We start from the raw sequence: 71,599 nt of genomic DNA, 5'->3' as shown, positions 1-71,599 counted from the left end.
CAGTACACCAAACAATATCTAACATCTATGAAAAAGGTACTACAAGATAGTACACGTCGCTACGAACACGTGAGCGCGAAAACCATCTAAATCGGAGCTAAAACGAGAAAGTTATGCTATGAACAAGATTGGGGTTAAATCTGAAAATCAAAAGGCTTAGTTTAAATAAAAACAGAGAGGTAAGGGGCCTTTTTGCAAAAATTGAGGGACCTATTTGTAATTAAGAAAAGGTTTAGGGGCTAAACTGCATAACTACAGGGGCTTTTATTTAAATACAGGAAAGTCCAGGGGCTTGTTTGCAAAATTGCCATTTTTCCCGTATTAAAACAAATAGAAAATATGATTGGATAAGCTGTGCTGACGTGGCACTGACACCTGGGCTAAATCGATGAGGTGGCCGGCTTATGCAAGCGATGACGTGGCCTGACTCGCTGACTAGGATTAAGTGGCCACGCGGTAGCATGCGATTGGACGCCGAAAGGGTACGCGAAGCTTTTAATCATGGCCATCCAAAACAGATCCAACGGTTGATGGCGAGGGGGGGGGCTTAGTTGACCGGCTCCAGAGATGAAAGCGGCGGCGGACAGCTCGGTACGGCGGCGTTGTCGCCGGAGAGATGGCGAACCTCGTCGTCGGGCACGGGGGTCAACGACGAGCGGCGGCGGAGGGAGAAGAGGACAAGGGGAATCTGTTTTAGCGCTTACCTCGAGCGGCGGGGCACCGAAAGGAAGTCGGCGGCGAGGTAGACGGTGGCAATCTCGGGTGAGCTACGGGGAGGGAGCTCCGGTGGCCAAAACTCGATGACGACGGCACCGGCGCGTGCGACTAGCGACGGTGAAGCTAATGGGCGGCTCGGCTACGTCAAGTGGCGACGATACGGCCGACGGCGGAGCTCGGGTCAGCCGACAATGGTAGCGGGCGGCGGTGGCTTGCACTGGCTGAGAATAGATGAGAAAGAGGGGAGGGCTTGGTTGTTTATATAGGTGGGACACGTGATTGGATAGAACCGAGGTGGTTAAGATTCAGACTCAGGGAGAGAGGCGCACAGCACACGGTGATCGAACTCGAGTCCGGCTCAGTAGCGCCCAGGGTGGTTACAGGAGGAATGAGACCGGGGGGGTGCTAACGTGCAGGCGGAGGAGGAAACCGGCCAGGCTCCAACAGCGGAAGGGCTGCACCGAAAAGAAAAGGAAAGAAATGAAGCCCAAGGAAGAAAAAAAACTTTTCTTTTAGGAAAAATTTTGCAACATTTTCCAAAAACTTAAATGGCATGCCTCGGGGTTTGCAAAACTTATTTTTCGCACAATAAAAACCCTAATGTAGCTATTTCGGCATGAAAGCAATCAAACTTTAATATAGCCTAGGTTAATTTTTCTAGCTTTTAGAAAATAATTTCTTTCTCCTAAGATTTTGTGGCAAAGAATAACACCATATTCTAAGGAAAAGGATATTTATTACTATTTTCAAAAAGTTGAAAAACTAGTGTGTTACACATGGGAGCATGGCTTATGCAGTAGCGTCGGCTTGTAGCAGGTGCAAACGCACCTGTCATCGGAGATGTTGCACTCGTGGATAACTCTCTCACGCTTGCCCGCTCTCCTTTCTTTGTCCCTACATAGAATTTTGTATCTCTGCTGTGTAGTTCCCATGGTCTTCACCTAGTGCATCTTTGCCTTCTCCCCTTGTCTTCCATGTACTTAGTCATCTTCGTCCCATAAATCATACTAGCATTATTCAGCGTCATATGCGCTACTGCATAGCAGTCTCTGAAATACTTGTATGTCCCTTGAAGTATGAACTATATAATCCCCACCAGCAGTAACCCCCTTACACCTTTCATCACCCAGTTGTAAACCTCTGCTAAATTTGTAGTCATAATACCATACCTAACCCCGTTTCTAATAAATCTTAAAGACATAACTAAATGAAGATGGGTGTGTATGTTTTAATTTCACTTTACTAGTAGAGGTAGAGAGACTAACTTAATTGTCTACTTTACCTACTTAGCATGTGTGGATAAGAGGACTAGGAGAACGCGCATGCCCGTCGGGCCATGACGAAAGATGTGGGCATACGGCACCTGCGTGAATGGTCTGCTAAAATCGGGTCCAGTTGCTTGCGCAGGTGCAACCTCCTTTTGCAGTTTTGATTCTTTTTGCAGCGTGGCAAACATATATATATATATATATATATATGTCAGTCGCTGCTACAAAGCATATACGCAATTAGGGTTTTGCCTATCTCTCTCTACTATGCCACCGCACGTAGTCTGTTCCATCCCACTTGTGCTGGCATGCATCGACGAACGGGAGAACGGGTCTTTGAAACCCGTCGCTCTTGTGATCCTGCACCGGAAGAGGATAAATAAGGTTTTTGGCAAGCGCTCCACGCGACTACTCACGGCCTGCTTCCTCTATATCATTACGGACTGCCTCCTCTACGTCCATTTCATCGTCGTCTGCTGCATCACCATCATAGGGACATCTGCATCTCGCGCTGCTGACGTGTACGTTCACTATGATCATGTTTAGCATACCTATTTTTCTGATGTTTTTGTCCTGAAATATATTAGAGAGATATGTCTAGAATAGACTCTTAATATAATGATGATAATCGATCTGTTTCTATTTATGTTATATTTAAAAATTAAATTTGATTTAAAAATACACATTTATCTAACACGTCTAGCATCACCCTACCTTTTGTGCAAGTAGGATGCCAATCGACAGGTCGAATAATTCGTGAGGCACCTCGTTGCTCGACTCAAAAGTTTGAATTGCAGAACCGTAGGACAAAATCTAGGGCACCTTAACCGTTCAAATAAATAAAATAAAATAAATCTAGGACACAAGCAGCTACATATGGCACCAAAACTGAAACGGCGACGACATCAGGCTACCTCACACGATCTACCGATTCTGCAGCGTTATACCGTACGCGTTCCCGTTGTAAATTCCAAGGATCGCCTTTCGCCAACGAAGGACAAGTTCTAGTACAAAAATAACTAGTACTCCATCGGTCTCAAAATACATAATATTTTAGTTTTTTTTTATAATATTAAAATACATGATGTTTTATAATTTTGAGATAACTTTAGCACAAATTTTTTAAACTTACTTCCGCAGTTAAGTAATGTACTTTCTAATATAAGTCTAATTTCTCATATAATAAATAATATTAAAAGAGTGTAAAATAATTATTTTATTTTTCACTTTAATAGTTATATTTAACTCTAAAATATTATCTATTTTGAGATGGGAGGAATACTAGTTCTAGGTAACAGCATCGTCTCACTGATACTCTGGACTTTAGAGTGCAGCTATCTTCGTAGATCATGTCATGCGCATCGGAAGTTCTGAACACTCGCATCTCTATTCCAGCAGTCCAAGAGGCAACCACAAAACTACCAGCAGGCCGCCGCCGGTGGGCGGTGGCGTGCGGGGTGTCGCATCTCTGATGGGGGACGGGCCGGTGACGCGCGGTGTGTCGCATACGGTTAGATGTCGCGGCCGCGGCCGTCGTTGAGGATGTCGAGCGCGGCGAGAGCAGCCTTCTGGACCTTCTCCCTGTCGTCGTCGAGCGCCGCCCGGCACCTCTCCGCCACACCCTCCCTGGCTCGCTCGATCTCGCTGCCAGCCCCGAGCCCCGGTTCGCGCGGTCCGACGACGGGTCAGAACAGTGTCAGGACCCAAGCCGAGACAAATTTTGCTAGGATCAATTCGGAAATCGAAGTGAGCAGGCTCGCTCACCTGGCCATCTTGAGCATATTCTGCAGAGCGCCCTGCACCTGCTGCGACACGTCTGCGCAAGCGCAAACGCAAACAATTCATAGCCTTGTTAGCACAGATGCGTTTGTGTCGGTTTGCAAACAATTCAGACGAGGACAAGTGTACGCGGACTGGATTTCCCGTGATCTACACAACAGAGGTGATTTCTAGATGAAAATTCGCTTGGCTTTCTGCAAAATTTGAGATACCAATTCAAACATCACCGAGTAAATAAGACAAACTGCCCGAAATGACGCATCAAATCGGAGTGGGATGGGGAAACAAACGAACACCGAGTAAATTGCTTGCACACAAACAATTCAGGCGAGCCCGAGTGTGCTGTGTGAATCATCATTCGTGCGGGTGTTTGGAATCTAGCAAGGGATCTTAGCAACAGAGACGATCTCTACAGCAAATTTCGCTTGGCTTTCTGCAAAATTCGAGACACCAATTCAAATACTACCGTGTGAATTTAAGAGAAATAAACCGAAATAATCCATCAAATCGGAATGGGGCGGGAAAACAGACGGACTCGGTAAGAATCAGAAGAGTACAGACCCAATTGCTAGCGATTCTACGCAGACGATAGGCTCACACAAATCAAACAACGGGACGCCAAGCAGTGCAAATCAATCCTCGTGCCCAACACCAAATGTTCCTCAAAAGGAGGCATGAATTTGAAAATCCCTCATCGTGTCGTGAAGCAACCACCAATCTAGGCCGAGTAACCGTGTCGAGCCGAACAACGAACGAACCCGACATTGCGAGCCTGGAGCAGGTGGGAGAGTGTTAGCAACCCCTAGGGAAGAAGGTGTTGTATATAATGCGACAAACTGAGCATCGACATCAATATTCCAAAACCAAAAGTACAAGAGCAGGACATATCATCTCCATTAGACATGATATCACAAGTGATCAACTGTAGTTCTCAAGTGATAAGAATAATAAATATGTGTACTAACAAACAGTGGCGAATTCAGAATTATAGATAAGGGTGGTCCAACTTAACACAATTTAACATGCCAACCGTGCTACAGTACTGGAGTTACAGTAAAATTCAAGAGCTGGTGCAAATCTTAGGGTGGTCCATGACCTACCGTGCCACCCTGCTGGATACGCCACTGCTAACAAATCTGAACAGCAAGTGAATAAAATAGATAAAAGAGTTCTTAGATTGTTTGCGACAAATGCCCCCAGGACCGTTAAAGTCCCGCCCCCTAAATATTGCAAGCTACACATCATAAATTGGGAAGAATCTAAGCCTTCAACTAGTTTCAGAACCTGTATACTAACTCTGGAAGAAAGATTAAGGTGACAGTGCTGCTGTTCTATTCCAAAGTACAGATATTCAGAAAATGAATTCAGATCATAGCTATAATCAGAATGACCACAGAGCAGCAGCTCTACAACTCATTCACTGACTAATCTGGACAATGAGTTCATATAGTACATTGGTCATAACTGACCAAACTGGACCAACAGCAGCACTCGTCCAAAGAATCAACCAAACAAAACCGATAACGTGAGGACTATACATGCTTGAACTAATGTACTCAGATCCACCCAATTTCAGTGTACTATTATCATCACAGAGCATTTCACTTCAACCAAACCGTCCAGATTAACAGAGAGATGGAAAGGAGGAGTGAAACAGAAATACTCACAATGAGATTCACTTAAAAGCAAAATCAGTCGAGGCAAGGCACGGCAAAGAAGCTGATGTCCCAAAAATCCAAATCGCTGTCGTTGCCACCAGCGAGGAAGATGGAGATACAAAGCCTCACCGCACCGCGTCGGCGCGTGCAGGCGAGCCTCGGCGTGTATAGCTCCAAGAATCAACAACAAAGGAGCTCCTCCCACTCAACCTCTTCAAGCACCAAAGCACCAAGACCGGAGCCTGAGATCCACTCAACTCCAAATCAAAGATGTCAACCGAATCAAAGAGGAAAACAGTGAAGGAGGAAGGGGAAAATCGAGTTTTTCTCTGCTTTCTTCCAGGAAGGAGCTGGCCACCCATACAGAGGCAGCAACAACGCCATCCAGCCCACAACCCCAAGGGAATCAGAGGTGGTTGTGCCGCCGCCTCCCCACTGGCCGCCACCAGCCCCCTCTCTCACCAAGTGCACGCATCCTCCCTGCTCACTTGACCTAGCAGAGTTGATGCCCATTTGTGCTTCACCGCATGGGCTTAGGCCCGCCAATGCAAATGGTTCACAAGCCCAGCCCAGGAAAACATTAAAAATCATATAAATATCAACAATCCCCAACAAATTTTAATGTTGGAGTTATTTGGTTTTATATATAGGATTTGAGTAAATTGTATCTTTCAGGTTTGAACAAATACCTAGTTGCATATAAATTGGCTCACATAGGATGAGGAGGACTAAACCTTGATCCTCAACCTTGGTGCGAGAGCCTCTTTATATACAACGCCATGTACGAAGCTGCTTTTGCCTTAGCTCCCAGGTTGGACTTTACGGTCATGTCCATGTACCTTAATTCATTAGTGCCACCTAGAGAAGTAATCGGCTTCTCTATCATTGCGACCACACAATCATACTCACATAGGTGAATTCTCCTAGATGTCCTGTAGGATGACATCTATTGCCACACGACACTGAATTTATTAAGAGCCAACAACTCACCCTCTCCTACAGAAGAGAAAAGCAACAAATGGGATTGATTTTCTCTTGTATCCACATAGCTTGTTTTCCTATAGCCTAGTTCACGGGATCTCCGATCTCCTAGGATAGGTTATTGCCAGTTTGAACCTTATCAGCAGCTAGTAATCCCATTCCTCTTGATGCTACCTGAATGACTTTTCTAGCCATTCCTTTTGTGAAAGGATCTGCAAGATTCCTTTTAGACTGAATATAATCCACAGCGATTATACTAGTTTGTCGGTGTATAGAATAGGGGGGTCCCCTGTTCTGAGGGTCCACACCAACCAATACCAGTTGGCAGAAGATTCTTTCCCGGACTAGAGTCCCACCGCGCGACCAATCTGCATCTTCGCGACCAGGATCCTTACCACATAAGGGATTCCCGCGACCAGCCTACGCTGGTAGCGGGACAGGTACTCATCAAACCAGTCTATTCTCATTAAATGTATTACACTCAAGTGTTTTCCTTCCCTAAGCACTCCTCCCCAGTGGACAGGTTGTAGCCGGCGCAGTGGTGCCATGCTCCGTCCCGTAGCATTAAACATTACAGGACGGGCTCGCAGGCGTGTCAGACTGCTTCACAGGCGCGCGTGCGTGACTGGTGATGGGACGGGGCGGACCAGCTGACTAGGGTGACGTAGGCGTGGAGGTGTCCAGTGGATGGGATGGGCTCGGCAGCTTCATCAGAACAAAAAGGGGCACGTGCACCACCCATTTTAAAGGAGCCTAGGGGTGGAAGGGTTAGCTAAGGTATGGGTCGGCGGAAAAGGGCCTACTTGTAAGTTCTCCTTTTCTCTAGTATATAAAGAGAGGAAGACCCAGTTTGTAGAGAGGGGAGAGGCAGGAATCAAGAAAACTCATATGTAACCAGTTCATAAACACTGATAACAAAATACATATGACGTAGGGCTGTTATCCTTAGGGAGGCTTGAACCTGGAAAATCAATGTGTTCTTGAGTTTATCACAAACACACGCACACCACAAACGTTGTTCACCCGCCTATCGACCAGTACACCCCAAAATTATTGTCAGGGATTAACCCTCAACAATTGGCATGCCAGGTAGGGGGCGCGTTTCTTCTTTTCGGTAAGCATTGGAGATTAGATTGAGCTAGCCACTAGATCCACGGCAACCGCTGAGTCCCATTCTGAGGACCCGGGTCACCGCGTGGTGTTCGTCATGGGATACGACCCAGATGACCCCGGTGTGCCCCAGGTATGGGACACCAAATCAAAGTCCGAAGGCTCCGAGGCTCAACAAGAAGTTTGTATGACAGTTCATCGAATAGGGGGCAGCGGAGGCTCTCATGTTCTGGGTGCTGGCGACGATCCCCATCCCACACGCCCAGAGGGGAACTAAACCGGCGATGGACACGGGGACACTCTGACACAGCCCCAACCACCACAACGTTGCTCGGAGGAATTGCCAAAGAGGACGTAGTCTTTGGTGGCGTCATCGCCAAGGTTGTTACACTACGCGAATGTCGGGGGCTCCCCCCTCGCGACATGACGCCAAACTGCGGCAGCAAGCACCACGTCCGTCGATAGGACTTGTGATGGTCATGATCGCCAAGAAGCACAGCAGGCCCCATAGTAGGAAAGATCACGTAGTCCCTCGATAATGGGGAGCACTCAAAGACCCTCGCCGCATTGGGACAGCCAACCCTCAGACCTGCACGACTCCCTACACCAACACGACCTCTACAGCGTGCTACGGAGCCATTAGCTAGGCAAAATCCCCAAACAGGTAAGAGGATACCCTAACACTAATTGGGTGTGTGGCCTTTTGGGCAGGGTCATCTCGAGGATAGGAAAAATCATCTTCCGCTCTGCAAGAGCCTTCCAGGATCTCAACAGGTGACTCTTTTTCTCGTCCTATACTGACCACTCCTCAACCAAACAAGGAGTTGTTGCTCTATTTGCAGCTACCCCCACAGGTCGTGGGAGCGGTACTGGTCGTCGATCAGTGAGGGTTTTCTACGACCAGAGACGAATAGGCACAGGACCACACATGTTGATAGGTCGTGCACGTTGATTGGACTAGGGGCTGGAGCGATCTCAACCCCACACGCTAGCAACACCTTCAGGTACACATTTCAATTAAATTTTCAGGCCACCAAACATTGTTGCAGAGTATGAGGGCCCCTTATCCCTTATATGGAATACGAGCAACATCTGCACGGGGGGTAAGATGCCCACTAGCGATGAGGGACTCTCTACTGGCCGTAAACTGGGTGCGGAGGGTTTCCTGTGCTCGGACCAGACGATGACGCCATGCCTCTCTGAAGTGAGAAAGCTAGAGCAACGCTCCTTTGGTTTTGAAGTCTAGCACATCCCTTGCAAGGACAACTTCCTAGCCGATGAGCTAGTCCATCTAGTCTCTTCTTGCGCACATGTCCCGGTCGGATTCTTTGAAAAAAGATTCACATGAACACCCACCACGGTCTCGAGCCAATGTGGAAGGGATGCCCCGCTTGGAAATAGAGCACCAGAGGCAACACCTTTGGAAGCAACGCCTCCTTCGGTGCTGTCAACCTCAGGTGACCATCATGTGGTCGTCCTGCTCGATTCAGGTATGGCCTGGATAGATCAAATCTTGGACTACCTTCAGAATCAAGCAGCCCCTGACAATAATGGGTCAGTAGAAAGGGTCACATAGTAGGACCACAAATACTTCTGGGTAGGAGGACGCCTCTACTGCCAAAGGAGCAATGGCCTTTTACTGAAATACATCACTCAAGAAGGGGGAGCACAGCATTCCCCGATATCCTCTGTGGCATATGTGGTGGCTGCGCTTCATACCGCACTCGGGTCAGGAAAGCGTTCCGGTAAGGATTTTATTGGCCCACTGTCACGGCCCAGAGTTTCTAAACACATAATTAAGTGCTAATCAGCATCATTAGCATCATTTGTTTTTGTTTTGAGCCATATAGACTTGCAGTGTGGATTAAACCGAATTTAGTTGAACTGGGTTTAACTGATGTGTTGTGAAGCATCTCCTAAAACTTCTATGGAACCTAGGGCTGGTGATAATTTTAGAAATTAGTAGATTCCGGGAGAAGAATATAAATGAATTTTCCCAAATTTTTGGGAAATATTTTAAAGGCATAAAAATTGTCACAAGCTGGAAAGGATAGCATATTTGAGAAATTTTTATTCACAATTGGCTCGAGCATTCTGGGTCAAACAAGTTCAAATGGGTTCCTTGTGAATTTTAGTTTCAAAGAAAATTCGTTTTACCAATTTTGGACTTTGGGAAGGCGTTCAAATGGATGGCTAAAGTGGTGGAGATATTTTACCTGGCAGTTACTGTTCATGCGGGACCCACTCGTCATCCTCCCTCCTCACTCAGCCACGCTGCTTCCAGAGGGCGGCACCGGCTTTGTTGACTTCCGCGGCCGGCAAACCCAGCACGCCGTCGAGTCACCGGCGGAGCCTTCGAGTGGAAGCGTCGTCGGCCATAACCCCCCCCCCCTGGACGCTCTCTCGTGGTGCCTCTCCTCTCTCTCCCTCGCTTGCTCTCCCTGTCGCCCAGCACACCACAGAGCAGAGCAGCGTTGCGCCGCGCCGCCGGCCAAATCCGACGCGCCACCGGCAAGCTCCCTCGAGCTCGAGCCGCGAGAAGCGCTAAGGAGGATCGTCGAAGCCTCTCCAACTAATTCCCGCGCGAATCCCCTCCCCTCTCGGTCGGATTTGGCGAGCTCATGCCGTCTTCCTCGGCGCCGGTGGCCTCCTTCCGCACCTCACCGTCGAGCTACCTCGTTGCTGCTTCTTCGGCCCATTGAAGCGCTCGGTGAGCTTTCCGTTCCCCTTTTGAGTCTTGTGCGCGCGCTGGATTCCATTTAGCCCGTCGCCGGCGCGCCTTCCGCCGTGCAGCCATGCGCCGCTGCCTATGGCGCACGCCGTCGGCCGAGCCACCGCCAAGCTCCTCGGCGTTGGGCCGCGCCATTTGGTCCACGCGCTCGCATAGAACGTGTAGGTGTGCTCGGCCGAGCGTATCGCACCACCGTCTAGCCGCCGGTGGTCTAAACCGTGCCGCCACCGTGCTAGTTTTGCCCCTCGCTGCCGATCGCCGTGCTCCGGCCATCGCCAGCATCGACGTGTGCCCCCGCCGTAACCACGTGCTCGTGCAAGTGCTGTTGCCACCCTCGGCCGGGACATTCAGGCCGCCGTTCGCCGCTGGCGACGTCGCTCGAGCCGCCGGAGCGCTGTGTACTGGGCGCGGGTCGATTTTGACTCGGGTCAAAATACGCCGGCCCCACTGTCAGTCACAGCGGCTGGCCGAACCCGAGTGGAAAAAGGTTTAGGATATTTAAGTATTCGGAAAAATCGGAAAATGCGAAATTGGGTATTTGTTGAACTAATAAATCGGCTGAAACATTGTAAAATGCATAAGAAATGGAATATGGCTCCAAAAATTGTAAAGCAAATTTTGTTAACTTTATGTGCTCATGCTCTACATGTTAAAATTGTAAAGCAAATTTTGTTAACTTTATGTGCTGGAAGTTCCTTAGTTAATGTAATGTGCTTAAAGCCTCATTAATTCATAACTAAATAGTGGTAACTCCAAAATTGATGAAATCAATTCTATAAATCTTGTTGATTTATTCCCTGTTTAATAAAAATATGTACCTTCATTTTTAGCACAGTTTGCGTTCTAGATTGATTTAAGCCTTAGTTATGCTTTAATTAATCCGAGGGTAATTGAATGGTGAACCCTAATCTCAATTAGGAAATCGTTAGTGCGTTAAACTCGTACCACGGCGCTTTACACTGTTGTCACAGACTATGAAGCGTCATTCTTTGCATAACATTCATTGCATTGCACGCGTTATTCTTTCAGGGAACTTCGACCCGGCGAACGAGGCGAGCGAGGTTGTCCCCGGTGGTTCCCGCAGTGGTGATCGGGACTCGGGTAGCTGTGAGCAGCAGCTAGGGCAGCAAGGCAAGCATCTATCATATTGCACCGTGTCAATTCAAAATCTAATATGTTATCTACGCTTATGTATACATTGCATGTGTCGGGTACCGAGTTGGGTAGAACCTATGCCGATGCATGCTCCCATTTCGGTCACGTGTCATGTGTTATTCCTTGGAGCCTTGTGGTGTCGACGCGGTCTAATTTTAGTTCGCTATGCTTAGTGGTACTTAGGCTTTCCGGTAGAAGTCGACGACAGCGTCCACCGTTGTCGCGAGCCTAGGGCTTGTTACTTGTTCACACTTGTGGTTGTGTTGATGATGAGTCGGTTGGTGAGTGGTGAGTTGAGACGAGGTGTGGGCGGTGTTAGGGGTGTCATCTGCTCACGATGAGTCCTCAGGCAGTTCGGGGAGGGAACCCGGACACCGTAGACCGCTTGCACCGATTAAGCACCGACCGTCGGTGTAGTCGGCCTTAGCACTTACCTTACTCACCACATGCTGATATAATGGTAGGCGAGCTGATTACCTTCGCAGACGTGGTCATGTGGGCCTCGTCATAGACGGTGTGAGTCCGGTTTGAGTCCGGGCTTTTAGCGGTATTAGTTTGCTCGGGGAGTAGTTCTAATACTGCCGCGCCGAGCTATGGTTGATCCACATGGTTGGGCCTGGTTGGGAAAGGTTGTCACGGGTACCCCCTTGTGTGCATCTTAGCGGGTGGCACAAGCCGTATGGTCCCTGTGTCGTGTGGGTCCAGGAGTATCCCCCTGCAGGGTGTATAATCAGTTCGAACGGCCGCGCTCTCGGTCATGAGCATTGCTATCGCTTATCTCCACCGAGCGACCATGTTTTGGTCGTAGAGTTTCGATGTGGGCTGTGGCATGGTTGGATTGGGGTGGTTTGGTCGGTATGTGGTTGGTGGTTTGGTGGGAATGGTTTGCTTTTATACACTTGTTGTTCATATATCTGTTCTGATCAGTTGGTTGGCAGTGTTTGAGTCGGTGGTTGGTTAAGTCAGTTGCTTACACCTAGAGTCTAGGTTGCTTGCCGCTTAATGAACTTAAACATGTCTTAATCCTTGCTACAGCTTTAAGTGCATGATCCTTGGAGTCAAGAATATATATACTCATACTGTGTAAGACTTGCTAGTACCTTCGTACTAAGGGGTGCTGCCCTTAAGTTGCTTTCAGGTTCGCAGGTTGGCGAGGAAGAGGCGGTGTTCAGCTACTTTGTGCCTGCCGATCAGGGTGGCGGGCAGGAGTAGCACCTTCTACTCCGAACTCCGGCGCTTTTGGTATGGAGCCTAAGGGCATACGGCTCCATACTCTTTTGTTGTATAGGTTTATTTTCCGCTGCGTAGTTGTTATTGTTCCTCTTTTGTTGTAAATTGTGGAAGCAGTTGCATGTTTAAGTATTGTAATACAGCTTAATTACTTGCTCTCTATTAAACTGTGTTGTGATATTTGAGTTGGAAGGCATGTGTTCCGATCCTGGGCACAAAACACATGCCGGGACTACCGGAATGGTATTCTGGTTAATCGTCGAGGTTGTGATTGTGAATAATGATCCTCCTGATGATTAATTAGAATACTATTTGGACGGTTCCTGACACCCACGGCCCTCTAGGATGCTTGCGTGCCGGTGAAACGGTGCGGGTCATGTCAAAACCATGGCCGATATGCCAAACTACCAGCTCGAGCATAGCAAATCGTACCACTCTCTTGTTCTTTTACTGTCTGGGGGCTCGCTATCATGGGATCATTCCCTAAAAGCCCCAGGCAGTTTTGAATTCCTGTTCATGGCAGTAGGTAAATTCACTAAGGGGATCGAGGCCAAGCTTGTCAGGAATTCTCCACCACATTAGCGATTAAGTTCATACGAGCAGTGGTAGTGCAATTTCGCCATCCAAATCGCATAATTATGAATAAACGGGACTCAATTCGCTAGTCGGTGAACGCACGTCGCCTCGTATGACCAACTACTCGGGCGACAACCAGGATGCGCGGTGAGAGGACAATACAAACCCGAGCAAAGAGTCCCACGAACGTGCTCAAAATTTGGGCAGCCTGATACAAACAAAGCCTCAGGCGCTATCGTGACCACAGGGTATGCACGCAGACACTAGTCATAGACGAACTAAACCTCAAACGAGTCCAGGAATATGGCAGATCATAATAAGCTATTCCCCAAGGGGGAGGGGTCCTACAAAGTGGTCTGCTTTTCTGACCTGGCCCAATCAACGTGGGCAGAGGCTGTCCATAAATTACACAAACTCGTGGAACACGGTTTCTATGTGTAAGGCTGCTCGAAGATGAGCCTATTTTTCTATTTTGCATGATCTTCCGGACGAGCGTGGAAAATGACTTGTGTGTTTTTTTTTCAAATTCAAAAACAGACTCTATTTTGTAGGATAACCCGAATATGAACGGTCTCACCAAATGGTAAGTTTTTCTGATATATAGGATTGATCGCATGGTTGGCAGTTTTCTGGTCAACCAGACGGTCAAGGCCTAGAGCTTTTAGGATCTATAGTTTGTTTTTTGTGCAGTGTACAAGTTTTGTTCTACTCGATCGATCCTATTGTTGGGGTGGGAGTAAAAATTGCTACTCGTGCAGTGTTGAGGGTATGGGCGTCCGAGGGATGATGACCATGAGGCCACGAGTACTAAATTGGGTCAAGCGCTGGTCACCCCCGAGAGACCCGTCATGCTAAGGGCCATCCTAAGCGCCAGGAACCTTGCTAGCGAGCACCCCAAACCTACTCGCCAGTTGAACACATGAAAAATTTACATGAAGACTAGTCCTTTCATTACAAAGCGACCACCCGGGCAGCTCCTGGAGGCTGGATCTAAAGAGTCTGTTCAGCACACGCGAGACCCGAAAACATATGGCAGTGGATCAAATTGGACAGACCAAAGAAGGGAGCAAACGACAGGCAGATATGAGTCTGCGAGTTCATGGAGCTCCTCAGTGGTCTTTGTGGCGCTGGAAAAGCCTTCGGAGACTGCCTGGATGAGGTCTGTATTCGAAAGGTGGTCGTGGACGTAGGCTAGGGCAAGACAGGCGTCGGTGGCTCCGACATATAGCAAGTGGTCGCCCACCGTCACGCATAGCCCATCCTCAGGGCTACTCGCCTCCACGGAGGCCACCAAAAACCAGTCGACATGACCAATCACGGTGCCTCCAGGCGTTGGGCGAATCTGAACACTCATGGACCACACCAGCAAGTTGAAGGGTGTAAAAGCTCGGCTGAGGCAATCATAGAAATATTTCTGCCGTTGGTCACTTATTTTGGCCATCTGTTCCAGGTCTCTCCACGTCGTGAGAAGCTCCTCCAGACAAGATGGTCAATGAAACATGTTGCAAATCACAAAGAGGTCAGCCGATTGGGTCTCACTCAGCTAGCCTAGGACTAACGTGTGGCTAGGTGGTGGTAGGACTGACACACCTCAAAGATCACCCTGCGGGTTCTCTCGCTCGACCACAAATCCTAGCTCACACTCGGCCACCGCTTCCCAGATACGTCGATCAATGGAATCTTCAATAAGCGTTGTCAGGGGTTCGGGGCGAGCAGGTGGGTCGGTCAGTTCTGATTGCGCCACTTCTAGCCAGCACTAGTCGTAGGCGTTGTCGGTAGGTGCGGTCGGCGGCTCGGAGCGGGAGGGAGTTTTAGTCATTTTAGGGCATCTACGATCAGGGCGGCAACAACAAAACCCATTAGGGAAATAAAAAAGTTTCGTCCAAATATAATACAGAACCTAAATTAGAGTTTGCTATTTACTCCCAGGCGGCTCCACCCGGAAGATGGATCCCACATAGTCCCCCCCTGTCACTCCTCCTGCAGTCTCTCCTCGGCAACGGGTCCGGCTACCGCAACCCCCTCCCGAATGAGGTCAAGGTTGAAGTTGGGATCGTGGCTGCGATAGCACTGGAGGACGTACCCCACTGCATCCCTCATCGCCTGCGCCACATCCTCGGCACCCCTCGCCGCCAGATACCTGGGAGATCAGAAAACTTTTCCAAGAGAACCTTGGTGGCATAGGCCCAGGCCTGGGCAGTGCGCGGGTCCTTCAGCTCTATGATCTCCAGCTCGAGGCTCCTCAGGGGCTCCTTGAACACCTTAAAAGCATCTTGGAGAATGCTCTCATCCCCCCTGAGCTGGGTATGTTCGGCAGCGAGCGCGGCTTTTTCTCGTTGGAGGTCACCACACTTCTGCTAGAGCACGAGTCGCATCACCTTTTCTTTAGCCAGCTGCCTCTCAAGTTCAGCGCACCTGCTAGAAACTTCCTTATCATCAATCAACTTACGGATAGAGGGCGGGAAGTAGATGGCCAGGGAGAGTAGGTCGGAGGCTGAAATGGGCTCCACGACCAGCTCAGCAGGTGTGGGAGCTACGATCAATGCCCCTGAGGCCACAGCTGCTACAGGCTGGGGGCCGAAACATGTTGCTGAGGTACTGGTGGAGGAGTTACTACTGGGGTCGTGGGCGGGGTCGAGGACCTACGGTGACAACAGATTTACAAAATCAGGAAAAGAAAGAAAACTCGAGGTATCTACGCCTAACCAGAAACCTTACCGTGGTGGTGGAGTGCTGAGCACAAGCCTGGACCTCGTAAAGCCACTGGGTTGACTGGTCGGGGACGACAGTCCAGCATTCGAGCCGCCAGAGCTCAGTGTCTCGTGAGCATGTTTGGATGCCTCCGCGGTAGACGGGCCCTCCGCCGGTCTCTTCCCCCCTTGCGTCAGCGCTGGGCCAACGGCGACCTAACTGCTCTCGATCTGGTCAGAGCGAGACTGGCCAGTGCACGCTTGGTCGGAGTGTGCCTGGTCAGAGCGAGTTGGTCAGAGTGAGTCTGGTCGGGGCGATGTTGGTCGACCCTTTGCAGATTGGCGTCGCTCACAGAACCGCCGCCCAACTTTGAGCAGTCCGGTCGCCTTCTCAACCAGCTGGGCCGACATCACGAACAAATGGGTGGCCGCCCGCGGCGGTGGTGCACGGTGAAGAAGGCATGCTCGCAGCGAGATCAACTTCCCAAGCGGTCTTCGTGATCTCGTCGATTATCGGACGCAAGACATCGACCTCGGGAAGACCCTAAGGCGACGCAAACCATGAAACCCTGACCCAGGAGAAGACTTGAAGATGGAAGTTCGGACAAACAGCCAAACATACCAATCTGGGCCGAGCCCTCTTCGACGGAGAGAGGTCGCACAATGGAGGAGCGTCTCGTGGCGGGCCATCCTTCCTTGGGGCTACCGCCATGAGGAATTTGACCCGCGACTCGACAGACTCGTCAGAGAGATCTGCAAAAGAGGGATACTTAAGACACCACATGAATAAACAAATAGCACCATGGAAGCGGTTGCGATGTTACCTAGAGAGCTCTCCCTGGTGACATCGTCACTCCCGGTATACATATATGTCGGATGTGCTCTTTTTCGCAAAGGGCACAACCAGCGCTTGATGAAGTCACGGGCAACATCAGATCTCGTCATCCCGGTGTTCGTGAGGTTTTTGACCCAGGCTGCGAAGCTCAACAGCTCCAGAGTGGTCTCGGGAGAATTCCCCCAGCTCTCAGAGACTTGTGCCAGTCTATTCAACACGCAGATGTTGTCCAAGGAATCCTCCGTCTTGAGGTAGAACCATTCTTCCCTCCAGCCTGGCCACAACGACTTAAGGTCCATCTCAAGGTAGAAGCTCGCGATGCCGTCGCGAAGGTGGAATCTGTAGCTCCCAATGGCCGGCCCGGTCTGCAACCTGGCCATGTAAAAATACCTGCAGAGATAAAGGCATGGCTCGACCCCAATGAAGTTCTCACACATGTGAGCAAAGACACTCAGCATGATGATGGAATTGGGATTGAGGTGGAGGTGGCAGATATCGTAGAAGGAGATGATGATGGTGACAAATTTAGAAAAGGACGGCACAAGGCCAGCCAAAAAGAAAGTGGCAAACAGCACGATCTCCCCCTTGCGGGGATCAGGCACGTCCTCCCTCGGGCGGTACCCTGAAGAAAGGAGGCGAGAGAGCACACATTTGTTGTACATCTGCTTCAGCTTTGTCGTAGTGCACTTGGACTTGGGAAAATCTGGCTCTTTACCAGTGCGTGGCGCCATTGGGAGTGGCAGGGGTGGCTGTGGGAACATGAGTGGAGATGGAGACGATGGCCTCTGAGCGCAAGGGCTTGGAGGTTATGGGGGATGACGAAAGGATTCATGGGCAAGCTTTGGCTTTCCAATTTACAGGGCCAGCTCAATATCCCAACCATTGCCGGAGCTCAGCGTCTCAAAATTCGAAAGACCGCGCTTTTGGGGCCGAAAATCCCTCAGGTCCGACAGAAATCAATGTCTCTCTCCCACGATGTTTCTCTCTTTCTCTCTCTCTCTGGATGTTTAAAACCTCCCCTCGGGATGTGGTTTTGCGGGCCTGCATGAAAGTGGACTGCATTGATGGCCACTCCCAGGGTGCACTCTTGTTGACCTGGGGCCCAGGTGGTACCACTAGGTCCATCCGTGACCACGCGGCAAACCACTCAGACCACCACATCCGCGATGGAGCTTGGGAGCTACTGTCGGTATATAGAATAGGGGGGTCCCTGTTCTGAGGGCCCACACCAAACAATACTAGTTGGCAGAAGATTCTTTCCAAGACCAGAGTCCCATCGCTTGACCAGTCTACATCTTCGCGACCAGGATCCTTACCACATAAGGGATTCCCGTGACCAACCTACACTAGTCGCAGGATAGGTACTCATCAAACCAGTCTATTCTCATTAAATGCATTCCACTCAAGTGTTTTCCTTCCCTATGCACTCCTCCCTAGCGGACAGGTCGTGGTCTATGCAGTGGTGCCATGCCCCATCCCACAGCATTAAATGTTAAAAGACGGGCTCGCAAGCATGTCAGACTGCTTCACAAGCGTGCGGGCATGACCAGTGATGGGATGGGGTGGACCGGCTGATCGGGGTGACATAGGTGTGGAGGTGTCCAACGCATGGGTTGGGCTTGACAGCTTCATCAGAACAAAAAAGGGCACGTGCGCCGCCCATTTTAAAGGAGCCTAGGGGTGGAAGGGATGGCTAAGGTATGGGTCAGCGGAAAAGGGACCACTTATAAGTTCACCTTGTCTCTAGTATATAAAGAGAGGAGGACCCGGTTTATAGAGGGGGGAGAGGCAGGAGTCAATAAAACTCATTTGTAACCAGTTCACAAACACTGATAAAAAAATACACAGGACGTAGGGCTTTTATCCTTAGGGAGGCATGAACCTGGATAATCCCTGTGTTCTTAAGTTCATCACAAACACAAGCACACCACAAGCGTTGTTCACACGCCCATCAACCGGTACACCCCGGAATCATTGTTAGGGATTAACCCTTGACACCGTCTCTACTGCATGCCTGAGCGACTTGAGTCGCCGTTTTATATGCTTCGAAGTCTTCATATTGTCCTTCCTACTCTTTACCTTAACCAGAATGGTTTGGTTATTGCAGTAGGTGAGAACAGTCAAAATTGGCTTATCCAATATTGGCAGTTCAGAAAGGAGCTCTGGGATCCATTATGCCTCTACGGCTGCTGAGTCTAGCACCACTAGCTCAGCCTCCATTGTGGAGCGAGTAAGGATGGTCTGCTTAGATGATCTCCAAGACATAGCTCCACCTGATAGAGTGAAAACATATCCACTCGTTGCCTTCATATCATTCGAGTTACTGATCCAGTTGGAATCACTGAATCCCTCTATGACTGCAGAATAGCCAAAATAATGTATCCCTAGCTTCTTTGTCCCCTTTAGATAAGTATCCTCTCCAGTGCTATCCAATGATCATCTACTGGGTTAGACATATAACGACTCAACCTGCATACTGCATACGAGATGTCTGGCCTAGTTGCACAGGCTAAGTACATAAGAGAACCTATCACCTATGAATATTTTAACTGGTCTTTCCCATGGCCTACATTTTTCTTCAGCTTAGCATTTGGATCATAGGGTGTGGCTATAGGCTTACTGTCTATCATTCCAAAATGTGTAAGCACTTTTTCCACATAATGAGATTGACTTAAAGTTATCCCATTCTCACCCTTTAATAACTTGATGTTTAAAATTACATCGGCTTCTCCCAGATCTTTCATATCGAAGTTCTGAGGTAGAAAAGACTTAGTCTGGTTTATTATATTCAAGTCAGTCCCAAACAGCAATATGTCATCCACATATAAACATGGAATGACACTTCGCCCCCCACCATATCTATAATACACGCACTTATCAGCTTCATTGACACAGAAACCGATCGAGGTCAGTGTAGTATCAAACTTTCCATGCCACTGCTTAGGGATCTGTTTGAGACCATAAAGGTATTTGATTAACCTACATACTTTACTCTTCTGTCCTGTTACCATGAATCCATCTAGCTGCTGCATATAAATCTCCTCATCCAATTCTTCATTAAGAAAAGCAATCTTGACATCCATTTGATGCACAAGGAAATTAAGCGAAGTTGCCAATGCTAAGAGCATGTGGATAGTGGGCAATCTAGCATCAGGAGAATACGTATCGAAGTAGTCCTCACCTTCCTTTTGCGTAAAACCCTTAGCCACCAATCGGGTCTTGTACTTTTCTATAGTACCATCAGGTCTGCGCTTTCTCTTGAAGATCCATTTGCAGCCGACCGGCTTGCAGCCAACTAGGAGGTCTGCTAACTCCCAGGTTTTGTTAGTGATGACTGAATCCATCTCACTACGGACTGCTTCCTTCTAGCACTCAGCTTCTGAAGAAGCATATGCCTTTAAAAGGTTTCGTGGTTCATCATCCATGACAAAGGTGACAAACTCATGTCCTGGTGATTTTCTAGTTCTTTGCCTCTTACTCCTCCTAAGTTCCAATTCAGGAATCGTGTCACTGACACTCTGAGGAGCAGGATCATCAACTAAAAGATCATGGATGTCTGCCTCTTTTGCTTGCATAGGAAAGATGTGCTAAAAGAATGTCACATTCTGAGACTCCATTATCGAGTTGACGGTAATGTATGAGACCTCAGAATGGACCACTAGGAATCTATAGGTGGTACTCTGGTAAGCGTACCCTAGAAAGACACAATCGATAGTCTTTGGTCTTAATTTCCTTTTCTTTGGCAAGGGAACATGTACTTTAGCTAAACAACCGCAAGTGCGAAGAAAGGATAGATTCGGTTTTCTCCCCTTCCATCCTTCATAAGGGGTTGCCTCGCAGTTCCGAGGAGCGACCCTGTTCAGGATATAGTTAACGGTGAGAACAGTCTCACCCCACCATGAGTTAGCCATACCAGAATTTTGTAACAAGGCGTTAACCAAGTCACAAATCATTCGGTTCTTTCTCTCGGCTACTCCGTTGGCCTGTGGTGAGTATGGTGGCGTAAACTCATGGGTTATGCCACTTTCTTCACAAAACTCGGAGAAATACCTGGGAATATATTCCCCACCTCTGTCAAACCTCTGTCTCTTTATTGTCTTCCCCAGTTGGTTTTCCACCTCGATCTTATAGATCTTAAAATATTCTAATGCTTCATCTTTTGTTCTAAGTAGATAGATATAGCAGAACCTAGTGGCATCATCTATAAGAGTAAAGAAGTATCTTTTGCCACCCTTTGTTAATATTCCATTCATCTCAAGTGGTGAGGTGCTTCTCCCCTCAACCGAGTGAAACGGTTTGCAGAGCTGCTTAGCTTGCACACACACCTCGCACTTACAGCTCTTGTCATAATTATATGAGGGAATAAGATCTATCTTACTCAAATGCACAATTGCTTCATTATTACATGACAAAGATGAGAATGCCATATATCAATGTTCTTATTAGAATATGAAGAATAGAAAATATTTACAGAACTATCAAGAATAGATGTGGAACATGCTTCCGCAATCATAGCCTTTTCCTACAAACAACCCACATCTGGTCATCACTACTTTATTTGACTCAAAGACTAACTTTATTCCTTGCCAGCACAGTATTGATCCGCTGAGTAGATTACGGGTCATGGCAGGCACAAACAGCACGTCCTTCAGGACAAGAGTCTTTTCGGAAGTCAACTTCAGGCTCACTCGTCCTACTCCACGTATTGCTACCGAGACCCCATTCCTCATCAATACGGATCCACCATCTGCGCCATGTAGGGAAGTAAAACACGTCTGATCAACACAAATATGTCTTGTAGCATCTGTAGCAATCCACCAACTTACTGGTGAATTTGCCATAAAGGCCTCAAATACATACCCACTAGTGGAGTCGCCTTTGCCGGTATCATCGGCCGTCACAACCGCCACATGCACTTGGGCTTTGGCTGCCTTCTGCTGCTCAGGCATCGGCCCCTTACCCTTACGATTGCGACATCTATTGGCCTTGTGGTGCAACCCACCGCAGACATAGCAGACAATCTCGGACTTCTTCTTCTTCATAGCATTAGCCTTTGGTCCTGAAGATCCAGGCTTGGTCTTTTCTTTCTTCACACTCCTTCCAGGATGGTTCTTGTGCTCGATAAAGTTAGCTTGAGCAGGCACCTTCACCCACCATAGCCTGCCTTGGACTTCTCCTCAACATTTATAGCAGCGATAAGCTCATTAAGAGTCAACCGCTACTTTAAGTGCTGACACGCAGTGACAAAGTCACGCCAAGAAGTGGGTAGCTTGGCTAGGATGGCATTAACCTAAAAGTTATCAGGGAGGACACAATCATATTGGCCTAAGTCTCACACGATCAGCTGCAACTCATGGATCTATTCTACTGCTGATCTGCCATCTTCCATACGAAAGTTCAAGTAACTAGCCACCATGAAGGACTCATTGCCATTATCGCTTTCAGCGTACTTGTCATTCAACTCTAACCATAGTTTTCGTGCTTCCCTGAACCCCACGTAGACGTCGAAGAGCTTGTTTGATAGAACAGCCAGAAGGCGTGCTAGGGTTGAGGCATTAGCCTTCTTCCAACTGGCCATTAACGCTTTAAAACGCATTCTTTCAACCTCGTCTTCCACGGCTTCCCCCGAAGGGGTAGGTGGCTCTCCGATGAGGACCCAGAATAATCTGAGCTCCATCAACCATAACCTCGACCGAGCCTGTTAGCGCTTAAAGCCGATCCCATCAAAGCTTTCAGGCTTAATCACGTCTGAGGATGATGGTGGTAAGGCAAAGGAGCAAGAAATAGCCATCTCAAAAGCAGTTGGATTTCTGGATTGTTGTATATAATGCGATAAAATTAGCATGGACATCAATATTCCAAAACCAAAAGTAGAAGAGCAGGACAGATCATCTCCATTACACATGATATCACAAGTGATCAACTGTAGTTCCCAAGTGATAAGAATAATAAACATGTGTACTAATAAATCTGCACAGCAAGTGAATAAAATAGATAAAAGAGCTCTCAGCTTGTTTGCAACAAATGGCCTCAAGACAGTTAAAGTCTTGCCCCCAAAATATTGCAAGCTATACATCATAAATTGGGAAGAATCTAAGCCTTCAACTAGTTTCAGAACCTGTATACCAACTCTAGAAAAATGATTAAGGTGACAGTGCAGTTGTTCTATTCCAATGTATAGATATTCATAAAATGAAATCATATCATAGCTATAATCAGAATGACCACATAGCAGCAGCTCTACAACTCATTCACTGACTAATCTGAACAATGAGTTCATATAGTACATCGGTCACAACTGACCAAACTTGACCAAACTGGACCAACAGCAGCACTTGTCCATAGAATCAACCAAACAAAACCGATAACTTGATAACTACACAGGCCTTAACTAATGTACTTAGATCAACCCAATTTTAGTGTACTATTATCATCATGTAGCATTTCACTTCAACCAAGCCATCCAGATTAACAGAGAGATGGAAAAGAGGAGTGAAACTAAAATACTCACAGTGAGATTCACTTAAAAGCAAAATCAGTCGAGGCAAAGCACGACAAAGAAGCTGTTGTCCCAAAAATCCAATTCACCGTCGTTGCCGCTGGTGAGGAAGACGGAGATACAAAACCTCACCGCACCGCGTCGGCGTGTGCAGGCAAGCCTCATCATGTACAGCTCCAAGAAGCAACAACAAAGGAGCTCCTCCCACTCAACCTCTTCAAGCACCGAAGCACCAAGACTGGAGCCTGAGATCCACTCAACTCTAAATCAAAGATGTCAACCTAATCGAAGAGGAAAACAGTGAGGGAGGAAGGGGAAAATTAAGTTTTTCTCTGCTTTCTTCTGGGGAGGAGCCGATCACCCATATAGAGGCAGTAACGATGCCATCCATCCCACGACCCTGAGTGAATCAGAGGTGGTTGCGCTGCTACCTCCCCACTGGCTGCCACCAGCCCCCTCTCTCACCAAGCACACTTATCCTCCTTGCTCACTTGACCTAGCTGAGCTGATCCCTATTTGTACTTCACCGCATGGGCTTGGGCCCACCAATGCAAATGGGTCACAAGCCCGGCCCAGAAGAAAAGCCTAAGAAAACATAAAAATTCATATAAATATCAATAGAAGGTTCTAGAAGGGCAAAGTAGCGAAGGAGAGAACGGGAGAAGAAGGAACCGTGTCTGTGTATTCTTGTTCCCTCCTATTTTAAATAGCTACACTTCCTTTTGTACCTGTCGCTTGACCGGTCCGATTGGATCCAGGCAGGCGCCAGCCCAACCATACCTAAAATTCCCCTCTCCTTAAGCCGCTATCGTCACACTGCTGGGATCCCATGAAACATCCTGGTCGGCAAGGTCAATGGCGATCAGCGACTGCACGTGTGCGATGCGAAAGAGCTCGTCTAGCACGCCCATCGTCGTCGCCTTAGGGATCCACCCCACCGCGCTGAAGATGTCCTTCTGGAACAGGTTCTGCGAATAGAAGGCGTTGTCCAGCAGGAACCACGTCACGGACGTGCCCAGGAGGTGCAGTCCGTGCCGCCGGAGGAACTCGCCGGAGAAGAGCCCGAAGGAGTTTCTAGCTTCCTTGTTGTTGTCCTGCTCCTCCTCGATGAACACCAACAGGAAGTTGTAGTACCCATCCACGTCCACATCCACCAGGCCCGTCGGTTTGCTGTGGACGCTGAGCTGGGTCCACGCGATCACCTCCAAGAGCTCATCCAGCTTCCCGTGCCCGCCGGGGAGCGCGATGAAGGTGTCAGAGTTGTGCGCCATCTCGGCCTTACGCTGGTGCATGGCCACCATGGCGTCCTCCTCCACCTTGCTAGCTTCGTCGAAACCGCACATGAGCATCCGTGGCGCCGAGTCGGGCCACCGCCTGCCTGCGAGGTCGCGCATGCGCCGCTCGAACTCATCGTTGTTGCACAGGGACTTGAGTACAACGAGCCCGCCCAGGAGATTCTCGTTGAGGAAGATCTGGGGCACGCGGGTGCCCAGGAACGCGTCCATCCCATACCCGTAGACGCACACGCCCGTGCTAAAGCAGGCATCGTCGTAGCGCGCTAGCTTCCCCACGAGGTTATCGCACGGTTCGAGGAGCACGACGATGTCGGCATCGGCACATTTTGTCGAACAGTTGGTGGGCACCTCCGTGTTCACTAGCCACCACGCGTCCGCTGCGTCCTTGCATGCATAGCTCATCTCGATGAAGCGAAACTTTCCATTGGTGACCTGCACGCAACACTGAACGGTGACCACTGAGTACCCGCGCTCTTCCTAGCTCTCGACGGACACGGGATCATCGAGGTTCGGCTGGCCATTCCCACGCACATGACAAGGTGATCACCGCGAAACCTTCGGTCACACCCTGAGGATTCACTCCAACAATCTCGTTGCTCATCGTCATGGACACCGGCTCCTAGGCGGCAGTGCCGAGGATGTCGCCGTGAAGGAACATCAGCGTACTGGTGGCGTAGATGAAGTTGTCGTCCAAGTTGTTGATGTCGATCAGGAATGGCATGTAGTGGTCGTGGTGGTCCAGAAGAAGAGCCGGTTGCCATCTAGCGCCTCCTGCACGGTGAGGCCCTCGAGGTTCTTCTCGATGTACGCCTCAGGGATGCTGCTCGTCTGATCGCCTAACTTGCTTGGGTCAAGAGTGCTTCTTGGAGGGAATTCCGCGAGACGCCTGATCATCATGGGGTTCACTCCAACGAAAAGCTCCCGCGCGAACTCCTGGTCGGTCATCCAAGCTCTCTTATCCTCTTTGATGACTTTCGGCATGGGAAGCTTGGGGAGGTAGTCTCCACCGACGGGGAGGTCCTCTAAGTTGAGGAAGGCCGTGTCGACGGTTTCGCTCAGATCGACGGGTTCGCCGCCCCCTGGCGCGGCTAAGGCGAGCTCGGTGTTCACGCATTCGAGGTCGTGATCCGCGCGCTCATGGTCGCTGCTGGTGGAGTTGCATCGCGCGGTTCTAGTGAGGGAGAGGCACTCGTCATCGGAGTCGAGCTCGGTGGAGGGGGTGTTTGGGTTGCCATAGGCACTGTTACAGCAGTACTCGGGGCGACCGAATGCCTCGCAGGCGCTACGGCACATGTGGTTGTCATCGGCGTGGATGAGCGAGGAGGCCTCTAATTCGATGTCAGAGGTGAGGGAGAAGCGCTCCTCGTCGGAGTCAGGATCGGTGGAGTGATTGACGCCGACGCACTCAGTAGAATAAGCCGAATTGGGCTCAACGGAGGTGTTGCCAACGCTCCCGATCGAAGCAGACCACTTGTTCAGCCTCTCCTCGGCCCTCTTGAACATCTTTCTCCGTCATGGTGGGCACGCCAGGAAGGGGGCGGCTCTGGTACTAATTGTTAGCAACTCTTAGGGAAGAAGATGCTAGAAGAGACAGAGGAAGGTTCTAGAAGGAAGAAGAGAAAGGATTCGGAGGTAGAAAATGCCCATCCAACTCATATATTTGTAACTTTTTAAAATAGATGTATATATTTACAATTTTTGAATTTAAAAAATATAAAAAAATCGAAGTGATAGTTGGTATTTATAAGGACAAGAGACCCATGCAACTCATATATTTGCAATTTTTTAAAACGGATACATATATTTATAATTTTTTAATTAAAAAATTATAAAAAAATCGAAGTGATAGACAGCGTTGGTATTTGTGACAAGAGGCCCACGCAACTCATGGGCTTCATCTTATGTACACTGTCCATCTATGGGCTTTCATTTAAGATGGTCATGGGCTTTGTTGCATAGATGGAATTGAGAGGCGTCCTTGAATTGGCCCAATACCACTCAGTGTTTAGCTTTCGACCACCTCATATTTTGGCCCATTAGAATGTAAAAAATCCGGCGAATTGATTTCAAAGAGGGGTTTTGCTATCAGTCAAGAAACAATTTGTCTGTCGAAATCGAGATCAGGTTAACGTCTTTGTTATTTCAGTAAATTCGCCATATGTTTGAATCATGTTCACATAGCTGCAATTCCACACATGAGATTGTGACAAGTCATTACATTCACCTTCAAAGGAAAGTTTTCTCGAAGGATTCATTTTCCGCAAATATTCTCCCTTTTTCCCACCATTTCAAGCAAGTGTATCCATCAAAATTCTCACAATCCGATTATGCGTACTCAGCATAACTATTTACAAGTTCAGCTAGCCATTTTCACCTCAAATGAAGACCAGACTAAAACTCAAATCCATATAAGATTTATTTTAAGAAAGAGTGATAAAATAAATGTAAGTTTTTTGAGGAAGAAAATGTAAGTTTGCTAGTGGTCAAGAAAAAACTAGGCTTGGGCCCCCAAGCTTTAGGATGACCCTGACCCCAACCGCTGTCGCCTGCAATGAGATTGAGATGGGTCCATACCCCTCCCATCTGATCACTGAACCAAAATGCAAACAAATCAAAATATATGCCTTGACCCATCATGAACTTTTTTTATTGAGATGGGTCCATACCCCTCCCAACATGAACTTTTTTTATTTTTATATTTTTTAAATAAATAAAATTATAATCATATACGTACATTTTGAAAAATTGTAAATATAGACTCTTGTCACCTGTTGAAATGGCGACAGCAACCTGTTGCTCTTTCAACGGACTACAGGTTTAAAAATTAAAAAAATATTATGTTTCAATGCTCTTGAAATTCAACACACTATCGAAATAATCATAATTTTTTAAAAATATTCTGTGTTATAGAGGATGCTATCATCTAGCTCTTAAAAAAATTCAAGTCAAAAAATTACTTAAGCAATGGGAAACAAAAAAGATAAATTTCAGAATCTCTGAAATTTGTCTTTTTTTCTCATTGTACAAATTATATTTTTGTCCGACAATTTTTGAAGATCTAGATGATATCATGTTCTCCATAAAAAAAATGTTTTAGAATTTTTCATGACTATTTCGATAGAGTTTTAAATTTTGAGAGCATTTGAACATAATATTTTTAAAAAATTTAAACATATCGCATGTTATCACCCTTCCTACGGGTAACATGTGGCATATCACCCATCCAACGGGTGACAGGAGTCTAGATTTATAATTTTCAAAATAAACCCATATATTTGCAGTTTTTATTTAAAAAATAAAAAAATTTCCTCTCAACAGGATCTAATGGACCACCCTCCTCCGTTGCCTGGTCCAGCCTCTACCAAAGATAGGACTGTGGCTGCTTTCCACATCTTGTTCTTTTCTGTTGCTATATTGCTCTGCATGTTATGTGTGGCACATATATGCTGTGGAATTTTTAGATTTTGGTTATTTTTAAAAACTTCTTCTGTGTATGGATCTATAAGAAAATAATATTAAAAAAATGGATCTTTTTACGATGTCATGTCATTTGCGTTGTGATTGAATAGCACTGTGTCATGATAATTGACGACATAATAGCTATCATGTATAATCTTTCATGTTTAAAATAGAAAATCGCTAACACGGCACCAAATGTCACAGCGTCGTGCTATTCAACCACAGTGTCAAATGTCATAGTGTCATATAAAACAGTCTATTTTTAGAAATTATTTCTGTATGGGTCTATTTGTAGAATTTGTTTTTAAAATAGTTAAAATGTAAAAATTCCATTTGGAACAATACAATTGTACTGGGCGACATGTTGAATTGTTGCGTACGAAATTTTCTGGTGATTGGTAGCATATGAGATCAGGTTATCGCCTGTCGGTACAGCGAATGATGGAGAGAGATGGTTCACGGACGTACGTACACGAACTTGTACGCTGAAACGGACGCAAACACATGAAGCTTGAACGGCGTTTCAAAAGACGCGCAACTAGAGTCTCACCGAAACACACAGGCAATCTTTCAGGGACACCTGACTGTTACTCTAAGACTCTGTTTTTTTAATTAGATTATGAATTTTAGTCTTAAAAACAAAAGAAAAAAATAAACCATCATAATATAAAAACTGATTATCATACGTCACAAGTTAAATTATACTATAAAATCACACGAATCCACTATCTAATGAGAATAAGCTTGTAGAAATTCTAAATATTATATTAAATTCTCACGATCTAAAGATTAAAATAATAGAACTTAAAAAATACCTAAACCTTAAATCGCTCACCCTTAATTGTTATTGAAAAGCCGATTTTACCCTTTTAGAACAAATCATTGGGAAAAATGAATTCTTTCTTCTGAAATTCGTTTTTGAAAATTAGAAGTATTGTAAGACCAACTTCAGCATATACTCTGAAAATTCATCTCTTACGATTTTACCCTTTTAGAACAAATCATTGCGAAAAATGAATTCTTTCTTCTGAAATTCGTTTTTGAAAAATAAAAATATTGTAAAGTCATTTTCAACAGATATTTTAAAAATTCATCCCCTGTAATACTATTATAGTTTCTTCAACATTATCACAGTACTTTTATTTTTCTATCTTCAACAATTATCTTATTTATTATCATCTACTATCCTTTATCTCTTGAAACCCACAATCATACGCTATAATTACCGCATGTTTCAAGAGCCGGCAAATTTGTTATTCCTGCCTCGTTGTTGCAGCTGAAATGGACTTAGCTGGAGCACTTTTCGGGCGCACGGAGTGCTCCCGCATTACTGTATGGCTACTGTAGAACTCGATAAAGACTCCGTCGAAAACCTGAGCTGTACTGTATAGTGTAAAACATCGTAACTCCTCGATTCACGAAGAAATGATGCACTCGTGCATTTACAATATTTTGTTATTTCTGCACCGTACCACAGTGTTCCTGAACAAGTCATGCTTTACATGTGCGGATGGGCCCGTTTTCCCGTGCTCAAATGCGGTAGGGTAAACAAATCAGGAGGAATGGGGTAAAACCGTACAAGGAACAGAGAAGGAAACCGGGTGGGCCCGCTGCAGGGTCTGCCTTTTGTCATCGTCGTGCCATCGCTGTGTCCATAAAAGCGTCGTAGTACTCCTGGATAGCGTAAGATCTCCCCCTGCCAGCTGGGCCCCGCCACACGAGGAAGATACGGCCATCAGCATTCCGTTTGTACACCGTTGGATCGTACCGCTGCCATCGTGGCCGTCAGTCATGGAACGCAAAGAGCTGCTCCGATCATTTCACGGTGCATAGCAGTTTCTAGTTCTCGGTCTGCCTTTCTTCAGGCTAGGGATGACAATGGGTTGTATCCGTTGGTAGTGCAATCCTGTATTTGTGCTCGTGCGGATTGAAAACTCTCGCTATCCACCTCGTATCCATAGATGGGTACAATATTTTCTCGTATCTATCCTTATGCAGGTAATGGGTAACTTATTCACACTTGATATCTTGTCGAGTTAGGAAGAGAAAAGATCTGACAACTTACTTAGCGAGCAAAGGAGCCAGCCAATTCTTCTGTTCCGGTAGAGCCAATTCCTTTGAAGAATTGTTTACTTTCTTGTATTTCCTCTAGTGAACAGAATGAAAGACCATGTATGTTCGTAGTTGATTCTGGAATGATTGCTTGCAGGATTTCTGATTTTCCGGTGATCATCTTAGTTGGAAGAGATAGATAGCAGAAGCGAATGCCAGATGCGCAGTGTGCCAGTCAATCCAATTTCGTGAGATCGAGTCAATATAACAAGGATCAATTTTTTTTATCATCGAGCTCGCGCACCACTCCATCGGCTCGAACCGGCTGAGGCAGACAGTGCACTCGAGACTTTCATTCTGCTCGCGTAGCGTGCTGTTGGGGATCATCTCCCGCCACCCCCTCACTCGAAGGCAACCGCGAAGTTTACTGGAGGTGCTACGTGATAGATGTCTTGCTGATTGCAGGAGTTCGTCCGTCAATCGCGGAGATTATGGAGCGAAGTTGGTCGAAGGGTGCGGGCGTCCATGCACCTTCTGGTTACCGAATCGGCGCAGGCGGAGGCTAATCGACTTCGATTGTCGAGCGAAGCCTCGGTTCGCGTCCCGCATCCTTTGAAGCGAGCGAAGGCACGACCTGGTCTTCAACGGGGGCGCGAAGGCTGTCTGTCATGCGGTCGGGCAAAGAGGGCTTCGACACCCTTCGAATGGATGGCCAGCTCGACAGTGGGCCCGACTATGGTTGTCCTGGGTACTGTTGTAATTATGGGATCACGCTCATTTGTACCATATTACCCCCGGATATTCCGGGAATGTAGCAGGTTAGTGGGTAAGATATGTAAACAGGACCCGTGATCGCCGGGTATGGGCTATAAATAGAGCTACAGTGTAACCGTAAGAGGTAATTGAAAACTGTTCCACTTCCAGTACGTGTCACTCTAAGGGACCTTCGATACTTCTACCTCCGAAGGCCCGTCTTGTCTAGGACTTCGATCCCAACACGTGCCAAAGTGGAACACCACGAGCGACTCCACCACGGCGTGACCGATGATGAAGTTCTTGCGCTCCCCCGCCGCGTCCCCTTCGGAGTCTGGAGGAGGAACGTGATGAAGAAGATGCTGATGAGGATGCCCATGATGACAGCCATGCCTAGCCTGAACGGAGTGGCTGACTGGCGATTAGTGGGTGGGTGGGTGGGTGGGAGAGGATAAGGGTGGGGTCATTTAAGCTCTATGGTTTCATGTTTGTTTTGGGTTTATGCCATTCAATAGCTGTTGGGCTAGTCACTGGTGGAACAGGGGATCTCGAGGCCCCATGAGTTAACAGGTATAGGAGTAGAAGAACATATCTGTACCAATAGGCGCTGATTTCACCTGCTAACATATCCATAGGAATGAATTACCCATACCCAGTTCTTAGTAGAGTAATTATCCATCAAGTCTCGATATCAGGACCCTATTACCATCTCTACTCGAGGGGCCAGGCGGGGGACAGCTATTGAGTAGTACTACTTACGTGGTCTAGTCAATGGAGAGATCATACCAGTATATATGGATCTGACTAGTTCAAGGTTTTAGATAGCTAACCATAGCTAGTATTTCGGATCTCAAACGCTAAATAACGGACCAATTATCCGTAACATGAGCTATAAGCCTATAGCCCTAAATAGATGTACTAACTCCGTTTTTAAATAACTGTCATCATTGATTTCAAGAATCAATATTTGATCGTCAATTTTTCATAAATAGACATATAGATTATTCTAAGCATACAACATACTTAAACTATTTTTTAGATAAATCTAACAATATTATTTTTATTTTACTTACTTAAATATTTTAAAAATTATTATTGATAAAATTGCTAGTTGCTACAGTATCAGTGTCAATTATTTGAAAACGAAGGTAGTACTATTTTTTTCCCAAACTGAGGTGAGATTTATTAATCCATAGCCGGTACAATCGGCACTCACAATATATGCAACTACAAAAGGACAATGTCAGAACTAAACGGTAGATGACATCTCCTGACATGCGCTCTGCGCAAGTATATGGGTAACCCTATTTCGATATCTACTACAATGTTTTAACCTTGACCTCACGGAGCTCATCAGCGAGCAGTTTAACTTCCTGCAGCAGCATAGGAAGCCGTCCTCTTGAATCTTCCTTGGATTTGAGGGCCAAATAGATTGTTAGGTAGTCAGATTCTAAAGTTACAGAATGGGATAGCCACTAAATCATAAGGTTAAAACCCACACAACACGCTAGCAATTTAGCTTCCTCAGCATCTACGCAATTGAACATAATCCATCTAGAAGAAAAATGGTTCACATTTACTCGACCTGGTGACGGAGCTTCCCACCTTGATTTGGAGGGATCATTACCAAGTGAATTACCACACGGACAACCATTTCATTGCCCACAAATCTTTTTGCCTTTATTATCTAACTTGCAAGCCATTGTGCCCGATATTATACAATGTTGATACATAGCTTCTCAGAAAGTACAGTGACTGAACAATTGAATCCTTCGGCCTTTCATGCCTGAGATGATTTCTAATAAACCATATGCGCCAGAACAACATCAGTACCATGGTTTTTTTATCCTGGGAACACACAGCTAGCAACAACAATAGTCAGTCCGGGCCTTTGTATGAGAAGTAGGATTCATCCGGCAACTCCCATAACTCCCACTACAAGAAATATAACTATCATGATGTTATATTATCACCACAATATAACGATATTTTTGTCATTGAATAATAATAATAATAATAATAATAATAATAATAATAATAATAATGTATTTGCTTCGTTACAGATTCTGCATTATTATAGAATATACTTAGTGACGAAGTCTATAAAATCGTCATAAAATGTCTTACATTTTATAATGATTATATTATCATTATGGAAGAGAGACTATCTGATAACATTTTATTTTTCATGTAATGTGAGATTAAATATCATTGTTAGCTCCTGTTTCGTCACTAAAATTCCCACAACCACTGCTTGTCTGTGATGAAATTAAAAAAAATCATCATATAGGTCTCTCTGTATCATCACACATCACATGAGAATATTAACAATATAGAAATACATTACTGAAAAATCTGAACATTTAGACCATCTCATTTCATCAAGTCACATAATATTTCATAAAAATATAGATAGCACATGTTCACAAGTGCAAAATATAAGCATATCTATATCTTACCATACATACGGTCATCATATACTTCAAAAGATACATTATACCATGTTCTACTGAAAATATGATTAACCTGAACCATGCATTCATCATGATGCATGCTACCGGCGAAGAAACGGTGGTGGTTCACTGGACTCATCAATCAGTAGCGGTCCCAGAGATTTAGGAGAGCCTGGGCGAGCCGTGCGAGAGATAGGCGCAAGCCGTGCGCTCGCTCGCTGGGGAGATGCTCGTGCAGTCGTGTGAGCTGGGCTTTGCCCAAAATTTGACCGGCCCATGTAGTAAATTCCATCATTATCTACGTACATATACTGGGGCGGGCCGGGGCGAAGCCCGGGCAGCTGCCCAGGCTCGCCGGGCCTTGGGTCCGCCAGTGTCATCAATGGCCCCATGTATTTTCATATCAAGCTACATTTAAATTAAGGTTAGTTTCACTATTGTTACGATGATCAAGAAATTAAGAAGTAGATGTGAACTAATATGATAGGTCATTGTTATTATAAACAAATGATAAGGAGATACTACAATTATAAGAGGTTGCTAAATTTGGTAATTGTGGGCTTGATGCTTATGTTATACAGATTCATACTTACTGTATTTCTACAAATGCAATCAATACCCACTTCAATAAGTTTAGCAGTATTTTGTCCATCAGCTAGAAGACATAAGAAACATTTGGTACAACTATGTTCAGAAGAGACCCACATAGTTCACTTGGCCCATGATAACACAACCTGAATACTGACCCCTGGGCTAACCACGAAAAGGGAGGTAGAGTCTGCCTGTTTTGAATCAGCTGAACCTTTTTGTAACTAAGAATGAGCCGGTTTTGTTACCCTTTTCCAATGCTGAAACTGAAATAGCTTGAATTTTCTAGATATCAGTGTACAATTTGTTATACAGTCATCTGAATTTATAAAATCATCTACAGATTGATCCCACGTTTATCCAATATGATCTACATGTTCCCAGTTTGTTTAACAAAAACCAAAAGTTGAAAAGATGATGTGAGGTACAAGTGCTGGTTTCTGGTGCCGACAGTTCTGTCAATCCACCACACTATCACACCAAACATGACAGAAAGGAGGCAAATAAAAACTGAAAGAAAAGACGGAGTTTGCAAATTAAGTAACAAAAAAGCTGATTACCACCAAATAAATACCTTTTGCATAGCCCTTCAAAAAAGTAAATACCTTTTGCATGTTCCTTGCCAATCAATAAACGAATCTTAAAGTCATTAAGCTACTAATGCAAAAAGCAATGCTCCCACAATGGATATATGCTCTTGGACTATGCTTCTCAGGTAAAACATGAAAGAAAAACTGTGAACCGTTTTTTTCCGCTGCTACAGGCGAGAGCGGCGACTCCAAGGCGATAAGCTTCCCTCTGCCATTTCGGCTGGCCCCCTTGCCTCCGATGGCCTCGCCGGCGTTGGAAAAGGAGGGTGGCCCGGCCGGCGGTGGCGGGCTCATAGTTTACTAGGTAGTTTTAGTTTGTTTCTTCTATTTAGCTTGCTCTTCTAGTTTCTAGGGTGGTTTTCCCGGTGGTGTCGGTGTGGTGTCCTCTGGAGTTTTTGGTCCTCCAAGGCAGAGCTGGTGATGGTGTTGACGGCAGTGCCATCATGATCGCCGGCACTGCAAATCGAGGAAGGGAGGGAGATTTTGTTTTCCCCTTCGGTTGGGGCGGAGGCAGATCTGCTCCCCTGGTGGAGTTTTGTTTTATCTACGTCGCCAGAGCCTCCTTTGGGTTGGTTTTCGGCAACGGTGGATTCGTCTTCCGGGTCGGCGACTTTTTCGGCAGCGCCGGCTTATTGCAGGGATTTGTAGTGGACCTTCTTGTATTTTCAATCTTCTCCAGGGTCTGTTCTATAAAACCAGGGGTGTAAGCAGGTGCTTTTATCTAATATAATCTGGGCTTCCAGCCCCTTCCGCAAAAAAAAAAAAAGGTAAAACATGAAAGAATATGAAAGCAAAAAAGACAAAATAGTGGTAACAGAAATTGAAGCAGCCATTATTTTGCCACTGTAGTACTGTACTATCCAGGGAGAAATATAATCATAATGCTTCAAATAAAGTGCTCTTGAATCCAGTATGAATGCAAAATATGACAACCTCTCACTGAAAAACTGTATTTGCATGATGGATCATAGAATGCAGCAAGAGAAGCTAACATATGACATGCTTAGAGCTTACCTCAAGTCGTGTAAAATGGCGGATTTCTCCGGATTATGTACACAGCAACACTTAAAGCTCCAAGGAAATAGCAAAGAAAAACTGATGTAGCAACACTTGAAGCTCCAAGGAAATGATCTTGCTCAATGGACGTGTCATTTACTTCAGTCATTGATTCTTCAAGGCGCTTGCTATACCCCAATTTGTATCGTGTGAACTATGAACACATGAGAACTTGTGTTTGCCAAAAGGGATCCCTTGCCAAAATGACTAGATGTGCAGTACTGCAGTGCAAATTTAAATTCCATTTCTAATGTATGAATGTGATTTAAAATGATGGAATCAAATTAGAATTGCAATTTGGAGTTGTCAGGTCTACTGATTTGCTCACAATTCACAATTATCTCACCTGTTAAGCTCGGCGGCGACGAGGCTATACGCGGACACGGTAGTTCGGTCTCTCGGCGGCCAGCAGTGATGAGGCTGCACTCTGGAGGTCGGGCGGTGACGAGGCTAGACTCTGAACTGGAGGCCGGACGGCGACAATCGCTGGGCGCTGGCAGGGAAGTGAGGCCGTTCGGGACCCCCTCCGATCGAGGAGATCTGGCTGGCCAGGGATGGTTGGCCTTTGGCAGCGCCACTCCCAGGTCCCAGACTCCCAGCGTCCGGCCAAACGGTGCTCTCCACCGGCCGCCGGAGTCTCAGAGACGGCGGGTGGCAACGCGTATGAGTTCCACTTGCATCTGCGTTCGAAGAAAGAGCCAAATCATGCCAAGATTAGTTGCTGGGGGAGAGAGATCTGAGGCTCATCAGCAAGGCACACGCCAGATCCACCACTGCTCCACCTTGTCATGTCGCGGCAGGCAGATCTCCGGTGACGCCAAAGTCCTATTTGACGACTTGAGGAGGCCACGAAAGGGGCCGGGTAGGACGACGGGGGTGCCATCGGGTGGTCATCGGAGGGGTCAGGGCGGTGGTGGCGACCAAAGTATCACCGATACGTCACGGAGGCCGCCGTACCCGTATCTGATACGGCGGGATACGGCGATACGGCGCGATACGGCGCGATACAGGTATCGGAAAGTATCAGCAAATTGCTATTTAAAAACAAATTTAATAATTCATGATACGTTTGTGATACGGCGCGATACTTCCAGCCGATACGTTTGGCTAGACAGCTCATTTCAAAGCCCAATACATCGGCCCATTGCTCTTCCAACCCTAAAACACCTCACCAGCTCTGTTTCTCTCTCTCCTGCAGCGCTGGGAGCACGCACGCCGCCGGGAGTGAGCGCGGCGGCCTGGAGCCGAAGCCGCCACAGCACGAATCCGTCAACACGTGAGATCCAAATCGCTGGCCATGGTGAGTTCCTTGCCTTCTCATTCCTCTAGATCCTCTCCTTCTTGGTGGAAGTAAACAGGTCAGAAGTCACCGTTCGTCAATCTCCAGTGGACAAGACCCTAAGTCTTTTTCATGTTTTGCTTTTCGTTGTAGATGGAAAGTGAAAGCTCAGCATCCCCTAGTGCGCAAGCTGCTGCTAGTAACAGTAATGTTGTTGATGAAGAAAGATTGCGCAAAACTCCTTTGTGGAGGCATGTTAAAGTGCTTCAGAAGAATGGTGCTTCCGGTGGTAATGCAAGATCTGAATGCCTATATTGTGGTCACATTATCCCTGGGAGTTATTCTAGAGTGAGAGCACATCTGTTCAAGGTGCCGAACCAAGTCACATCAATATGTTCTGTTGCGACACCAGAGATGGTTGAGCAATTTCGTAGGGAAGAAGGTGCAGCTAAAGCAACGACTGAAGCGAGCACACAGAGGAGTGCTCCCATGCCGGTGCAGCTCCCATTGTCGACGAAGGCATCCAAGAAGAAGAAGCAAACATGTATTCTGGAAAGTTTCCACCTTGAACTTCGACAAATGGCTGATGCTATTATTGCAAGAATGTTCTACACTGGAGGTTCGCCGCTCTACTGTTTTTTCTCACTCTCAAGTCTCAAGTTCCAATTCTAATTACAGTTTGATTATTAGCTGCTAACATGGTTCGTCTCTTTGGATTTGTAGGTATTCCTTTCAACATGGCAAGAAACCCAAACTATCGAGCTGCATTCAATTTTGTTGCAACCCACGACATGGGTGGGTATGTGCCTCCAGGAATCAACAAGCTGAGGACAACTCTTTATATACATTTTCGAAAAAAATAAATATATATTTATATATACTCGCCGTATCGGCGTATCCTTATTTTTTGACGATCACCGTATCGCCGTATCGCCGTACCCGTATCCGTATCGACGTATCGCGTATCGGTGAAACTTAGGTGGCGACTAACATCGCGGAGGCGAGGGTTAGATTTTGGAGTGTTGGGTTTGAGTTTGAGGATAGGCCAAGGGAGCAGGGCGTGGGAAAAAAAGGCCGCCGCCACCGTAGCAGTAGTCCGCCACCACCAGATTCGCGAGGTGAGGTCTCTTCCTCCTCGGCCGTCTCCAATCCATCCGTCTCTCCGCCCCGTCGGCCTCATGGAACCTTCTCCGACGACCACTCTGCTAGACCGGCTCGGACTGGAGATCCGTCCGGGCCTTGGATCAATTTCTTCCGTCACTCGGTAAGGAACCCTAACCTACCTTGCTTGCTTGGTCCGATTGCTCGTCCTGTTCCTGCCCCTCTTCTTGGTCTGCTTGCTTGGTCCGCGACGGCGTCAATTTGGGCCATTTCTGGAGAGCTCGGAGTGGTCTCGGCGTCAATCTAGGTGAATTTAGAGCTTGGAATCTCTGGTTGAAAGCATATTCCATGAGAGCTTCACAAGTCGTAGTGTGTGTTAGGCCCCAATGCAGCCATTAATTAACATTAATAAATTGACAGACTTTGCTTGATCTGGTTCACACTTTGTCAATTTTGGGCAGACCTTTGCATGGGAGGTAAAGCTACCATATCCGACCGAAGAGGAGAGGGAAGGATACAGTTGTGATGACTGCTTCGATGATCTGTGCAAGGAGATGAGCAGGATGGCTGTGTTTGACGAAGAGGAGAAGGCTGGGCTGCCGCAGTTCGAGGGGAGGTACACCCGGTTCATCTACAACAGCGACAACGAGATCGAGAGGGACGGCGTGGTGGATGCAGCTGAGGCAAGGGCCTGCCGGTGCCGGAGGGGAGGCATCTGCGCTTCCACGAGGATGAGGAGGAGGATTAAGCATATGCATATAACAGCTGTTTAGATTTGGTGTCTGCATTGGTTATCATTCCCTGACACCAACCATCATTCTTTTGGGGTCTCTGTGCTCTGTTTCTACATTCTGATTCATGTTTCAGTTCTTCAAGGAACACACATTGTCTGTCTTAACAATTCAACTCAGCATATCTCGAGTTACTGAATAAGTCTGTTGTGTGGCACATGAGAAATTCTTCGTGCTAGTATTTTCAGGTACTCTATATGCTTGTTTTTGTTCCTGGTAAACTAGCAGCAGCCTTGTCTGGTAAATCGGCAAAGCATGTGTTTGCATTTGTTGTCCGAGGTTCATTGTTGGTTCTAGTCCATAGCCCTTGCTGAAACGCAAACACCTCTATTTTTCAGATTTTAGATGCTGGTCAGGGAGCTTTAGCATTGAATCTGTACTCATTAGTCAGCAAATGAATTCAAATAAGTAGTTCACATTTGATATCGATAAATAGATTACGCTAACATCTTCTTTGTGCTGTTCAGAACTACTATTCTGCTGTTAGCAGTCAGTATGATAAATGTACATGGGTCTCTGCAAGTGAATTCTGTTTCATTGATCAGGATAGCGATTTGTTAAACCTGCAATGTTATTCATGTGTTCATGCCGCCATGCTTGATTTCCTCATATGATGTGTATATTCCTGTAGAAGGCCACTGAACTTTTTCATGTGCCTCGTGATTCTTTTCTCTGAGTTCCAACATTGGATGGTTTCTTTCACCACCAAATCATAAGCATTAATAATTTAACTCCCAGAAGATATCAATGGCAAATGACTGAAGCCATGTTGAAAATAAACCAAAAGCACAACATATTATATGGTGGATTTTGTAGAAAGCTGAAATGGGCAAAGCAAATGGTACTCTCCGGTTTAATATAAGTATGTTTTAGGTTGCTTGTAGTTAATTGTTTTAAAATTTGGTTATAAATTACTTTTTTATGTATTGAGTTTGGATACTGAAAATGACACAAGTAGATTTATCTCAAAAAGTATTTTTGTAATAGTATACTTTTGCTGTGTTTTATCAATATATTATAATAAAAAGTAATAGTTAAAGTTGTATTTTGGAGATCATGTTGATGTCTAAAATAATACTTATTTCGAACTAGAGGGAGCATCATATAGGATGCGTGCAGTCTGCTGTAAAAATTATTTGCGCTAACAGATTGTGCATTTATTTGTGCTAACATATTGTGTATTTATCAAGCTAGGAGCAAAGTAGAGACAAGTGGTAAACTCATCCTGAGTAGAGAGAAAGTTATCATATCTCCACATATTCAGTCAAATAAAAATAAGTCGGTAAGAGATGTTATATTCTATACAATAAACTCACCGTGAATAGAGAGAAAATTATCATATCTCTACATATTCAGTCAACTAAAAACAAGCTAGTAAGAGGTGTTATATTATATACAATCAAATGGAAACATATATTATCTTATAAAACCAATCGAACATCGTATATGTATCAACCCATCCAGTTAAACCATCTTATATCATCTTCGTACTAGCAACCAAGATGTACCTTATTTGAGTCTGCATACAATCGCCTTCAGTTGCACGTGAGGATTGCTAAGGGCATCTCGAGGGATTCTCTTCACAGACGAGAATACCTTCGCGAAGGGATTTTTTTCCCTTCAGCGCTCCAATAATTTTCTTTTACGGTTTCTATCATGAAGAGATTTCTAAGATCATTTATTTCAGAACGAGATTATCTTTTTTTTCTTTTACGAATCCTTTTGAATGGGAGCTATGGAAGATTAGAGAAAATAAAAAGAATAAAATCAGGAAGAAGAATTAGAAAGAGAATAAAATGAAAGAAACGTGGTTGTGATGGTTTAAGCGGCAAGTACGTCCCCCACAAAAAAAAACGAATCTAAGGTTTTTCAAATCTTAGCAAATTTTGCCCTTCATCTGCACACAGTTTCAACTCAATCCGAGCTTAGATTTTAATCTATGGGAAAACGATTGTCTATTTGTCGGGACAGACAGGATGGACACGACCTGTCGATGTATCAGGAACCGGGGTCCCCGAATCCCGAGGCCAGGCCAGCCATCCGCCACATGGCGACATCCCGCGAGGTCTCTCGTAAGATGAGAGAAGGTCAAGTCCCGGGAGAAGGTGCTCAGGGCCACAGTCGGTGGTCCCTGAGTACCCCAGTTCCCCGATGATCCACGGAATCCACGTACCGGGAAGAAAGTGCTCGGGGATGTGTACGGTGACCCCCGAGCACCCTAGTCCCCCGACGATCAGAAGAACTAAGTTCCGGGAGAGAGTGCTCGGGTTGCGTGCGGCGGCCCCCGAGCACTCGGTTCCCCGAGGATCTATACAAGAGTGCTCGGGAGAGAGTGCTCGGGGCTGCGTGCGGCAGCCCCCGAGCACTCGGTTCCCCGAGGGTCTGTGCAAGAGTGCTCGGGAGAGAGTGCTCGGGGAGGTGAACAGTACCCCCGAGCACTCGGCACCCCGAGGATAAGGAAATGCATTCTCGGGAGAGAGTGCTCGGGGATGTGAACAGTACCCCAGAGGACTCGGTACCCCGACGACCCAGAAAGACCCCCGAGGGGCCTACCAATGAGGTGTCAACCAGTCAAAGGCCCGATGCCGCATTTAATGAGCTTGCGTGGACTGACACCTCCAACTACTCCCACCGCGCTCATCGTCAGTCCCTGCCATGTTTTGGCAGAGAGGTGTGGGGTTATTAATTGCACGGGTCCCGTCCCGTGTCATCCGGCTTGTCTCGGGATAACGTCGTAAGGATCAAGGCGTTCCGTCTGCCGCGCTACTGTGGCAGGGGAACAAGACAGGACGGGCACGCCGGGGTGCTCTACGGCTGCCGGTGGGCCCTCTCCACGGCGCCTGTTGCCAGGGTATTTATGGTGACGAATGACCGGGCGTGCGACGTATTTTTCACCCCCGGTCACTTCACCCAGAGGAAATAATGACGCCCTTTCCATTTATGGCGTCTCGGAACTCGAGCCCCCTCCTTCCGCTCGGGGCATGTCACGGCCGGCGAGTACTTAAAGCAGCCGGCGGCACAGAAGCAGGGGGACAGGGGAAGGAAAAAAGACGAGATGAAGAATAGCAAAACAGAGACCAAGAGGCGACACGAAGAACACAGCGCAAGAGAAACACTGTGAGGAAGGCTGAGCCCAGTTCCAGCCGAAGAACAAGGAGCCCCAAGCTTCTAGATAGATCAATATTCTTGTAACCAGCAACATCCTTGAGGGACTTTCTCAGGATAGTGATAGTATCCATACAGGAGTAGGGTATTACGCCCCCGTGCGGCCCGAACTTATCTAAATTCCGGTGCATTTACTTCTTCTTGTACTAGGTCAACACCCCCACCACCGGCTGTTGCATTCATTCTGATTTATTTCTCCGACAAACTTATTCTGAATCATCTCCCGACTGAATCCCTAAAAAGGGTCTCAGGATCTCTGCGACTGGAGTTAATCCTCTGACACGGCCCGTTGCATAGGATCGATTATGTTGGCACGTCTGCTGTATACACCCGACTACTCGAGCAAAACAAAGAAAAAAGACAGTACGTACGGCCACCGGGCGTATTTATACGCGTACAGTGGCAGCGGCGCCGGCCTAGCGAGCGACCTCGCATGCCTACTCTCTAATGACAGTCATGGTCGGAGAGGGGAGGAGTACTTCAGAAGCAAGCCCAGCCGCAGGCAGCCCACCACCCGTCACCTCACCGCTCTCTGCCCTCCTCTGATTTTGATGCGCTGAACGCCAAAGCGACGCTGCGAGAGAGAGAAATGCTGCTGCTCTAGAGGCATCGAGCAGTGAGCGCAGTGCCGCAGTGGCATTTTACTGCGCCTGTACGCTCACAGGCTCCATATCCCTTCCTCCTTTCTCCTCGCACCATTGTGGGGAGGGACTAGGGAGGGAGGGAGAGAGACCAGAGGGGGAGGGAAGAGAGAGAGGGAGAGAGCGAGGAGGAAGGGAACAAGAACGGAGCTACCGATCAGGTGGGATGGGACGGGACGCGTGCGTGGCTGCGTGCATGGGTGTTTTTGACTGTTTTCTTGCTCGCAAGTTGAGAGAGATTCCTCCTCATCAAGCCTTATCTCCCCGTCGCCGTTCGCCTTTCGCAGTTTGTCCTCTTGCGCCGCGTTGTTCTTGGGGTGGAGTTTCCGGTGCTTCTTGGATCGTGCTGGACTGATTTTGGCGTTTCTTGGGGATTTTTGCTTTCCCTTTCGGCGCCGTCGTTTTGGGCGGACTCGTTGCGCTGATCTTGGTCGACTCGCGTGGCCAGGGGTTGAGGCGAGGATGCTGCTGAGGGTGATGGCGGCGGACGACGGCACCGGGGCGGGCGCGGGCGCGGGGAGGCCGCGGCTGTTCGCCGTGCCGAGGCTGCTGGTGGGGCTCGCGGCGGCCAAGTGCGGCGCCCCAGAGTTCGACTCGCCGGCGGCGCGCAGCCCAACGTCGCCGCTCAACCTTAGGGCCTTCGCGCTCGGCGGCTCGTTGCTCCGGTCGCCGCGGTTTCCCAGGAGCTGGGACTCGCACCGCGTCGGGCTCGGCGGCCTCGTCGACACCCTCACCGAGCCCGACGCCGACGCCAAGAACTGCCTGCTCGGGCCCCAGATGCGGCCGTCGTTCAAGCTGCCGCAACGCCTCGCTAAATCCAGCACCTCCCAGCCAAGGGATTGCGTCCATGCGCCCTCGGAGCTCGTGAATGTGGAGACCGCCGCCGGCGCAGGCGGCAAGCCGGTGCCATGCAGCAGGTCCTACGGGGATGTGAAGTCTGGTCCAGAGGTCATCGTGCCCGGTGGTGCTCACCTCGGCGCGAGCAGCCATGCGGCAGATCTTGGCAAGTTCCCGGCGCCCGGGTCGCTGCCGGCGTCGATCGGCGGCCCACGCCGCTACATCGGGTCGGTGTCCGCAACGGAGGTGGAGCAGTCAGAGGACTACACCTGCATCATTGCTCACGGTCCTAACCCAAAGACCACCCGCATCTTTGGGGACTGCATCTTGGAGCCCATCACTGTGCATGTGCCTGATGGTGAGAGCATGGAAGCCATGGAAGTGAAGGAAGGAGCTGAGTCTTACTGGCTGGTTAAGTGCTCCGGCGATGCCGGCGAGGAGTTCCTAAGCTCCTCCTGCTTGTCTTGTAACAAGAAGCTGGATGGCAACGACTCTTGCGTTTATCGGTATGTTGATGCAATCCCAACAACTTTTTGTTATGACAGTGAAGAACTAACGATTGTGATGTATTCTGCCATCCTTTTTGTGTTAGATCATGTGCTGCGAATTTTGTTCTTTGGGGCATCTGCATTAGTTGCATCTGGATGCGTTCATTGGTAGATGAACTCTTAAAATAAATTGATAGATTGCTTCGTCTGTCGGGCTCGGATTGCATTTCTTTAATTAAAGAACTGGGAAATGGGTAGCACTTAGATAGATACTAAACAATAATTATGGAACTGTCATGTTTTGTTGGAAGAACCAAGAAACACTGAACAGTTTGCTGAATGTCCTTTGCAGAGGTGAGAAAGCATTCTGCAGTGGGAACTGCAGGGATCAAGAAATCCTTACTGAAGAGGAAGAGGAGAACAGCACAGTGGTATCCTCCCTAACCTCAGTTGGCTCCTCATCGTCGTTCAACGATGACATATTCATGGCCGGAATGGTTGTGTTGACTGGACCGGTTGACGCCGAGCTCCCCTGATACCTGACGAGTGCTCCGTGGGCAGATGATCAATAATGCCAATCATCTTCATCATCGCAGTTTTCACCACCACCACCATCATCATTTTGCTGATTTTGTAAGTTCTGTTCCAGCAGTTGAGAAATTCAGTGGCATTGGTCGTCCATTGAGGATTGGAAGCTCCATTGGCCTTATAAATTTGCTGAGATCTGATCTCTCGGCTTTTAGAACGGAGAGCTTGCCTTGCCTTTAGCACTGTAATTTTGATCCTAAGGCTACTGGCACTGCCAAGTTCTCTTTTTATTTTTATTTTCTCTCTTCTTTGGTTTCCTCCTAAGCAGCAATGACAATGTCTGCGCGCTGTAAGTTGCAACAACTTTATGATATAATGGCATTGAGCTGCATTGCGTAATTTGCTATTCCTGCCTTCGCGCAGTACTGATTACTAGAGGTGGCATGATGATGCCTTCTTGTTTGCTGTAATTTGTCGAAATAGTTGGTTGCTAAGTGATGTGGTTTGGATCGAGGAAACAAAACTATTTTGCTGATTGGGAATATATCTAAATGCTGCGTTTTGTCCCTGCTTAAACTTATTCAGATGAGAGCTGAGAAGGTAGCCTAGAGGTTGAAGAAAGCCTTGCTTTCTTGCGGAAAATAATCCTTCGAGACACGCTTCTTGCGTGATAGATTTGTCAGTAATGCCCGTGTCTATGCAGCCTGAATTTTGCACGATCTGATGCCAGCGATGATGCAGGGCAGACACTGGTACGATCAATTGCAAGTTATCACTGTCTCTGGGGTTGAGACCATCTGGTTCCATATGTTTCTGGAGACAAGTGATCTCCAAGGATTTGGTACCAGATCTTCAGTTAAGCTAGAACCGGTGGTGGACTCTGTAGAGCATGGTTTCTACGTTTCATTTGGAACGATCACGTCCTCTAAAATATGCATCCTGAGGAGGCTTTTCCTATAAACGACTCGCACTCTTTTTCTTCAGAAGAAAATTAGTCTCAGGGCTAGGAAACGTCTTGATCCCAATAAGTTTCCGCAATTTTTTATTTTTATAATAAAAAATTGTAAATATATACATTTATTTTAAGAAATTACAAGTATAGATTCATTAAACCCGTTAGAAGGACAACATATCGTATCAGCGTCCTTCCAACTATCGACAAGTCCACGATGGGTATGTCACATTGACCTGTTAAGTTCTAACAGGTGATAGAAGTCCCGATTTACAATTTTTTAAAATAAGCATACAACACCTGTGTCGGTGTATCAGGAATCAGGGGTCCCTGAGTCTCGAGGCCAGGCCAGCCGTCCGCCACGTGTTACCATCCTGCGAGGTCCCTCTTGCGGGATGAGGAAAATCTAAGTTCCAGGAGAAGGTGCTCGGGGCCACAGCCTCTGGTCCCCGAGCACCCCAGTTCCCTGATAACCCGTAGAGTCCAAGTACCGGGAAGAAAGTGCTCGGGGAGGTGCCCGTTCGCCCCCGAGTACCCTAGTCCCCCGATGGTCAGAAGAGCTAAGTGCTCGGGAGAGAGTGCTCGGGGCTGCACGTGGCAGCCCCCGAGCACTCGGTTCCCCGAAGGATCGTACAATAGTGCTCGGGAGAGAGTGCTCGGGGCTGCACGTAGCAGCCCTCGAGCGCCCGGTTCCCCGAGGGTCAGTACAAAAGTGCTCGGGAGAGAGTGCTCGGGGCTGCACGTAGCAGCCCCCGAGCACTCGGTTCCCCGAAGGTTCGTGCGAGAGCACCTGATGCCCCGACGACCCAGAAGGGCCCCCGAGGGGCCCGCCGACGAGGTGTCAACCAGTCAGAGGTCCAAGGCCGCATTTAATGTGCATGCACGGCCTGACATCCTGACGTCCTGACATCCCCAACTGCTCCCGCCGCAGTGTCAGTCCCTGCCATGCTTTGGCAGAGGGGCGTGGGGCCATTAATTGCACGGGTCCCGTCCCGTATCATCCGGTGTATCTCGGGATAACGTTACCAGGATCAAAGCGTTCCACCTGCCACCCTGCCCTGGCAGAGGAACAAGACAGGGTGGGCGCGCCGGGTGCCTCTGTGGCTGCTCGGCGGGCCTTCTCAACGGCGCCCGGCGCTAGGGCGTCCATAGTGGCGGGTGGTCGGACGCGCGCCACGTTTTTCCACCGCCCTGTCACTTCGCCCAGAGGAAATGATGACGCCTTTCTCAGTCATGGCGTCTTGGAACATGTGCCCCTTCTTTCCCGTTTGGGGTATGTCGTGGCCGGCGAGTGCATAAAAGGATGGGCATACAGAAAGAAGAGCACGATCGAAAAACATCACGGAGAAAGACGAAGAACACCGCAAGCAAGCTTGAGCAGAGCTAGAACAAGGGAGCCTCAAGCTCTTAGCTATACAATATATTCTTGTAACCAGACATATCCCTGAGGGATCCCCCTCAGGGAAGGATATTGCATCCATACAGGAGTAGGGTATTACGCCCCCGTGCGGCCCGAACCTGTCTAAACCCCGGTGCATTTATTTCTCCCTGCACTAGGTCGATCATCCCCCACCACCGGCCGTTGCATTTATTTTCCACTTCCATTTATTTCTCCAACGAACTCATTCAGGATCATCCCCCCGGCCGAATCTTTAAAAAGGGGTCTCTCGGGATCCCTGCAACAGGAGTTGACCCTCCGACAGCTGGCGCGCCAGGTAGGGGGGAACATCCCTGAATCTGTTCGTTTGTTTTCTTCCATAGGAAAAGATGGCCGGTGGGCACTGTCTCCAGCGTTCTGGCTCCACTTCCAGTGACGGAGTGCTGCCCGACACCCAGGAGGCCCCAGTCGCTGTTGCGTTCCAACAGCAGTCACTATCTGCGCGCGCGGTTTTTCCCTCTCAAGGGGACCAAGGCGCTGGGCCCAGCAGGGCCGTCGCCGGCGGTGCCCCCTTCGACCCCCAGCAGGTGGTCGAAATCCCAGCCGCTAGGTCCGCCTCTGGGCAGCGCCGGGTGCCACTTCAGTGTAGACTCGCCTTTAGCGAGGCCAGCCCGGGGAGCGCGCTGCTTGCGGCGCATGCTCTCCTTAGGCATCCGCCCATCCAGGCAACGCCGAACACTCCGGAAGGTCGGTGAATCCAAGATGTCGTCGCCCTGGTCGGCACTGCTCGCCGCCAGGTGCTGGCCGGGAGTTCTCGCGCCACCAGACCGGGGGCTATCACTCATTGGGTAAGTCGCCCAACCTTGTAAAATTTGTCAATTCAATGTAAATCTCAATGTGCAGTCGCATGTCAATTTCTTTTTTCTGGATTCTATATGTTTAATCTGTCTGGTGAGATGCTCGATTGTGCGAGAAAAAAGTTCGCTCTCTCATTTTCCCCGCTGATAAAAGAATCCCAATCGGTATGCACGCGGGCAGTTGCCGCTGACTTACGTCCGATGTGGTAGGCTGTGGTGTTCGGTGTCGTGACAGGCTCCCGGGCACTACCAAGTTCCTGGGCGCTCTGGGTAATCCTATCACTCGAGCTGCTCGAGTAGTCCGGAGCTCAGGCCCCAGGGGTGGGCTGCCGATGCTCGGTCTGGTCTGTCATACCCGGGCGCCACCGAACCATAGGACCTCTGGGTTATGCCCTCTGCCTGCTCTTGTCCGCCGGTCTGGGTATTCAAGAGATCTCAGGTTGAAAACGAGAGCAGTCTATAACAAGTACCGCACTAACAGAGCGCACCAAGCAAAGAAATTCCCCATTCTCTCTTAAGTCATAGGTCGACAATCAAGAGCAGCTCGACCACGAGGGCCTTGATGCCCAGGTCGCTGATCGGCCCCGAGGGTCCTCGGGTGGTCCTACCGCTTAGGCATAAGTGGTCGAGATCACCCAACCCCGGGATCCTCATGTGCCCCTTGACGCTCGGGCACTCCGGCTGAAGGAACCAGGTCCCCGGGCACCCCGAGCTCGGAAGCACACGCTCCTCCTGGATCGGTTGGCCGGAAGGCCGACAGCTATCCGGTGAGTGGTTAAATTCAGACAAATTTACGTTCAATAGTACTCTGTTCCCGAGTCATCCTCGGGGGCCCTCGTATTCTAATCTGCCCGGTGAGATGATCTCCTCGCGCACAAAACCCTACCGTGTGTCTACTTTTTCCTGGAACGACAGAACGGTTCGTAGAAAGGTGTACCGCACGTACGGTAATGTCCGACCAAAGCCCTTCGTTGTGGTCGTGGTGTTCGGTCCGCTTTTAAGGACCCCGAGCACTACCGAGTCCCTGGGTGCCCTGGGTAATCCTATCACTCGATCCACTCGAGTAATCCGGAGCCTAGGCCTCAGGGGCGGGTTGTCGGTGCTCGGTTCGGTCCGTCTTAAGCCCGGGCACCACCAAACCATGAGGACTCCTGGTCACATTTTCGCCCGCGCGTGTCTCCAGTCTACTGACTGAGTGGTCGCAAGGTGAAAAAGTATTCACCGGTCATAGCGTGTTCCGTGCTGGATCGATCCATCTCTCGAGCAAGGAAGTTCGTGTCTTTGTCTTTTGACTTAGACGATGCGGACTCGCGAGGGCTCGGGGGCTGAACGCACCAAGAACGACGATCGAGACGACTTCGTTCTCGGGGACGGAAAGGTCGGGAACGGTTCGACTGAGTACTCCCCGGGGCTTCAAGGCAAAACAACGGAAGAAACACTAAGTACTCAAGAACACTGGAGTTGCGAGCCCAAAGAAAAGCTGCCATTATACTCACAAGGAAAATACAAGCATTTCTGAGGGATCACTCCCATATTTACATCCATCCAAGACAACAACAAAAGAAAAGGAAACTACTACAAAAAGCCTAATCGGTGGCGGAGTCAGCATCAGAGTCGTCTGGGTCATCCCCGGGGGCTGGCGGCGGCGGCACTTCCCGCCTGAAGCCGGCCACCACCCCGGCAGCGGTGCTCCAAACCGCTTCCCGGGCGGCCGCTCCCTCGGCTTCAACCACTCCTTCCCGCGCCGTCTCCAGCGGGAAGTTCGGGTCTCTGCTCCGGTGGCAGGCCAGGACGTGCTCGGCCACCGCGTGGGCCAAGCCGCGTCCTTCCCGGGCGGTGAGTTCCTGGACGGCCCAGGGCAGCGCCTCGAGGCGCTCGCAGACTTGTTGAAGCCCTCGGACTTGTCATGCGGGGCTATCACTCTTCTTGTCCACGACGAGTCGCCCAAGGCCGGTCCTCTCCACGGCCCGCCGCATCCGCCGGAGTACGTCCTCCAACATTTGCTGCAGGTTGACCCGCGAGACGAAGGCAGTCTCGAGCTTCTCCTTCGCGGCCCGCAGCTGCGCCTCGAGTCCCTGGCCCCCAGCCAGGCCAGAAGAACCACCGTCGGTTGCGGAGCCGGCAGCTTGCTTGGCCTGCGCCACCAGTTCGGACAAGCCGCGCTCACGGGCGGTTAGCTCCGCCTCGTGTTTTGCGTTCTCCTCCTCCCTGGTGGCGACGGCCGCTGCCGTCGCGGCAGCCTCCCCCTCTCGCCGGGTCAGCTCCCCCTCCCGGCGGGTCAGCACGTCCTCCTGGTGGGCCAGCGAGTCCTGCCGGGCGCCCAGATCCGCCGCCGTGATCTCATTGTCGACCTCCCGGAGGGAGAGGTCCTCCTCCCACCGGCGGATATCTTCTTCAATCTTCCGGAGGTCATCTTCCCAACACTGGAGGTCGGTGCGCGTCTGATCGGCCTCGCCCTCTCGGCGGGTCAGCTCAGCCCGGAGCTCCTCAACCGCCTTCTCGCGGACCGTGACCGCTGCCTCCCTCTCCTGCGCCTGCCCCGCCCTGGCAAGGGCCTCGGCAGCCTGCTGCCGCGATGCCTCAGCCAGGCGGGCGGCGTCTTCTCGTTCCCGCGCGGCTTCGGTGCGGGCGGCCTTCAAAATCTCCCGTTCCCGTGTGACCTCCGCGCGGGTATCTTCCAGGAGTTTCTGCTCCCGTGCAGCCGCCGCGCGGGCCTCTTCCTGGGCGCTCGCAAGCTGCGCCCTCTCCAAAATCAGCCGGGCGCGCTCTGCTTCGAGCTCCTCCTCCTTCGCGTTCACTGTCGCACCCAGCCGCCCGATCGCCACCTGGACGCCCTCGATCGCGGCCAGGTAGGGGTCGGCAGGCCGGCCGGGTGCCGGTGGAGCGCCGGCCTCCCCGCAATCCGCCTCCGGGGGGTCCGAGGTCCCCAAGGGACACCACACGACCATCCGCCCCGGGCTCTGCATGCCCGGGGTAGGTTCCATCGGCGCCGAAGACTCGGGCGACGACCGCATTCCCGCCTCGGCCGCCGCATCTGCCGGCCCCGGCAAGGCCGCTGTCTCCGCCACCATCCGCCCCGGGCTCTGCATGCCCGGGGTAGGTTCCACCGGCGCCGAAGGTTCAGGCGACCGCTCCGTCCTCCCCTCGGCCGCTGCTTCCGCCGTCCTCCCCTTGGCCGCCGTGTCCGCTGGCGCCCCCACCGTCGCTACGTCCGCATGCCTCGGCGCGGCCGGCGGGCTTGGCTCTGGCCCCGGCGCCGGCGCTCCTTCAATCGCGGTGGCACCTACGGGCGGCCTGCGGGAGATAGACGAAGATTAAAATCAAAGCTTAGTTCGGGCAAAGAGCGCCCAAGAAAGAGCGGAGAATGAAACTTACTCGGTCGTCGTCCTCCGGTACTGCCATTTGGCCGCCGGGAGCCTGAAGTCCGGGTCCGGCGGCGCCGGCCCAGAATCCTCCCATCTCCTCTTCCGCCGGGGGCTCGGCGGGGCCGCCGCGCGGCTCTCAGGCGCCGAGTCAGGCCCCATCCTCACAAGTCGCGGTTCCAGGACCGGGAACGCCGCCGCTGCCGACGGCGACGGCGGGGAATCCGGCACTGGGATGTAGACTCGGGGGCGCTTTCCCCGATCACCCGGCGCCACCGCTACTACAATGTCGGCGGTGCCCTCTTCTCTGGTGGGGCGGCTGCTGCCCGCAGCGGCCCCGCCACCAGCCCGCGCCGGGCTGTTCGTGGCCTCCTCGCTGATCAGCTCGTCCAACCCAGGGAGCTCGGGGGCCTCGGGGCTCCAGCTCCTCGGTCGGTCCACGAGCCCCTAGGCATCGAACTCTGGCAGCTGCGCCATGATCACCACGCGCTCGGGGTTGGCGCAGAGCGCCATCTCCGGCCACGGGAGCTCCGCCCGGCTCATGTCTTCCACTCCGGTCACCACTTGGGTCATGCCTCTCAGCTCCGCTGGGTCCAGGTCCCAGCTTGCGCCGATTTGGGTCCGAGTGATATCTTCAGGCCCGGTGTAGAACCAGCACGGCCGGGCCCGCTCCCGCAGGGGCGCCAGGGGACGACGCAAGAAGTCCGCCACCACCATGACCGAGGTCAGTCCGGAGTCGCGTAGGAGTCTGATGCGCTAGAACACCGGCTCCAACCTCGCGTCCTCCGGCGGCGGCACCTCCCACGTCGACCTCCGAGGTTCCGCCGCCGCTTCCGGTAGAGCGAGACGATCGTGGGGGTCGACGTCGACGAAGAACCAGTCCCGTCGCCATTCCTCCCACTTGCTGCGTAGCACCTGGGGGATGTACTGCTCCCCCAAGCCGTCTCGTAGCCGAAGGTTGCAACACCCCGCGACGTCCGCCGTGGAGTACCCCCTCTTCTTCCCAGCCGGCCGCAAGATGAAGAAGTATCAGAGAAGCGTGGCCGAAGGCACCACCCCCACGAACATCTCGCAGAAGTGCGCGAAGACCGCGAGCACCACGACGGAGTTGGGGCTCAAGTGCACCAGCTGGATGCTGTAGGTCTCAAGAACTTGGAGGAAGAAGGTTGAAAACGGTGGCACCAACCCCACCGCCACGAAAGAAGTGAATAAAACAATTCGCCCGGGAACGGTCGTCGCAGGCGAAAAGTTCACCGGCGTCACCACCACAGCTCCCTCCTGCCCTTCGGGCACCAGCAGCTTCCTAATTTTGGCCGCCGCTTCTTCATTCTTCAGACGAGACTCTGGCAGAACGCTGTCCGGAGTCTTGTCGCGACGGCCTCCTCCGACTCTCGGCATCTCGACGGGAGCAGAGGTGTTTTGGTGGTGGAGAGAAAGGATGAGAAGCGCTCCGATCACCTGAAAGGTTTCTAAGGGCTTCGGAGCACGGAGGAGGCAAGAGCAAGATTGCAGGAAGGTGTAAAAAGAGGGACGGATCGATCCCCTCCCCCTTTTATATCTCAGAGTTCAAACGTTGCCGACCAACGGTTCGCTCAGCGCAACTGCCAGGCGAATCTCCCGCCGATCGTGCGGCGTCAGCAGCTGCCAGGCGTATTTTCCTCGATCTGCGCGGCAGCCGTGCGTGCCGCCCGTACCGTTGTCATGCCCTTCGGGAGTTGTGTGGACACGCGTCTACTCGTCTCCCCACTGGGCCATACCCGAGGCCCGGGTCTAAAAAGCCTCCTCTTGAAAGCTTGCCATGTGGCGTCCACGCCAGCCTCGACCTCGTCCGCGACGAAAGGCCCATCCGCAGTCTCCGTGCCATCACCTGCCAATGGGCCCGGGGGCTACTGTCGGTGTATCAGGAATCGGGGGTCCCTGAGTCCCGAGGCCAGGCCAGCCGTCCGCCACGTGTCACCATCCTGCGAGGTCCCTCCTACGGGATGAGGAAAATCTAAGTTCCAGGAGAAGGTGCTCGGGGCCACAGCCTCTGGTCCCCGAGCACCCCAGTTCCCCAATAACCCGCAGAGTCCAAGTACCGGGAAGAAAGTGCTCGGGGAGGTGCCCGTTCGCCCCCCGAGTACCATAGTCCCCCGATGGTCAGAAGAGCTAAGTGCTCGGGAGAGAGTGCTCGGGGCTGCACGTGGCAGCCCCCGAGCACTCGGTTCCCCGAAGGATCGTACAAGAGTGCTCAGGAGAGAGTGCTCGAGGCTGCACGTAGCAGTCCCCGAGCGCCCGGTTCCCCGAGGGTCAGTACAAAAGTGCTCGGGAGAGAGTGCTCGGGGCTGCACGTGGCAGCCCCCGAGCACTCGGTTCCCCGAAGGATCGTACAAGAGTGCTCGGGAGAGAGTGCTCGGGGCTGCACGTGGCAGCCCCCGAGCACTCGGTTCCCCGAAGGTTCGTGCGAGAGCACCTGATGCCCCGACGACCCAGAAGGGCCCCCGAGGGGCCCGTCGACGAGGTGTCAACCAGTCAGAGGTCCAAGGCCGCATTTAATGTGCATGCGCGGTCTGACATCTTGACGTCCTGACATCCCCAACTGCTCCCGCCGCAGTGTCAGTCCCTGCCATGCTTTGGCAGAGGGGCGTGGGGCCATTAATTGCACGGATCCCGTCCCGTATCATCCGGTGTATCTCGGGATAACGTTGCCAGGATCAAAGCGTTCCGCCTGCCACCCTGCTCTGGCAGAGGAACAAGACAGGGTGGGCGCGCTGGGTGCCTCTGTGGCTGCTCGGTGGGCCCTCTCAACGGCGCCCGGCGCCAGGGCGTCCACAGTGGCGGGTGGTCGGACGCGCGTCGCGTTTTTCCACCGCCCCTGTCACTTCGCCCAGAGGAAATGATGACGCATTTCTCAGTCGTGGCGTCTTGGAACATGTGCCCCTTCTTTCCCGTTTGGGGTATGTCGTGGCCGGCGAGTGCATAAAAGGATGGGCATACAGAAAGAAGAGCACGATCGAAAAACATCACGGAGAAAGACGAAGAACACCGCAAGCAAGCTTGAGCAGAGCTAGAACAAGGGAGCCTCAAGCTCTTAGCTATATAATATATTCTTGTAACCAGACATATCCCTGAGGGATCCCCCTCAGGGAAGGATATTGCATCCACACAGGAGTAGGGTATTACGCCCCCGTGCGGCCCGAACCTGTCTAAACCCCGGTGCATTTATTTCTCCCTGCACTAGGTCGATCATCCCCCACCATCGGCTGTTGCATTTATTTTTCACTTCCATTTATTTCTCCAACGAACTCATTCAGGATCATCTCCCCGGCCGAATCTTTAAAAAGGGGTCTCTCGGGATCCCTGCGACAGGAGTTCACCCTCCGACAACCTGTTGTACTACGCTCTTCAAGTGTGCTTCTTCCCCCTTCTCCTCCTTACCCTGGCAAGTCCTTGGCCCGTAATAATCCAGCTTCCGCGATATACGACGATTCACTCACTATCTGTGGTGTTAATTTACCTACTAAAATATCAGTTGTGATGATATTTTTCTTAGTGGAAGATCGGAAAAGACTACATTGCTGCTTGACTCGATGGAGACAGGAGAGATTATTTAAGAATCGATATAGGTACTCAGAAATTAAGAGTAAGATAGACGTCTAAGAGATCATGTGTTAGCCCCTATAAATATATTTATAATTTTTTAATTTAATATATAAAAATAAAAATATATTATGCGTTCCCATGACCCAAGCCTAAGAAGACAACCCAGTTCTCAAGGCTAGTTGTCCAGAGGTTCAAAACTTTTAAGTTCATTTTTAACGGTTTTTTCTTGTGAGTGTTGTTTTTTTTTCGAAGGAATTTTTTGTTTTTTTTTTAATATTTTAACGATTTTCGTTCCGAATCAATTATCTCTCCTACTTAGATTCTTTCTTTTTTTACTTTTATAAATCTTTTAAAAAAATTATTAAAAATAAAAAAATAAAAAATATGAGAACGAAAAGAGAAATTAAGAAGTGAAAAAAAAAATATGGTTGAAGATATCTAAAATCAACTAGCTCTCACTCCACACAGTACCGAAGCCGTCTCCTCCGGCTCCGGCTCCGCTTCCGCCGCGTCGGCGTCGCCATTCCCCCCAAACGCATCGCCATTTCCGTTGCCACAAATGCTCACGTGATTACCACACCACTCCACCGTTCAAAGCAGCGAGCGAGCGAGCGAGGGGGCTAGGGTTTTAGGCCTCGGCGAGCCGACGGCATGGGCTACCACCACCTCCTCCTCTCCGCGCCGCCGGCGCCGAAGCCGCTGCGCCCTTCCCTCCTCCCCTCCACCTGCTGCCCTCGCCGCGGCGGCGCGGGGCGGGCGCCCACCGCCGTCCTCGCCTCGGTGTCCAACGCCGGCCGCTCGTCGGTAGCGGCGGCGGAGGACGCCACGCGGAGGAGGGCCGTGCTCCTGGTCGGCGTCTCGGTGCTCCCGCTCCTCCGCCTCCGCGACGCCGCGGCGGCGGCGGCGGCCAGGTTGCAGCCCTCGACGGTGGATCTCGTCACTGGTGAGTAGTGATTCTTCCCCTTTTGCGAGAATGATCTGTGAGGTTTTTAGTTTTTAATCTGATGAAGATGTTATATGGTTTTCTAGCTTTATCTCAAGGTCCAATTAATCTGGGCATATAAGCATATAACTATTTATTGTGCTTAATGCAATAGTATAGTTGTATTCTATTAGATTCCATTCTGAACCATTAAGTGACCTGTACAATTTCCACGATAAACATCCGATAGATCTTGTATGTCCAATTTCCATGATAATATTGGTCCTAAATGCTGTGTTAATTGCTTGTTCAACAGCATCATTAAGCTCAATGCTGGCCAGAAGTTCCATAATCCCTTGCTTGCTTCATGAGTCAGGACAGGGAGGGCACTACACTCAACTACCTCAAGCTAACCCTTGACATAAAAAATGGCATTCACATGGTCTGCTCAACATCCAGTAGCTCATCAAGTTGGTCTCGGTTCAACATTGACGTCTAGTCAAAGTGCTTGCTCCCTTGACTAATCTTTGTATTCCCCTAGGCTGATGATGCCCATGTCAAGTGCATGCTCTAGACCCACATCAAGAATGGGTAATAGTTCTTGTACCGTAGTTCTTCGTTGTCACCAAGATCACTAGTATGGTGTCCTGAGACTTGTGAGCCCTTTAGCTTCTCGTGATACTCTTGACCATGCTCCTAGAGCCCCATGTCGATATTTGATACTTGTTCATTGTGCCATACCACGTTGCTGTCAGGAAGATTGTGATTTGTTGTCCTGTAACTTATGAGCACCTTGTCTTGTGCTACTCTTATCTACATTGTTGTGCTGATAGAAAGCATACACTCAAGACCCATGTCCAGGGTCTCCACTTGTTTGTCATGTAGTGGGTCTTTATTGTCATTAAGACCATTGATCTATTGTGCGGCAACTTGTGAACCCTTTGAATTCTCGCACTATTCCCATCTCGCTCATCAACGCTATGGATATAAAATATGTAAGCACAATTATCATGGTAACTTGGGTGCTAGACACTATAATGCATATGCATTCGACTTGATTAATTGCTGCTCCATCCATGCAAATACTTGACACTTTTGACCATGGCATGACTAGCTGCCTAAAATGCCCTTGATTAAACAATTGTCTTACTCTTTTCGTTTGCAAATACTTGACAGTTTTGACCATGGCATGGTAACCTAGGCAGTCATTTTCTGTTATCTAATGTGACTGAAATGCCCTTGATAAAGAAATTATGTTATCAATTTTGCGCAAAATCACACAGATACATAGTTGATAAGGGTAAAATGCGAAATTTATGCATTGGAAAACATGGAGTGACAAGTATTTGTAAACAAATAAAGTGGTCAAAATGTCAAGTGTATCTACAAGTAGAGGACTAGAGGTATATACTATATAGTACTACCTCCGTTTTCAAATAACTGTCACCATTGACTTCAAGCATCAATGTTTGACCGTCAATTTTTCACAAATACACACGTAAATCATTCTAAGTATACAACATACTTAAACTATTTTTTATAGCAAATCTAACAATACTAATTTCATTTTACTTGCTTAAATATTTTAAAAATTATTATTGGTCAAAGTTACTAGTTACTACAGTACCGGTGTCAATTATTTGAAAACGGAGGTAGTATCAGTTAAATGTTACCTATTCACTAATATTAGCAATTTATCTTGGATGAAACAACTGAGTAAGTGTAGATTACTTCTCTGTTGTTTTCTATATTCTGGCTTGATTCTAATCAGGATCTTGACATCCTGATACTGGCTGTGCATGTGGTGGTGGAAACTTATGCTCCCACTTGATTCCACGTGATACGGAGAGGAAGCACGTGCCTAGCAGCAACAGTGTTTCTCGTGTGCATGAAGCATGCTAGAGGGAGGGAGGGCATGCTTTTCTTTCTTAGTATTTCTCTAGTTAATTTGATTATGGAGCTTGTGGTCCATCGGGTCAAAACAGTTTTGAAACCGAGTGTGTATGTGTTTGACACATACACCATATCTCTCGCTCTATGTACGCATGCACATTTTTGGCCTGCATGCTTTTTGTAAATATAGTTTATATTTTATCAATCAATGTACCTAATTTTGAATTGACAAACTTTAATAATTGATGTCTTTATTTTTCCAGATAGAATGGATATTCCAAAAGCCAAGGGAACTCTACCTGAAGAACCTGAGGATGAACTACCTCAGCCTGATGTGGAAGGACCAACTCCAAGGAATCCACTTGCAGGTCTTCTGAATGCAATTGCAGTTATTGCTTCTGGTGTTTTCGCTGGACTTCTTGGCATTTCTCAACAGGAAAAGGAGGCCTTGCAATCGACCATCTCATCTATATGCTATCTATAATCACTAGTCAGCGTATTTTAAATTATATTTTACCACTCCTTATTAGTTTGGAATTTTTACTTATACACACAGAAATAAAAATTGTACGCCATCATAATACCTTGAGATATCACTATTCTTGCTTTAATCACAAAGTCTGGTCATTCAATTCGCTTTATTCCTTGGATTTGCAGTACTAACTTGTCAGACATGTCACAGGATTTATAGTTGATCGACTAACCTGAATTCTTTTTCCAAGAATCTTGTCCTAAAATTGTTACACGTTTGCTCTTTTCTGTTTTAGTTGCAAATGTACTATTATTTAAGGTACTGTTGTTTCTCAAGGCATGAATATTTTTGTTTCTCTGAGCTTTATTGTGTGGAGACTCTTATGATGTGTTTGGCTCTACATATACAACATTGACCAAGAGGAATCAAACAACCAAATCAAACATATCCTATATGCTTACTTTGCTGACTTGTTTATCTTTACCGTGGACCTTGATACCATAGTGATGTTGCTGAATACATATTGTCTATCCCCGTGCAACTTCAATCTTATGTAGCATGATAATATGATTAAGAAATTTGTAGGATAAATCATTATCAATCTTAGGATGGAGAATCAGTTTTCTCATTTGTCAAAATGGAACAAATGTATTAGATAAGTTATTATGAACTGCTGCTGACATAGTAGAAAGGCCTTCATTCTTTCGAGACTTTTTGCCGAAAATTACCTTGGAATTTATATCTATAAAAATTGAATTTGTGAAAGTAGGATTCTCACCTAATGATTCTAATATTCTATTACCCAGATGGAGATCAAATTGGTTGAAAATGAGGCAGCAATGTCTATGCTTAGGGAAAACTATGAGAAAAGGATATTGGATGAACAAGCAGAACTGAAGAAACAAGCTAGGAAGTTCCAGGAGGAGGAAGCTTCGCTTCTAGATCAATTGACTTCATCTAGAAGGACTGTAACATCTTTAAGTGAGGAAGTTCAAAGGGAGAAGGAGCTAGTTGAGCAGCTTAATCTTGAGATAGATCAACTTAAGAGTAGTATTGTACAAGCGGAGGAAGACAAACATGTGTTTGAAGGCACATTGAAGGAAAAGATAGAAATGCTTGATATTTTGCATGACAAGGTAAATCTGCTTAGCCAAGAGGTAAATGACAAGGAGAAAGACATAAGGGAACTCAGCTCATCACTTTCTGCGAAGGAAGGAGATTACCAGAACCTGAATGTGATCTACAATCAAACCAAAGAGAACCTAGAACAGGCAAACTCTCAAATAAAGCAACTGGAGAAGGATGTTCTTACAGATAAAGATGATCTAAAATCAAAGATATCATTAATTGATTCATTGAATGAGGAAGTTCAAACATTGTACACTGAAAAGGGCGAAGCAGAAGGAAAAATAAGTGCACTAATGAGACAGTATACAGACCTGAAAACTGCTTCTGAACAGAGGGCATCTCGCGATTCTGAACTACTGTTTGAGAAAGATTGTCAGCTCAATCAGCTTGAAGAAAAACTTTCTGCTGCATTAAATGACTCCAGTAAAGACAGAACTATAATTGCAGAGTTGAACAATGAATTGGACACCACCAGAACAATGCTAGATTATGAAGCTGTGGCACGAAAAAGTTTATCAGAATTAGTTCAGTCCACTGAAGAGACACTAAGAGATTCCAGAAATGAGGTGTTCAAACTCTCTGAAGAGCTTAATGAAGTAAAGAGATCAAACCAGGACTTGGTAACCCAGATTTCAAAATTCACAGATGAGGCCAGTGAAGTGAAACAGGCTCTGGCCAACAAAATAACAGAGGCTGAATCAGTTTCTGCAACTCTTTCAGATGAACTGGCATCAGTCAGGGGGATACTGAAAAAGTCACAAGAACAACTTGAAGTCACCTCTAATCAATTAGTGTCTGTTACAGAAGCACATGGTGACCTCAATAAAGAATTGCTAGATGCATATAAGAAACTAGAGTCCACCACAAATGAGCTAGTTAAAGAACGTAAAATCAATGCCACTCTAAATAGGGAGCTTGAGGCTTTGGTGAAACAATCAGTGATAGAGTCTGAAGTAAGAAGAGCTCTTCAAGTAGACTTGGATGAGGCCACTAAATCACTAAATGAGGTAAATGAGAGTACACTATCTCTGTCTAAGCAGCTTGAAAGCACTAATTCTAGGGTTTCTACCATTAAAGAAGAGAAGGAGATGCTATCGAAGGCTCTTGAGGAACAAAAGAAAAGTACAGTTGGAGCTCAGGAAAATATGGAGAACACACAGAATATAATAAAAAGGCTTGGGACTGAGAGGGAGAGTTTCGAAGTGAGGTCTAAAAAGCTTGAAGATGAATTGGCCACAGCAAAAGGTGAGATATTGCGTTTGAGGAGACAGATTAGTGCCAGTGGGTCTCAGAATACAAAAGTTCTTCTGGAAACAAGTGCAACACCAAATGCCAGTCAACCTCTGAAAGAGCAACCTGTTAATTATCGTGTTCAAAATACCAACAGCGCTGATGTTGGAGCTCCTCGTTCTTCTAAAAGGGTTTATAGGAGAAGAAAAGGTGGACCAGCGGCATGAGCATCATGTGAATGCCAAAAGCAAGAACCATCGTTCTTACATTCTCTATTTAGTCGCCTTATTATAACAACTTTTGAACTTCCATCCTTGAAAGGCAGCATCAAGAAACCTCCCAACAATAGTACTTGCTCTCCTCAGATGGTGCTGACTATTTTGTTGTAGCCCTAAGGAAAGAGAAAATCTTTCTGTAGTTCCCTATGAAGAGCTTTGAGAGAGTTGATAATGTTTGTTACTCTGTGTACAGATGTGTTGTTGAGTTCTCAAGAAATCAAAACGGAGTATTCCCAGACCTGGATGGTTCATTAATCGAAATTTGGCTCATGCTATCTTTTTATATTAGTCTACCTACTACATTTATTCTTGTGATGTATGCGTTATGAACTATTTTTTATTGGATTGGGAGTGCATTCTCCTGATTCAGAAAATTCGGTGTGACTGATGATATGCTGTAGTTCATGCAAATCTTGTTTATTGAAGTAATGCTAGGCCTCCCTCCCTCCCTTAATTTCTCTCTCCGCAGAAATAATGTTTGGTTGCTGTGGTTATTTGGTTTGTAGGAAGCAAGGTGAACCAGAGCATCTGGCAGAGGTTGAGCTTTATTGTGTACTGAGAAGTTAGTTAATAGCTGCCCGTCACAGAAGCACCTGATCATTGCATGCGCCCCTTGTTTCCCTTTCTCAGGTTCACTGATCTTTGCTTTCTACCTTTTCTCTCAATTCTACTGCATTTTGGTAAAGAAATTTCACAGGTGATTGTCTGTTAAAAATATGTTTCTGGACTTGTTTAATTACCGTTTTTAATCATTTGTGTCTTTACTCCATATTCATTCGCAGGCTTGCATGCAGGTCTGTATGGTTTCATGTTTCATCAGCATATATTTAAACGACTTGCACGCTCACTTTTGCTGACCATGTCTATATCTGAACCTGCAGCTGCACCTCTGCACCTCCTTCTGACCTTCTCATCAGGCTCCCAAAACTGTGTCAAAGAACACTGCCAACCAAAAGGGTAAGCATAGTGACACTCCAGAACTGATATATGCACGCAGCACGCCACACTTGCGATATACACTAGAATACTGTCATACCTGCACATGCCAAATGCTCGTCCATGATAGTTTATGCAGTGTAACATTATCTCCCCTTCTGGGCAGTCCCACAAGCCAATACATGCCACTTTATCAGGACATAGTGATCGTTAGTGAAGCAGATTGGTGAGAGGAGACTGAAGAAGCAAACGAGCTAAGTGCACTGGAGCCTTGTTGTCTTCAAGAATAGCTGGTCAGGTTATATTGGTTTCCTTCCCTGAAATCAGTTCCTTAGCCTCCTTTCTTGGCATAATACTTTTCTCCTCTCATAATAAATTTCTCAGGGTCCATATGCATGCACTCCTTTGGTGTTCTTAATTTTAGCAGAAAATTGGTTTTCAAAAAAAGAGAGCAGAAAATGACCAGGCGTAGTTCTTGGATGCAGTTGTGGGCAAGGAAAACATAACCGTGTTTGGATGTTTGGTGGTTTGAAACAAAAGCTAGAATGATGTTCACCACCTTGCACAGGAAATTTGTTGGAACGAAAGGGAACCAGAAAGGAATAGGGTATCTTGGACATATGGGGCATATAATTGGGTCAGGAGAGATTCTAAGCCTACGTAAATAGTGGGAACTTTCAAGTGCGTTCGTCTTGCCAGCCTGAGCATTGCTGAATTGCACACCATTACCCTACTGTCGCGAGGCTTCAGTTGGTTGGAGCCACATCAGCTGGGCATGATCCCAGTGGTATATCAAAGTTAGTGCGAGTGGTATATCATAACTAACCTTACATTTGCACGAGCCCATAAACTCCAATCATCAGCAACCATGATCCAGCTAACTCACTTGAATTTGGTTACATGTTCCTTGGATATCGTGAGTCAAGATAGACACCGTTTATCGTTGATGGAGGACTGGAGTGTTAATCTGCAAAAAGTTCTTCTCTGCCTTGATTATCCTTGAAAGTCTCTATCTTACTAAAATTGATTCATTCAGGAACTGGACACCCAGGCACTGATCACAGACACAGCACCTGCCGTTGCCCAGCTACGGCCGGCTGGTGTGTCGTCGGCCGTGACTGCTTTAACTTCAACAGTGTGATGACCGATGACATCTCTCTCTCTCTCTCGCAAAACTGTGGTGAGTCACTGATACGTGGGCTACACTAATATGTGCGTTCCTTTGCTCCTCCTTGCTTCTAGCTACCATTAGCATTTGGTGGCCTACTGCTGTTAGTATTTGTGCCGGATGTTGGATATCGTTAATTCAGTGTAATGTTACTCATGCTATGCAACGCTGATTCAGCGGATCTCAAGGTTGCAGAAATTAATTTCCAAAGGAAAGGAGGACCTATCAATTTCAAGGTAGCAGAGGAAACTAGCAGGCGCAGGGCATCCCAACGGCATTGCCTGTTGCAGGAAAGAGTCATCAAGCACGGTAATGGCCATGGCCCCAAATTATCGAACAAGGGAACTAGCTGGTGCGGTGTGATGCAGAGAGGTTCGGTTCGGAGCAGCGATGGTGAGGTTCGCCATGGTCCTGCACTCGAACAAGGCCAAGCTCCGGTCCTGAGGGAGGCAGAGGATATCTCACGGCCTTCCAGATAGCAGTTCTTGAGGTCAAAGTGTAATACCCCTAGTGTTCACTAAATGAAAATAAGGCGTTGATGCAACCCTTAATTTGATTTTTAGATTTGTTACTCGGACGGACGATCGGAGACTACGGATACGTAAAATCTCATCAAGACGATTTTGTTTAACTATTTAAACGTCTGATTTGAACACCCGATGAATCCGTAGTGAGTCCAATAAATCTAGATCGTTGGATAAAAAAACCAACAAATAAAAGGATACAATTGACCACCGTCCCGATCCATCAAGAACCTATCCGCCGCCGCCGCATGCCCTAGCCCTAGCTGCCGCCATCCCTTAACGTCGCCCTTCCGCCATTGCGTTGTCCGTCCGCTGCATCCAGCTTTGTTGCTCGCTGTTGCCGCTCGTTTGGCCCGTTGTCACTGTCCTCACCGGACTCGTTGTCGTTGACCGCTGCCCATCGGCTGGAGCTGCTCTACTCGGCTGCTGCTAGCTACTGCTACAGTGCCGAGCCAAGGGAGAAGGAGAGAGAACAGGAAGAAGAGGAGAAGCAAGGAAGAAGATAAGAAAGAGGAAAAGAAGAGGATTCTGCAAAATTTGTTGAAATTCATCTTCAAACATCGATCTTCACAGCAAATTGTTATGTGCTAGAGATAAACATCCGAGCCGGTAAACATTTTTTCGCAGGCTGCTGCTATATTCTTTATATATCTATTACAGTGTAGTGCAAGTAATGGACCTTAGAGCATCATTTAAGGAATTTTAAGGACTTAGCAGGGAGAATTGAACTAGTTTAGGAACATCACCTTTTGTCACCAAACTACAGGTGGACCTAGTTCGAGCAGTAGTTTAGAACATGAGCAGATCCAGGGACCTAAGGAGTTAAAAGCTGTGTTTAAGAATCAAAGTGATACAGCGAGGCCAATTTAAGTTCTCATATGATACTTGGAGCAGCAGACTCCTCCGCTATTTTCTTCTGTCTATGTGAACAGATACAGCTTTTTTCGTGCTGACTATTGCAGACGATTCAAATGAAGTATTCCACATTGTTGTCTGCAAATAGTGAGATGCAAAGTTGGTTGGATAATTTGGGAGATTATATATCTTCAAAGTCGACTGATGAGCATGAGTCGAGATGTCGTCTCCGGAATATGCAGGTCGAGAAGGGTAGCCTCGACGGTCGATTTGATGACTTTAACAACGTTTTATGAAAATCTTGAAGCTAGTTTCTTCCTTCCAGCACGGTATTGGTCAGTTTATTTGAAGATGGTTGCAAAGTAGCGTAGTGAGGGGTATTCCCTGAAATCAATGTGGTCCAGATTAATATACTTTCTCCGGAAGTTAGATCGGCTCTTGTTTTAAAACTATCGGCATGCTCATGAAGTAAATTATTCACTGTAAAACTTCGGTAATGCCATGTATACGGGATTTTCAAGCATAGGGCGTGTGTATTTTTTTTTTGTCTGTGTTATTGCTGTGTTTTTGTTGCTGAAAATGTGCTTGTGTAGGTGGTAGTACCTCCGATCATACTTAGGCGAGCTTCCTTCATCACCTTCGGTAAAGGACAAGTAACGTAGGGGTTCGGCTAATACTATGTTTATATCCATGTCTTACATCTCTTGTGAATAAATGAAGTATACAACATTAAGAATAACTATTTAGTTATCTTCATGCTCAATAATGATATGATTGTTGGTTGTTAAGCTATGTGAGGGAATTATGCTTTTGTGCTTATAATTGTTATACTAGAATGCTTACTTTTATGATTTATTTAGATTATGGATGACGATGCTCAATGGTGCATGATGTATGCTATACTGCATTTGGTGAATCGAATCCATGCTATGTTATTAATGTTGACTATGCCATTGGTGTCATGGATTGGGTTTTGTGTTATTCATCATAAGGGGTTATTAAAGGAATTAAGCATTGATGTCGATTCATTTGCATAAATAGGCATTTTATATGGAGATAAAGGTCAGTCACCGTCATCATGTCATGACTAGTACCGGTACATGGAGTTGCATGAGAGGTTGGCATCGACCAACATTAAACTCTTAAATAGAGTTGCATCATGGCATACATGCATTTCATAGCAATTGGTGGAATTAAAATCTTAGAGTACATAGTATCATGGTTTAAAGACAATTAGGGAAAAATTGTTTGGCAATTGCTATACCAAGAGGAAGAGTACCTTTTACTTTCTCATGTCCAGGCCTATCCATGTAAGTAATCATTCGCTTTTAATTTAGATATTCAATTATATGTGAGATATATATATATTCATAGCTGTTGGTTGCTAAGTTTATCCCACCCTGTTATATCTTTTACAGGTATGCCTAGACCATTTGGGTGAGAGAAAAATGGTTTGGCAATTGCTATACCAGGAGAAAGAGTACCTTTTACTTTCTCATGTCCAAACCTATTCTTGTATTGAATCCTTCACTTTTAATTTAGATATTCAATTATATGTGATATATATACGTATATATGTATATGTATATGTATATATAAATGCTATTGTACATCTATGGTGTAGTATAATATTGTACACCTATAGTGTAGTATAATATTCTACACCTAGGATCCAACACCCAACCCAACTAATAATCTAGTCTAATCCAACTAACCAACCCAGTCCACTCCCCACCCCCACCATTACTGTAGCAGACGGCCCAACTCACTCCCTCTCTGGTTATTGTAGTGGAGGCACAATCCACCTGATATTAATGTAGCAGGTGGACCAACCCGCCACTGGCTACTGTAGCAAGTGGTCCACCCACTCCCCCACCAGTACTGTAGCATCCAGGTGTTGCTCGTCCTGTGCCACCCACTCAGTAGTTGTCCAGTAGTTGTCATCCAATAATTCTTCAGTAGTTGTCCAGTAGTTGTCCAGTAGTTATGATTCAGTAATTCTTTAGTAATTTTGTTATAGGTTGGATGCTTTTCAAGTAGTGTGAGAATTTACTATGACTTGAATCAGTAGCGGACCCAACCCAAAAATGTAGGTAGGGCGGAGTCACCCACTCCGCTATGAATTAGTGCCGCCGGGGGTGAAAAAACGGTGCAGAGAGGTCGGTGTGAAAATCTCGCCGCCGGAACGATAGGGCGGCCGCCCTACCTCGCCCTATTGGTCGATCTGCCTATGATATGGATTCTTTAGTAATTTTACTATGGGTTGGATGTTTTTCAAGGACAAGTGTGAAATTTTACTATATGTTGGAAATTAGATTTACTATGGCTTAAAAATTTACTATAGTTTGGATGCTTTTCAAGTAAAAGTGTGAAAATTTACTATGAATCGGATGCTTCAGTAGTTATGTTAGTAGCTGTCTAGTAGTTCCAAGTTATAGAAAAATTGTTCAGTAGTCGTCAGTAATTCAATATTCAGTAGTTCCAAGTTATAGTAAAATTGTTCAGTATTTTGTGTCAGCAGTGCTAGTAGTTGTCAGTATTTGCTAGTAGTATCAATAGTTTGTTCAGTAGTGTTTGGACTTAGAACTACTGAACACTAAACTACTGGGGTGTACTGCAACAACTATTCTACACCCAGGGGTGTAGAACAGTTTTGTAGTGCTCAATAGTATTCAATAGTTCAATAGTCCAATAGTATCAGTAGTGCTCAGTAGTGTTCAACAATTTGTTCAGTAGTACTAAAAACTACCGACACCTACTGGGCAGGCACGTGGTGTGGGCGCGCATGGGGATGCGAGGCGTAGCTGGTGTGCCACGTGGCGCACGCTGGCACGAGCGAGCGGTTGTGGCTGCAGGGACACGTGGCGCGCTCTAGTGCACGCGGGCGGGCTGGGCTGGGCCAGTGGTTTGATGTGGCGGGGGTGGGCTGGGACAGGTGGAGTGTAGAATAGCACTACTATATATATATACATATACATACATACATACATACATACAAATATGTATATACGTATATACACACATACATATACATACATGTATATATGTATAGTCTAAAATGCGCATACATGCATAGCAGATTCACGATGCGCACAGGCACCTGCGCTTCTGTTCCACCACTTGTATGCACAAAACAAAGGAGCTAGAAAACAAGCTTGTGCTACGTCATCGACCATCTTATCCACTATGCAATATAGCATGTAGAGAATCTTTTAGTGATCACAATCTTTTAAATGCCATATCTCCTGAATCATAGGTCAGATTGTCGATCCGTTTGAAGCATATTGTTGAAAAAAATGTGATGAACAAAATGAGATCCAAGAAGGCTATATTTTGATAAAGTTTTAGGATCGTAATGGAGTTACGTCCATATAAGTCACCTAATTGCGCTTTGTACTATATAGCAGTTACAACTTGGGTTGTAGTTGTGATTCAGAAATAACTGAGTTACAACATGCTGAACATCATAGTTACAACATGGTAGATACTCTAGTTACGATAACATAGTTACAATACGGTAGACACTAGTTACGATAATATATTATTGAATTAGTACTAATTACAATATGGTGAACACTCTAGTTATAACATGATAGATAATCTAGTTACGACATGTATGATCGAGTGTGGACTAGTTATAATATGGTAGACACTCTAGTTATAACATGGTTAACAATATAGTTACAATATTGCCGATTGCAATATGGTTACAATTAGTTACAATCAGTCAATCTGGATAGGTAAGTTGAAATCTCCCTATGCATATAGTTGTAACCGTTCTATACCTATAGTTGCAACAGGTAGTTGCAATCACTCTATGTTTATAGTTGTAACCCCTCTATGCACGTAGTTGCAACTGGTCGCAATCACTGCTCACGAGGTGGGAACGTGCTCGGTCATCTAGTGGGCCCGCGGGGTAGGTGAATGGGAGCAGGTGGGGCTGGTGTGCGCGTCAGAGCCTGATTGGCTACTTAGTCAGGCGCGCGCGTGGCTTATGCGCATTCTGCAGGTATGCTGCGTAGAATGGGCTTTTATTCATAGCTATTGCATGCTGAATTTATCCCACCCCGTTATATCTTTTATAGGTATGTCTATACCATTTTGGCAAGCATAATGGGCTTGAAACTTACTCCCTCCGTTTATGAATAGTAGGCGTATTTTTTTTGAGCTCAGTCTTTGAAGTTGAATTTTGACTAAAGTTTTCTTACAAAGTATATCATTTATAGTTACAAAACCTATATAGTGTGAAATTATTTTAATTATAAACCTAATTGTATAATTTTTATACACTAGATATTCTTATAATTTGATTAAATGTTAGTCAAAGTACACAAAGTTAACTTTTTTTTAAAAAAAATACGTCTACTATTTCTGAAGGAGGAAGTAGAAGCTTGCATGCACCATAATGTTAATAATACGGTTCACACTGTAAAACTCAGTTTAGTAGTGCGATGCTTATGCTTCCGATAAGCTTTTGTCCAAAGGACGATTAATCTCGGTTGTGTTGTAAAGAGTTATATGGCGTGTTGGTGTCGTGAAGAATCTCAGTTACTGCTTATATCTTGTTCATAATCTTTTTTTTTCATACGTGTAATAGCATAATACAAATGAGGTGTTGCTGAAATTTTAAATTTTTGCTAGATTATGTTTTAGTCGTAGGAGTACGATGTTACATCAAGGACTTCCAAAGAAGGGACCCGACGGCCTCATGTGCTTCAGGTGGCAGGAGATGACGTTGATGCGCTGGAAGTTAGAGAAGGCCTCGTCCTTGGGATGCTCGCCAAGCTGGATGACCTGAGCTCTGTGGTTGATGGCGGCACGGATCCTCGCCGTAGACACCTATGGGCCTGGAGAGCAACCGGAGGTGTCCAGGGACGCGAGCAAGAAACAGTAGACAAACCAAGTGAATAGGTGAGAAGAAAGTTTTATAAAAACTTTCACCAAAATATTTTTATAAAATTCTGATCTATACCTATCTAACAGTTGACATGTGTAATTAAAAAAAAAGAAAAATATATGACATACACAAAAAATAATTTTTCTAAGAGATGAGCCTAATAGAATTTCATTCGGGGGCTCACGTCGCCAGACGCGGAGGTCGAGAGCACGCACGGGCGCGCCACCTCCCACGCCTGCAGGAACGATATGACATGGTGCAGTGTCACGACAGCTGATGAGTACTCAGGCCAGAAGACCTCTCGGACCAAGACCACACAGAAGCCCAGCCCGTCCTGACTCGTGTGCGGAAGCCCACATCGCAGTATCCGTCTGACGTTTGGGCCCGGTAGTGAGGAATGGTTGGCGAGAGAGAAAAGAGAGGAGAGGCTGAGGGAGAAAAGGCGAGTGATATCACTGTACTAGAACCTCCTAGAACCTCTGTTTTTCTCCTTGCTTCTCTCAAACTTTCCAATTCCGATGTATGAACTATCCTAGACTCGATCTGGTTGAGTAATCCCTGGTTGGAACGTAACATCTAATATCATAGCCATGTCGATCCTGGCGGAACCATTGGAGTACCTTGCTCGTCTACAATACCAGACGCGGGAGCAGAACAAAATGGCGGAGATGGAACAACAAGTGTCAGAGATAATGAATGTGTTGACGGAGTTGAAGGCTTCGAACTCGGTGATTCTCAAGACCATGGAGGAGTTGGGTCTGGTCGTGAAGTCTCTCACTGATTGGAAGCCCGAAGTGGAGGCGACGGAGAATGATTTACGTGGAGAGATGAAGGATCTGAAGATGCAGATGCAGAAGATCGGCATTGGGACGAGGGGAGGTGCCCAGTGCGATCTGTGGCCGCATCTTCTGTAACTACCTCCGTATCTAAAGCCATCGAGGATTCTCCAGTCGCTCATGAGTATTCCGGGTTAGTTGGCCACGGCATGGACACACGGCACTGAGGGAGGGAATTTGGGGATTTTCCCCCAATTCCACATCTGGTTAAGGGTATGAACTATGCCTTAGATCCATTCCATGTTCCTGCATCTTATGATTCTCCATTCTGCTCAGGTGGGGGATATCATGCCTTGCCGCACTTAGATTTCCTGCAATTTGATGGGAAGGGGGCTAGATCGTGGAGAGTCAAATGTGAATCTTATTTTCGGATTTTCCACGTTCAACCATACCTATGGGTTAGTATGAAAGCCATGCATTGCACGGGATCAGCAGCATTGTGGCTTCACACTCAATTCTCCACCACTATATCTGATTGGGACCAATTCATATTAGCTATCATTGAAAAATTTGTTAGGGAAGAATTTCATCACACTTTGAGTCAATTGAATCGCCTGCACTAGACAAGTAGTGTGATGGAATATGCTGAATGCTTTTATGTGCTTCGTCATAGCCTGTTAGCCCATCATCCCTCTTGGGAACCCATGTATTTTGTCACACAATTCCTTGATGGGTTAAGAGACGATATTCGGGTAGCTGTAGTTTTGCATAGACCTCAAACAATCGATACTGCTATCTCTCTGGCATGTTTGCAGGAGGAGGTGCTTGATGTGAGTCGAAGGCGTGATCGCCAAGCTGAATTGCCTAGTGGCTTTAAAGGGGCACCAAAGACTGCCATGCCCCTACCTCCACCACCACATGGTCGACTGAAGATCTCTAATGGTGATCAACCTGAAGATCGACGTGGTGTGGTGGCAGCAAGAGCTGATGGTTCTAATGACCGGCTTGCCTCTCTTTGCGCCTATTGTCGAGCTCGAGGACTTTGTTACCGTTGCCATGAAAAGTGGTCTCCCAACCACAAATGTGCGGCAACAGTACAAGTTCATGTTGTGGAGGAGTTGCTGGATTTCCTGACACCAAGAGTAGCAGATGAGGAAACTTAGGGACTGACCTCACCAGACCATTAGTGCACTGAGTCCTTGATGACCATGTCCAAGGAAGCCATCAATGGCGTTGATACACCAAGGACAATTCGTTTTCAAGGTCAAATTCAGAAGAATGATGTGTTATTACTCATGGACTCGAGCAACTCCCACTACTTTATCAGAATTGGTGGCATATCAGTTGGAAGGTGTGGTGAGAGCTGTCCAACCAGTGCGCGTGAAGATTGCCGATGGAGGAATTTTGCTCTGCACTAGAGAGATTCCAGCATGCCAATAGTGGATCCAGGGCCAACCTTTGTCTGCACCTGAAGGTCCTTCCATTGGGGTGTTATGACGCAACCCTAGGCATGGACCGGCTAGAATCGCACAGTCTGATGACTATTCATTGGGGAAATAAGACTATGAGTTTTGATCAAAAGGGCAAAAGGATCACATTGCAGGGTGTTTTGCCACAGCCAGTATTGGGGGCTCACGTCCAGAGGAGCAGTCCACACTTTTATACAATTGTGCCTGACAAAAGCTACCACTGACGCTTCCAATGTGCCAGACGAGATATAGGAGCTGTTGCATCAGTTTAGTCACCTATTTGAAGAGCCTCAAGGTCTGTCGCCATAACGGCCCATCGATCACACTATTCCTTTGATTCTAGGGGAAAAACTAGTCAATTTGCGCCCTTATCACTATACGCCAGCGCAGAAGGATGAAATCGAGTGGCAGGTTCTGGAAATGCTGACACAAGGTGTTATTCAGTACATCTCAAGCCCGTTTGCCTCACCCGTTCTACTGGTTCAGAAGAAAGACAGGTCCAGGCGCTTCTACGTGGATTACCGCCATCTAAATGCCATCACCGTCAAGAACAGATACACGTTGCCCATCATTGACGAACTATTGGACGAGCTGGCCAGATCTTGTTGCTTCACC

At 47.6% G+C, this 71,599-nt stretch overlaps 3 protein-coding genes and 1 pseudogene across 4 annotated transcripts; 3 read left to right on the top strand and 1 right to left on the bottom strand.

Moving 5' to 3' along the window:
• Nucleotides 1-25,143: 25,143 nt before the first annotated feature.
• LOC133928556 (lipoxygenase 2.3, chloroplastic-like) lies at nt 25,144-26,100 on the bottom strand (annotated as a pseudogene).
• A 10,296-nt stretch (nt 26,101-36,396) lies between these two features.
• Nucleotides 36,397-38,628, top strand: LOC133927964 (uncharacterized). The gene is made up of 5 exons (XM_062374277.1): nt 36,397-36,485; nt 36,674-36,775; nt 36,908-37,373; nt 37,478-37,494; nt 38,317-38,628. The coding sequence occupies exons 2-5, from the start codon at nt 36,773-36,775 to the stop codon at nt 38,626-38,628; spliced, it is 798 nt and encodes a 265-aa protein (XP_062230261.1). The 5' UTR covers nt 36,397-36,485; nt 36,674-36,772.
• Nucleotides 38,629-42,171: 3,543 nt separating this feature from the next.
• LOC133928554 (FCS-Like Zinc finger 10-like) lies at nt 42,172-44,711 on the top strand. 2 transcript variants are annotated; one of them, XM_062374950.1, is made up of 3 exons: nt 42,172-42,613; nt 42,901-43,795; nt 44,130-44,711. In XM_062374950.1, the coding sequence occupies exons 2-3, from the start codon at nt 42,915-42,917 to the stop codon at nt 44,311-44,313; spliced, it is 1,065 nt and encodes a 354-aa protein (XP_062230934.1). In that variant the 5' UTR covers nt 42,172-42,613; nt 42,901-42,914; the 3' UTR covers nt 44,314-44,711. The 2 variants fall into 2 exon arrangements, with proteins under 2 accessions (XP_062230934.1, XP_062230935.1); XM_062374951.1 differs by lacking the exon at nt 42,172-42,613 and adding an exon at nt 42,642-42,738.
• Nucleotides 44,712-54,859: 10,148 nt separating this feature from the next.
• Nucleotides 54,860-60,647, top strand: LOC133928553 (MAR-binding filament-like protein 1). Its single transcript, XM_062374949.1, has 3 exons — nt 54,860-55,379; nt 57,515-57,722; nt 58,532-60,647. Exons 1-3 carry the CDS (start codon nt 55,088-55,090, stop codon nt 60,306-60,308), a joined length of 2,277 nt encoding a protein of 758 aa, XP_062230933.1. The 5' UTR covers nt 54,860-55,087; the 3' UTR covers nt 60,309-60,647.
• The last annotated feature ends 10,952 nt before the right edge of the window (nt 60,648-71,599 follow it).

This window comes from Phragmites australis, chromosome 9, assembly GCF_958298935.1.
Source record: "Phragmites australis chromosome 9, lpPhrAust1.1, whole genome shotgun sequence".
Classification (NCBI taxonomy): Eukaryota; Viridiplantae; Streptophyta; class Magnoliopsida; order Poales; family Poaceae; genus Phragmites; species Phragmites australis.
This window is presented reverse-complemented; position numbering and strand designations above follow the sequence as displayed.

Bases quoted from the DNA above. Each gene is read 5' to 3' on its own strand.
- LOC133928553 (XM_062374949.1), top strand. From the start codon at position 55,088: ATGGGCTACCACCACCTCCTCCTCTCCGCGCCGCCGGCGCCGAAGCCG. The intron at 55,380-57,514 runs GTGAGTAGTGAT...TTATTTTTCCAG, and splicing joins GACGGTGGATCTCGTCACTG to ATAGAATGGATATTCCAAAA. The intron at 57,723-58,531 runs ATGCTATCTATA...TATTACCCAGAT, and splicing joins CAATCGACCATCTCATCTAT to GGAGATCAAATTGGTTGAAA.
- LOC133928554 (XM_062374950.1), top strand. From the start codon at position 42,915: ATGCTGCTGAGGGTGATGGCGGCGGACGACGGCACCGGGGCGGGCGCG. The intron at 43,796-44,129 runs GTATGTTGATGC...TGTCCTTTGCAG, and splicing joins AACGACTCTTGCGTTTATCG to AGGTGAGAAAGCATTCTGCA.